This window comes from Dama dama, chromosome 2 (assembly GCF_033118175.1).
Source record: "Dama dama isolate Ldn47 chromosome 2, ASM3311817v1, whole genome shotgun sequence".
NCBI classification, from domain to species: domain Eukaryota; kingdom Metazoa; phylum Chordata; class Mammalia; order Artiodactyla; family Cervidae; genus Dama; species Dama dama.
This window is the reverse complement of record NC_083682.1, coordinates 14160284-14231795: the sequence shown is the minus strand read 5'-3', so window position 1 is coordinate 14231795 and position 71512 is coordinate 14160284. Positions and strand designations below refer to the sequence as shown.

Sequence of the window (71512 nt, the reverse complement as noted above, 5' to 3'; positions counted from 1 at the left end):
CCCAGCCCGTAGCTGGAAGTTCAGCTCGGTCCTCTTCTGCCAAGGTCACCCTCCTAGCACCCCTACATGGGTGGCCCCCTTGGGTAGAGAGGCTTTCAAGCCACTTCATGGCTGGGCTCTGTCCTGGGATCTGTATTTGGATCTTGGAAAACTCTTCTTCTTGTCCAGTCTCTGGTACCACTCAGGTCGCTGCAAGCTTTCTCTTCATCCTCCCAACATGGCCCTCCCCATCCCCAAGCCAGGGATGGCCTCGTCCCTTCAGACCTTCTTCCACATTCTTCCCTAATCCAAGGGGTGTGTGTCAAAGCCACTGGGAACTCCCTTTAAGCTTATCTCAGTTGGCCTGAGCAGCAGTTAGGAGGATACATGTGCACAAAGCATTTTTTTTTTAGAGAAACCTCCACCTTTTTTGCTCCCTTCTTAAATCTTAATCTTTCCCATCATCTCAAGGAACTAAGACCATAAGAGACAGACTGTTGCACAACTAATGCCCTGTGAAGGCCTGGGCTGTTATGATCTGAGGTGTCCTCCCAAATTCTCAAGCCCTAACCCCCTTGCAACCATGAAATTAAAAAACACTTGCTCTTTGGAAGAAAAGCTATGACCAACTTAGACAGCATATTAAAAAACAAAGACATTACTTTGCTGACAAAGACCCATCTAGTCAAAAGCTGTGGCCATCTGATGTGAAGAACTGACTCCTTGAAAAAGACCCTGATGCTGGGAAAGATTGCAGGCAGGAGGAGAAGGGAATGACAGATGATGAGATGGTTGGATGGCATCACCAACTCAATGGACATGAGTTTGAGCAAGCTCTGGGAGTTGGTGATGGATAGGAAAGCCTGGAATGCTGCTGTCCATGGGGTCGCAAAGAGTTGGACACGACTGAGCGACTGAACTGAACTGAACTGAAGCCCCTTGTGCCTGTTTGTATGTGTGCTCAGTTGCTCAGTTGTGTCCGACTCTTTGTGATCCCATGGACTGTAGCCCACCAGGCTCCTCTGTTCATGGGATTCCCCAGGCAAGAATACTGGAGTGGGTAGCTGCTTCCTTCTCCAGAGGCTCTTCCCCACCCAGGGATCGAACCTGTATCTCCTGCATTGGCAGGCAGATTCTTTACCACTGGGCCACCTGGGAAGCCAACATAAGGAAAGGGATTCCATGGACTAAGAGAGCCTGGCAGGCTACAGTCCATGGGGTTGCAAAGACTTGGACACAACTGAGCATGTGCGCACTTATGTTTACCAGGTTACCAAAGAAGGAAAGGACTCAGGAGCAGCACAGAGAAGAGAGACATTGCAGGGTGTGGGGAGGAGGAGCAGTCCCTCTGAGTGTCCACTCTCCCCAGATCTCTCATAACCCCATCCTTTTGGGTTTTCTGGAGGCTTCATGACATAGTTGTGATGGATCAGCCCACTGGCCCTGCATGCATGCTCAGTCAGTCCACTGACATCTGGTGATTAAGTTCAACCTCTAGCTCCCCTCCCCTGCCTGGAGTTAGGGTTGGGGCAAGGGCTGAAAGTGACAAACCTCTAATCACAGGGCTTGTAGTCTCCCACCCCAACCAACCCCCATCCAGAGGTCAGAGGTGATCTGGGGCTTTCCAAATGTCACCTTATTAACATAACAAAAGACACCTTGACTGCTTTCATAATAGAAAATTCCATGAGAGCTTTAGGAGCTCTGAGCTAGCAATGGGGACCAAGACCAAGTACATATTTCACATTATAAATCACAATATTACAGCCAAAAAAACAAAACAAAAAGGTGAGATTCAAATAAGGTCTGTACATTAGTTAAGCATATTGGATCAAATGATAATATCCTTTCAATCATTTTACCATGATTTTATAAGATTTTCCATGAGGGGAAGCTGGGTGAAAGATGTATGGGAACTTGGCATTCTACAACTTCTCTTTAAGCACATCATTATTTCACACAGAAGCTTAAAACATAGATTCACTAAGCACCTATTCTGGGCTGTTCTCTGGGCCAAGGAGACCCTGGTGAACAAGACCAGATGCTTCCCCCAGAGGCTGGGAGCTTGCTCTGCAGAAGGACAAGTAAGCAGGTATTTTTAGTAGAGACAATAAGTTAAAACAGGACTACAGACACCTCGGGCTTTCCTGGTGGTGCAACAGTAAAGAATCTGCCTACAATGCAGGAGACAAGGGTTCAATCCCTGGGTGGGGAAGATTCCCTGGAGAAGGGCATGGCAACCCACTCCAGTATTCTTGCCTGGAGAATCCCAGGAACAGAGGAGCCTGGTGGGCTACAGCCTGTGGGGTAGCAGAGTCAGACGTGACTTAGCAACTGAGTGACTAACACAAACACATGGACACCGTTCCATGAAGAGCAGCACAGAAGAGGGTGACAGCACATTGGAAATGACTTCGAAGATGACCCTGAAGACTGGAGTCGTTCAAATAAAAGACAGGCCTGTGGGAGTCCGGCCTGGACGTGCACAGGCATGTCCTTCGGGAAAGGGCGTCCTGCGTGCGCTGAGGGGCAGGAAGATGGGCACGTGTGGTGGGGCGGGGCGGGGTGGGGGGAGAATGTGAAAGAGAGATGTGTTTATGGGAGAGAACATCGGGGGAGCAGGAGCATCAGAGTCCTCGGAAATCCCTGCGAAGAGTGTGGGCACAGGAAGCCCTTGGAGGGTTCCCAACGGGGCTTTGAAGTAAGATTTGAGATTTGGTAAAAGCACTGAGGCTGCCAAGGAAGGGAAGGGAAGAGGGCAAAATCAGAGGAGACAGAGAGGCTGAGAGGTCACGGAGGGGAGAGGACCTGCTGGAGTCAGCAGGTGACCACCGTGTCTGTCCACCCACTGCTGTCCCCAGAGAAGCAGCGGGATAGATGGGGTGCCTCCTGTGGGTCAAGGTCCTGCTGGACACGGGACACCAAATCTGTACTCTAGGCCTACAGGAAGGGCGTGTGAGCACAGGCTACCCTGTGTCACCCGCAGGGGATGGAAGCTCTTGGGGGGCTCCGAGGTGGGCAGGGGAGGGTCTCCGAAGTTGACTCCTCAGTCCCAGGGGAGTAAGCGCCTAGGTGTGTGTGAGCCCAGAGCTCATCCTTCCTTTATGGGAAAATGTCACAGGTAACCTGACATCTGTACAGACGCTGAGCACAGGTCAGCCTCACAAGCAATACCCAGAGCAAGGGGGGATGCCTCAGGGAACATGGGGGCAGAGAGTCTGCTCGTCCCAGTCACACGCTGCTCTGCTTAGGGATTTAAGGAATGGTTTGAAATGATTTCTCTTTCAAATGTGTCACAGCTCTTTCCACACTCAGCTGTGTTGCATGTTCAACTTAAACCCGGGTTCAAAGTTTTTCACAAGATGTTCTTGGATTATAAAAACTAAAGAGACCCAGAAGGCAGAAATTCAAAACAAATTAGCCTCAAATTATGCAATTTCACGTCAGGGTTAAGCCTACAAATACATTCCAGCGTTTCTCGGAGTCATCCTAACACCTCCCTGATTTTCTAAGTGAGGTTCTGGGTATCTGTCTTCAAGTCATCTCTCTTTGAGCTTCGATGACTCACTTCCATCCTCATCCACAAAGAAACCCCTCTTTCCCTCTGGCCATTTAATCCTCCCCTTCCAGGCTACATCACTTTCCAGATCTTTCCATCACTCATTCTTCTGCAGGCTCTTAGCTGTCTCTCTCCATAAAGGTACCCTCATGGCCCCCAGCTCTCCACAATCCACTCAACCTCAGAAAGGAATACGCTTCTCCCAGAACCATCTGTATCAAAGCTTAGGGGTGCATTCATCTCCCAGAGCCTGCCTGTGACAGACCCTGCCGAAGGGGATCTGTGTTCTGAAGGGGATCTGTGTTCTGCCCAGGGTAGCATCTATTCTTATCCACTTAGTCCTCCTGAGAATGCAGGCCCCTGGCCTTCCCCAACCCCAAACACAGACAGTAACAATGAGTTCCTTTGGGGCCATGCCACTTAAGAAGAGAAAGCCTTGGAGAACATGTTAATTCTTAAAACTGAGATATGTATCATTGCTAGGCTCTTCAGGGTATTTCAGCCAGACCCCAGTGTTGGGGTGAGGGTAGGAGTTCTCAGGCCAGTCGTTTGAAAGCAGGACAAAACCAGACTTTATCTGAGAGTCTGAGAATATCCCACGGAGGAGGAGAACCTTGTCTTCATCCAAAGGAAGAGATTTTTAGAGGTTTTTTTTGTTCTTGTTGTTTGTTTGTTTTTGTCTGTGCCTCACAGGGATCATAGTTCCCCAATTAGGTATCAAGCCTCTGCAGAGTCTTAACCACCGGACCGCCAGGGAAGTCCCTGCAGGAAGAGATTGTCAGCAGTGAAGAGTTCAGGTACCATGTTAGCAGAGAGTGGAAGACTTTGCAAGAGGCTCCTGCTTGGGAGGCAGACCTTCAGAATTTTCTGCCACTTCCATGTAGTTTGGCACTGGTGGGCATGTTTGTGGAATGTTCAACGTTTAGTGGTGAATAAAGTGTGGTTTTATCAAGGCACACATTTATGTACTCAGATGCAAGTAAGATAAGAGTCCTGCCTTTGAAGTGTTTAAACTCTATCAGAGAGAAACACATTTTAGTGGCAAACGAAGGACCACTCTACAGCTCTAACCAAGGCGGCCGCATCATGTAAGCCTGCCGTGATATCACAGAGGAAACAGCATGCCTCCTCCAGAGCCATGAGCAACTTCCAGGAGGAATTTTAAAAGTATGCTGACACCATTGCCAGAGGCAAGATGAGAGGTGAGGCGTGGGAGGGGGTGTGTCACTCAGGGGTGGGTGACCAGCCGGCCTGGGAGAGGGGGCTGAGGGGACTTCTGCGGCTAGGATGGACCCAGGTGGCAAGCAGGGACCATCTGGGGAGGGACACAAGCAGGGGATACCTTGGTCCCTCCCATTTTCATGATAACCGTCTGTTCTGTGCATCAGTGTTCTTTCTTTTAGGGTCCCTTTTCCCTTGGGTTTTGTTTATTATAGACTTTTTATAGTGAGAGCTTCAAGATTTGCTTTCAGTAACAAATTATACCTCATTTGCTCTTGTAAACAAATGCAATGCTTTGGAGAAGGCCTTAATGGGAAGAGGAAAATTGAGCTGCTGTTGGCGTTCCTTCTCTCTTTCCTTCTCTTGACCCCTCCTGCTCCCAGTCTCTACCTTCCCCTTGAGCCCCCAGGACCTTCCATCTAACAGGTCTTCTGAAGAAACAGTGGAGGAGGCCATCTGATCTGGAAAACTTTGTTCCCGGTTCTGGAAGCAGCAATACAAAGATTCGCCAAACGGGCACGGAGGAAGTTGGTTAAGAATCTCAAGAGGGAGGTATCATAATCCTGCTAATCATGACAGTATTTTGCTTTCAGTACTCCAAGTGCTTCACCCACATTAGCTAATCTCCTGTGGCAGGAGGTGTGATTACACCCAGCCTGGAGTTTATTTTCAAAGCCATCAGGCCACAAAAATTCCGCTGGCCACAGTATTTACAGTGGCTCCTTTTCAGTGTCTAAGTCCCCACCCCTTCCTCTTAAAAAGCCTTAGAATTGGTGGAAATACATCTGGCTCCCCTCTGTTTAAAAACTAAATGTGAGGGTTGGGAGAAGAGGGCTTCTCGTCCATGCACCACTTCCCATTTAAAAGACATCTGGGCTGTCCTTGCAGATGCTTATCCCGTCACCTCAGCGATCACTCCACAAGGTCAAGTGGCACTTAGGGCAGATGAGGAATGGAACAGCAGAGAGTCTCAGAAGTCGTGCCCAAGAGCATATGGGGGACCTGAGATTCGCATCTTGAGAACTCTCGGAGCAAACGACTGACCACTTAGCCTTTGCAGGGGTGGCTGCTTCTGTCTGAAACATGGAAGGAGTGGGCTCTGTGGACAGCCTGTAGGTCCCTGACAGCTGGGAGCTGCACCCTCAGCTCAAGACCTGGCACGTGGATGGACCTCACTGCATATTCGTTTACATGCATGTGAGCGTGCAAGCTAAGTGGCTTCAGTCGTATCTGACTCTTTCAACCCCATGGGCTATAGCCTGCCAGGCTCCTCTGTCCCTGGGATTCTCCAGACAACAATACTGCAGTGGGTTGCCATGCCCTCCTCCAGGGAATCTTCCTTACTCAGGGATCAAACCTGTGTCTCTTAGGGCTCCTTCATTGGCAAGAGGGTTCTTCACTTGGGAAGCCCACATATTCATTTACCTCATTAATGAGTCTGTAGGTGGAAGGAATCGGGCTACAGACCAAGGATTCTAACTCTTCAACATGCAAAAATATGAACCGGGACAACGTGGTTCATAGATCATCCCCTTCATATCCCCTCTGCTCATGGGATTCTCAGTACCCCAGCACCCTCTTGACTCCCCAAAGCTGGGGTACCCTGACAAAGCTTCTGTTTTCCAAGAAATGGCTGGCATTCCCAATTTCCTATTTCTTTTTTATTTAGTACAGATTTGGCAGAGTAAGAGCAAGTGAAAGTTACGTGCTTTAGTGTCAAACACCCCTGACTTCCATTCCTGGCTGTCACTTATTACCTGTGTCATCTCAGGAAAATCATTTAATGACTCAGAGCCTGCTCTTTCTCTGCAAACAAGGACAGCACAGAACACCTTGCAAGAGTGCTGTGTGGAGACTGGGGAAATGGGGTCCCCTGCTCGTCTCAGTCACTCAGGGACTTGGGCTAAGGCTGGCAGGTGGCCGTGTCTAACGGGAAAGAGAGTGCCACGGGTCTCTCATTGGAACTTTAAGTGGGTAACAGATCCACTTAGGTGTGATGGGCTAGGACCAGTCACATGGTATCACGCACCCACCCACCACCAAGTGTCTGGGAAGAGCCCTTCCTATGGGTGCCAGAAAAGCAGAGAGCCAGAAGCAGAAGGCAATTAGTGCAGCGTGTAAAGTGGCAGGTGCGCTGATGGGCGTGTTGTAAGGACCGCATCCAGGCCAGCTCTATTTCAGTTTGGATCTCATATATAAAATGTTGTATATGTGTTGTTTAGTATACTCAGGAGGTGTTCATGGCTGAAAATTCATTGAGGTATTGTAATCTCCCTTTCAGAAGTACCCACAGTTTAAGCACAGATTTGTGGGGATGTGATAGTAAACCTCAAGGAACGAATCTCTCCAGGAAATGGAAAGATTCAGAGTGTCCAGAGGAGGCAGGGTCTGGCCAGGTCTGGGTGTAAGAGTGGTATCTAAGCACGGGGCACAGAGCACCCCAGGTCTTTGCTTCCAGCCTGTGGATTGATCTGCTATTTGCTCATCTGTTTATTCATTGACTGTTTACTGAATGCTCTGATGTGCCGGGCTCCTCTGGCATCGAGGAGCCTGCCTTCAGACACTGCACTTTAGAGAAGAAGACACATGAATGGCAAGTAAGTGGTGGTAACTGTTATCTGTGAAGAAGCAGAGAAAGGGGTGTTGGACATGCAGGGGTGCACAGGGTGGGAGTGTGCACAGGCATGCTCTGTCTGGGGTGCAGAGGGCAGAGAAGAAATCTAGGGAGCAGGTCCTTGGAGACCTGGGTGAAGAGCACCCCTGATGGAAGGGCTTCAGGACCAGGGAGGAGCACCGTGGTGGCAAGACCAGGAACTGGGGGCGGGGTATCATAGCTTCGTTGGTTCTGCTAGGGATTTGCGCTGGTTTGGGGACTGGATGACAAAGCAACGTGACTGTGGGGATGGGCTAGGGGCTGGAGTGCCTGGATTTGAACCAGCTCTGCCCCTTACAGATAGAGGAGCCAGCAAGAGTCAGTTAGCCCCTCCAAGCTTCCATCACGCCACCTTTAAATATGGGGAAGAACTCATCCTTCATGCCCTCTTTGGGAGGATTAAATGAGTTAATTTATGTAGAGCACTAAAGACCGGGCCGGACCTCCTATGAGGAGCCCAAGTTGACAGTGGCAATTTCTATGGGAGCAAGTTGCTTATCCTCTATGGAGTCCACGCCCCTCCCCACCCTGCCCACTGCGACGTTGTCCAACACAGGGCTTGTCCTTTTTGTTCCTGAGTCCTGAGCCCATCTGATCCCACAGTATGGATTTAATTTATGTTAGGTAAACACATGGAAGGTCGAAGAAGCTGTGGGCAGAAAGAATGAATGACTTCCTTCCAGGCCTCCCAGCAAATCATCTGTGCAGTGAGAACCCGAACTCGAGAACCCGGTTCCTCATCTGGGGCTTTCCGCCAACTCAGGCTCATGGGGCTTGTGGGGAGGGGAAGCTGCATGTGGTGGGTCACGGCAGCGTCTCCCCGGGGATTGCTCTCCCCACACAGGGACGCCACTTGCCCAGGAGGGGTGCTGCCCACCTGTCGAGTGGGGAAATTACTCCCTGCTGGTGGGTGAGCTAACAGTGCCACCTGCTGGCCTCGAGGCCCCGGCCATGGCCTGACTCCGGAGGTCTGGGGCTACCTCTGGTGGGCATTCAGAAGACAGCAGTGCAAACGTGGCCTGGCTATCCCCAGGGCACGATGCACCATGATGTCCCTGGGCTCTTTGCCATCTTTGATGTTTGCGTTATGCTGTGGGCCCATGCTGGAACCAAGCCTAGAAAGCAAGGCTTCATAGCAACTTAGGAGGCAGGCGACCAGAGGCACAGGATGGAATAAGATTTCAGGCACAGAGAACATGGCATGCTCCCTGGTGACAGAAGGTCCTCTCTGAGTGGCGCACACAGCCTTGGGAATGGTGATGATGCTAAGAACTGTCGAGAATGATGGGTAGGAGCTGGGAAGTGAAAAGAGGAGGAGGGAAAGGAAGTGATATTCTTCTGACTCCTCCTCCAGGACTGAAATCACTGACGCGACATTGGAGAAGAGCAGGCGCAGTGTAGACGGCTTCTCCCCAAGGGGGAGGCCAGCAGCAGTCACCCTTGTCTGAGCTGTTCAGGAGACACTCGGCCCCGAGTCTCCCCTCCTGGCCATCATGTCATTGGCCATCACTGATGCCTCTGGCTGGGGCTCAGCCTCCCGAGTCAGCCATATTAGAATCTCCAAGAGGATAGAGAAGGCCAGCCCAGCTTGAAAAACACTTCCCTGAAAAGCTTATTTTGTTCTGGGGCAGGTCTCATGCCAATCTGTCCTGCCAAGAAATGATTGCTGTTGAACTGTTGGTTTTCATTGCTGTCAAACATAATTTTACATGTAGAGCAGAGGGGGCAGTCACCCTTCAGGGTCAGCTGGGAGAGAAGGCTTTGACAGGCTGGGAGTTTCTTAGAAGCCTCTAGAGAATTTCTTTAAAAATGAACATCAAGAATGGCTGATGTCTGATGAGCAGAACAGGTGCACCCCTTACTGCAGAACTGAGTGGGTTGCGTCCATCTGCAGTGCCCACAGTGAGATTCCACAGGTGTCTGGGGAGAAGGGCAGACGAAGGGTGGAGCCCCAGGCACAATGTAGCTTTTGGCATATGCTTGCATTTCTTCTATTCCAATTGCAGACAATCTTGCAGGGTCCTGCCGGACACACAGAGGTGGGGAAGAATGCAGAAAGAAGACTGAGGGCAGGAGGAGAAGGGGATGACAGAGGATGAATGGTTGGATGGCATCACCGACTCAATGGACATGAGTTTGAGCAAGCTCTGGGAGATGGTGAAGGACGGAGAAGTCTGGTGTGCTGCAGTCCGTGGGGTCGCAAAGAGTCGGACACGATTGAGTGACTCAACAACAACAAAGCTTACTGAAGGGACTCTGGGCAGTACAGAGGCTTGCTTTTCAGTCAGCATACCTGGAGGTGATAGGAGGTGAAGTTTGATGCTGCTGGCCTCGTTCTCTTGTCTGTTTTGTTTTTCATCTTAGTAAAAATTATTTGAATGCAAAACCAGTAGAAGATTGACAGGTCAGAATCTGTTCAGAAGAGTTGTCATGTCAGACCCTGTTTTAGAAAGAGCTGACGGCTGGAAGTCAAAGACACTGATTTTGTGAGTGTTCACTGCAGTCATTCTCCCTCCATGGGACTCAGTTTCCTGCTCTGTACAGTTGGGGATTGACCAGCATTCAAAGACCTTTATAGTTCTTATGCTCTTTGGTTCTTTAAAAGGAAGCCTTAGATCATTTGATGGTTGATTACCCATCACATTAAGAGATAATTTATATCAATTCTTACTTTACATAGAAACATTCAGCTGCTCATGCATTTTCCCACCCATTCGTTCAGCAAGGAGTGAGTGCCTACAGCATTCCAGCACTGCTATGGGCCAGCACATAGGACCAGCTGGGGATAAAGCCAGGTCTTGGCCCTCCTGGAGCTTGCAGTCTTATGGGGGTCGGTCACACACAATAAAAATCGAAACATTTGCAGTGTCGTATAGTAACCTATTGTGTGAGCTAACGCAATGACTGTCCGTTGGTAGTAATTTCGAAGAAGAACAACACAGCAGGATGGGATTATGAGGTGAGGACAGCTATTTTTTAGCCAGCCTGCTCAGGAAAGTCCTCTCTGAGACGAGAAGGGGGCATTTGGTGAGAGAAACGATGGACAAAGGAATGAGCCCTGGACATTCCAGCAGACACGCGGGCAGAGACCCGATGTGAGCACGGGGCCCGTGGCAGAGGTGAGGAGTCTGTGGGAGGAGATGAGGCTGATCCTGGGATCCCACCTCAGGATTCCAGGCCAGGTGTGACGGGCTGCCATCGGTGAGTTCTTCAGAGTCAGTGTTCAGAGCACCCTGCCTGGCACTGGGGGCCCCTGGCACTGGGGGCGCCGAGAGGTAAAATAGAGCCTCCGCGGGAAAGGGACTCGAAGCTGGCCTTGTGCCCACGTGTGGTGGCAAAGGACAGTGGCAGGAGCTGCGTGGGATGGAAGCGGCCACTCAAGACGGCAGCTCCGGGACCTGGAGGCTGGGCTTCCTACACCTTGCCCGGCAGAAGGCGTGATCCTGGACCATGAAGAGGCTCCAGGGGACGTCCGGAGGGAGTCTGCGGGGGCTGAAGCAGGAGTGGGGGCAATGGCTTGGCTGCCGCTGCAGTTCTCACAGCGGAGGTGGGGAGCGAGGCTGGCCGAGTACAGGGCCCAGGCACCCTCTGTCCCGGGCCGATCTGGAAGGGCTCCTCCACAACCCAGGAGCTCACCAGCCCAAGTGGCCACGCCCTGCCGCCCTCTCTTGCACACGAGCAGTGGATGGTCCCCCTTGAGGCCTCATCCTCACCAAGAAAGGGGTGGCTCCTCATTGACCCCCAGGCCCCACCTGCCCTGCGGGCGACGCCATCGCCCCTGGGACCCTCTAATGAAGGAGAGCGGCTCAGTTCGGCCGTGAGCCGTGTCTTCCATTGTGTGACTGGCTGCTCGCCGCCCTCTGACCTCCAACCTCCAGAAGCTCAAGGGCCCCCGCCAGGGTCCCCCTTTCTGCAAACCGACGTGATTGTCCCCAAGCGAGCCTGTGGCACCTCGGCCTGTGCTCCCCGTCTGGTCCCGGTGGGAGGGCTCGCAGACCCCCGTTTACTGGGCACAGATTGGAGCTCAGGCTATCTGTCCACCAAGAGCTGGGACATGTCACGCTGCCCGGGGCCCGGGCCCGGCCGCCTGAGCCGGGCCTGCCAGCGCCACCGTCTGTGAGATGAAGCCTCTCCATTTCGGGACTGTGACATAGTTCCATCAGACCTGGATGGCCGGGGCGCACATTCCGGGCTGAGACCAGGGTGGCAGCAGAGAAACCTGAGCTGCGGGGAGACATTCTCAGGCTCGAAACTCACAAACCCGGGAGGGAAAGGCACTTGATCAGAAAACGACACCATTCGGGTTATTTTAATGCCCCGGATTTGTGCTGCCCTTTCAGCGGGGCCCCTTCTGCCGCGGGTCTCCGCTGCCAAGTGACCCTGGGGCAGGTGACGTTCACTTGTTTTTCACTGAAGAACAAGGTCATGTCTGCCTCCCGAGCTGTGGTTCTGTCTGTGGTTTTCGAGCACACACCGTCCGTTTGGACGGAGGCACATATCAGGCTCTGCGGCTCTGTGGCCGGCCTTTGTGGCTGCCGGCCTGGTGTGAGCATGCGGAGAGTGCTCTTCCCTCCCCCGGGAAAACTCCCCCAAACTTCTCCCCGTGTCAGGCCCTGTGGTGCTGAACACACCATCTGGGCAAGCTCTCAGACTGCTTGAACTTGCAACCAAGGGGAAGGGATGGTGGTCCCCTACTCGGGGAGCCCACCCCAATCTTCCTCATAGAATACCAAACGTGGAGTCAAGGATAAGAAATATCACCTATTTAAGGTTTACATATAATCTTAAGTTGATGTCCACTTTGATTGATCAAAGAGACAATTAGACTAGGGACAGCCAATCGGTCCACAAAGACTGGTAAGCTGATACAGGAGAAAAATTTAGCGGCTAAAGAGAAAGCAACTTTTGAGTTGCATAAGAAAGGAAAAATGCCAGAGATATGAAGTCTTTTTAAACCTTTTTTTTCCCTGTTATTATTTACTTGGCTTTGTTTTTAAGGAAAGGGCTTAAGAAATAAACACAGGGAAGGAATTGGGTGAGGCAAACAACTGGTTCAGGCTGCCTGCTATGAGCAAAACTAGATGAGGAAAATTTCTGTCACTTGGGAAACCGCTATAGAAACCCTAATCTTGTAAAGCTCTCAGGTCTGTCCACCCCAGCAGTGGGCGTTCCTCCAGAGTGCAGGCCTGCTGAGACACAAGCTCTGGCCTTGCTCCTCTCCAGATTGCTGCAGGGAAGTACACAGCCCCGCGCTTCAAGCCTTCAGGCCCCGGACACTACTGCCGTCTCTATACACACACTTACTGCCCCCTTATCTCTCCAGACAAGCTCTCGCCTGGCCAGTAAATGCCACGTGCCGCTCACAAGCCCACATCTGTGCAGGGCTCTGCGCGAGGGGATGACTTATGTCTCCAACATTAGGACAACAGCTTCTTCTATGTCGTCCAAACAGAACGCTGGAGAGGAAACACTCGGGTCCTCACCCTTATGCAGGATGTAGGAAGTGCGGGGAACAGATCTGGTATTAATTACCCAGGGTTCTACCCTGAGTAAGTGGTTAATCCCGAGGAGGTTTACACTGCAGGCTGCCCAACCCGCCCCGGGGTGGATACACACCAGACTGGCTCCTGAGACTGTCTCACACCACGTGTCATGCATATGTGCCTTGGCCCAGGGGCAGACTTGGTTCCACAGCAGACGGGGGGGCCCCCTTCCACGGGCCTGCTCTGAGATAGCACGTGACCCAAGCACTAGGTTGTCTAGGGTTTCCTCCTTTCCCTGAAATGCGTCATTGTTTAATCCTCAGACTGAACTTCCTCCTTCACCTGCTGTTGCCCTCTTTCAAGTCATGGCCTAGAGGCTCCTACTGGGGCCCAGAAACAGCAGGGGACTTTATCCCCCAGGGCCGACACGCTGACCTGGAGCTACTCCGGACGTCTTAGATTCCTGAGTTTTCATTCTGATGGCAGCTGCCCAGTTTTGATTTGTGCTTGGGCTCACAGTTACAGCAGTGAATGTGGCGGGGAAGACAGCAAACACCTGTGAGAGTGACGCGGCATTTCCGTAGTCCTCCTTCTCTTGTGGTTATTATTGCCTCTTTGAAGGGTCTTCCTTGCAGCATCTTAAGACGCGACTTAAACTATCAGAGAAGGTATGAAATAAAAAATTTTAGATCTGGGACCAAAGGATTTCCAGAAAGCAAATGGAAGAGAGAGCTGTGTTTGTCCTCACCATAATTGCACTCCTTACAAATTTGCATCTGGAGCAGGAAGCAGTTGAGGCTATTTCTTGCAGGCAGATTTTTGTTTTGTCTTCCAATCCCAGTAAGGTAAAGAGCAGGTGAAGGTGGAGGACTGGGAAAGTAGACAGGGTGTGCTGGGTGTTTTTGTGGCTGGCTAATTTTAAAAACCATTTTCAAATCAGGACCAATTTTCTTGAAGAAGCATATATCGCTTTAGAACCTTACAACAGCCTACACACTTAGACCGCAAACAGTACTGTTATAAAACTGTGTGGGTTTTGGAACAGGAAAGAGGAAAATGAACTTCTTTCATGTGATACTTGCTTTAGAATAAAGATGTAAGGTCCTAAAAGTGAAAATTTGCTTCCCCCCCATTCCTTTCTATTTTGTCCCCAGCAAATTCTTCTTTCATTATTCACATATTCTGCCCCCTAAAAGTTGATGAGTACAATGTCCTTAATTGAATGAGCGTCAGTGACAATCGTGCAGCAGGTAGACAGGAGGGTTGAGGAGGCACCAGTGTGTAACAGGAGCAGAACAGGAGTGATGCTCCTTGACCTCAAAGAATTGTAACCTCTCTCTGAAGACCCCATATCTATGCACATTGATCTGAGAGGCAGTGTAGCTAACTCTGAGTTACCCAATCAGATAAAGCTTCAAAGAAGAGGTGGCATGTGAATCGGCTCTCATGATGGAAGGTGCCCACCTGTGCAGAGCTGGAGCAAGAAAGAGGACACACCTGAGCAAAGAGCATGTGCCAGAGGACAGAAGTAGGCAAGAGCAGGGCACAGGCCCCCAGACTTCTGAGAGACCATCTCCACAACACATTCCGTCCCCGAGTAAGAGACCTACCACCCACCCAGGCCACACAGTTTTCCCAGAGACACCCTGAACCCTGATGAAAGGGACCCTCACTGTTCTTGAAAGAACCTGGCTTGCCACCCCTGGGTTGACTTGGGACTCCATGTCTTCGTAAAGGACAAAAACTCCAAAGAAAGGGTTGCTTTTTTTCTCAATAAGTTCTGTCCTCCCTAATGGCACGATTTGAGATGAAATGCAGACATTTTGCTAAATCAAGGCTCATCTTTTTGATAGCAACAAGCAGCAGAATGATTCTTTATGAAGGGGCATAGGCAAAAGGGCTGATGCCCTGGGCTGACGGATCACCACGCAATGCTACCAGGCACAGAGATATCACAGCTTCTGTGTCCATGTGAGTGCCTTTATCTGCAATCTCAGACTTTTGTGTTTGTCTATCTTGGTCTTCACCCTCATGGATTAATCCAAGTATCTGGCCCGCTTGGATTGCCACTCTCTCTTGCTCATAATAACATAGTGCAACAGTAACATGGAACACACAGGGAAGAAAGGAAAAGTCAAAAGCATGCACATGGCCATATAAAAAATAAACAAGGAGGATTGTAGCCCACCAGGCTCTTCTGTTCATGGAATTGTTCAGGTAAAAATACTGGACTGGGTTGCCATTTCCTCCTCCAGGGTATCTTCCCAACTCAGGGATCGAACCTGATCTCCTGAATTGTAGGCAGATTCTTTACCATCTGGGCCACCAGAGAAGCCCTTACTGTATAGCACAGGGAACTGTATTATCTTGTAATAAACTATAATGAAAAGAATCAAAACCTAAAAAATGGATGTATTCATATAACCAGATCATTTTGCCGTACACCTGCAACTAGTGATATTGTTAACCAACTATACTTCAATTTAAAAAATGTCAAAGTGTGGACTTCTTATGTAAAAGCTGCAGATTTACCTTCTTAATCCTTATAACACTTTAATGTTAAAATTAGTCTGCATCTGCTAAACGAACACTGACCAGTGACAGAGAGTCCTATTTGGGATTAGAATAAGTAGACAAGGTAACTTACAGTTTTCTAAGTTTGAGTCTTGATTCTGTTGTTTTCATTTTTTCCCTCCCAACCCTCTACATCCTGGAAACGGTGTGCTAGTGACTCATACAGAAGCGCTTATAGGTAAGGTTTGAAGGATCGAGATGTGTGGAGAAATCAGATTTTGTCGTGTTGGTGAAGACATCAGAGCCGAGTAGTTCTCTGCATCCTGTCACATGTTTGTTCTCGTTTCCAAAAAAGCCGAGTTCAAAAGTACTTTCAGACCAGAGACAGGTGAGAAGCAAGAGGGACATGGCAGGAGGGCTCAGTGAGACTGAGACAAGTGCAGAGCATCAGTCCGGGTGACTGTTGGTGCCCACACTTCCTCCACCGCATTGAGCTTGCCCTGCTTCCAACCCTGCTGCTGGGTCACAGCAGGAAAAAGGTGTGATGATCCACATTTGTTTCTGGCTGGACATATTCTTCTGGATTTGTCTTTCTGCCCCCACCTTTAAACCAGACACTGCCGCCTTTGCAGTCTGAGTATCAGACAAGTCTGAGGGTCTAGACATGTTTGGGGTGCCTCCCCTCACTGGCTGTCTCCTGAGAGATATTGTTTTGTGTGAAGCACACCCTCACCCTTAAGGCAGGTTTGCTGTCTGGAATTCACCCTGCAGTGGTTTTGCTCTCCGGTCCACAAAGACAGTGTCAGCGGGCACTGCCCTGTGATTTCTGGCTCTCCCGGTGGAAACAGAGGTGCTAAGTTTTGGCAGAGCCTGCCCAGCTGGGCTCCTATGCCCACAGTATCGCGGTTTCCCTTCCTCCCAGGCTCCCATTCTCATCTGTATCTAGCAGGGCTGGCTCACCTTCCTCCCTCATCCTAAGGAAACACACCCTGCTCCAGAGCACAGGAAGACGAGAAGCAGGTTCCGAGGGGGCTCCCCAAGCCTGGCATCTCCGCTCCCCCAGCAGAGGGGAGCGGGGAAGCCACGCCGCCGACACGGCACAGCAGGGCTACATGATTCACAGGGCCTGCTGTTATACCCGAGTTCTTTCTGTGCTCAAAAGGGCGGTAACCTTTCTGTTCCCTTTACTGAGAGAAATCTGTCTCTGCAAAGGTGACCTTCCCAACGTATCTGCATCCTCTGCCAAGAGGCAGAGCGAGGATTCCGATTGGGGTTTTATAACCTGAAGCTCACTACACTCCACAGACCCTGAAGCCTCTGCATATGTCAGCAGCAGCAGCAGCAGCAGCGAGGATGGGCTGGGAGCACTCAAGGGGTCAGAATGACGCAGGCGGGAGTCAGGTCTCCAGGGGCAGGACCAAGCAGGGCTGTTCGGGTGTGTGATCAAGGTCCAGGACTGCTGATGAACGCTCCCAGGATTCTTTCATGACCCGCACCATGCAGATGGAATGGACCCCAGGTTCCAGGCATACTGCACACTCCCAGCCCAGGCGGCTCCAGCCTCGGCTCTCACTATACCCTCCCCACACACTGGGCTTGCCCAGTGCCACGTAGCTTATTTTTTAAATTTCTCCACTGCAGCAAAACATACATAAAATTCAGCATCACAACCATTGCTGTGTACAGTTCAGCAGTGCTACACAGACTACCTGTATGTGAAAACAGGTCCCCAGAGCTCTTCCTCCCAAGCAGCTGAAGCTCTGCCCCACGACCGCCTTCTCCTGTCCTGAGCCCGACCACTCCGGGCAGCTCAGGGAAGTGGATAAAACAGGAGGTGTCTTTCGGGGGGGCCACTCTCCATGTCTTCAGCCATGGCTCACTGTTGCATCTGAACTCCCCATGCTTCCACAGGCTCTTATTAAATCCTTCAGGAGTCAGTTCAGATAGAATTATTAAGTGCCTTTAATATTCAGTGGTGCATCAACTGCACCCAACCAGAGCTGTCTGGGTTCTAACCCAACACTCCAGGTGTGGCCAAAGGCCTGCGTTCTCGCTGGCTACCCCTGGGAGCTTGTGAACAGGCAGCTCCCCAGGCCTCTACCCCAGCTTCAGGCAACTCTCGCGCACACTTGACTTCAGCAAGCACTGCTCTGACTCACTAGGATGGGGTCTGCAGCCTACTCCCGGGCTAAACCCAGCAGCTGCCGTGGCATGAAGAGAGCTCTGGGGGACACAGCCCATCGCAGGAGCACGCGCTGCGGCTGCCCAGGCCCGTGGGAGAGTTGAGTGGCTACGGCAGAGACCACCACGTGGCCACACAGCCCTGACCTGGAGTCTGCCGGACCACAGGCTTCTCACAGGTGAGAACCCGCCCTCTTGTGTGGGCTCTGCCATTTCCTCAAGCACCTGTGGCCATCCCCACCTCTCTCTGCCTCGTGTGCCCGTGAAGTGGGGACACAGCAGAACCACCTCCCGGGGCTGACGTGTGGGTGAGGGAAGGTGACGCATGTGAAGAGCTTCAGGTGGCACGTTTGGCAAACGTCACTTAGTTGAGCACGGGGGGGGGGGGGGGGTTGGTGGTATTTTGGCAGAATGATCCCTGCAACAGACACTGTTGGTCAACACCCGACCTCTGCTTCTTCCTTGCTAACATCTGTTTTCTCAGGTATCTAACCTTCCTGGCGCGTGACCTCCCCAGGTGGAAACACTACTAGAAGCCAATTGTGTTCAAGCATCCTCAATGTCATGGATTGGCTCAGGGCAGGTGGTTCGGGCCAATGAGTACTGAGGACTCTTGAAGGGCTTCTGGGAAACTGTTCCCTCATTTTTTAAAAGAAAACATGGCAGAGACGCCCCCATTCCTTCAAGGATATTATCATACATGGATGTGATGCCCTGAACTGGAGCCAACTGTGAAGGCTGGTGGTCTGAAGATGAGCTAATGTGTTTACAAGGCAAAACAAAAAGATGGGAAGAATCTGGACCCTTGATGAGGTCCGAGGTGCTGCATCTGCCAACCCGGGGCCTCACCTACTCAGGGACTGGTTTGATGGAAAACAATAAATGTTCTTAGTAATTTCAGCCTAAAGCATGCTAACCCATAGAGCCAGAGACCACGTTGACACACGTTTTTACTCTGCCCAGGACCTAACATCTGCTGTCGGGCGCCATGAGCGAAGGAGAGTGGAAGCTGGGAATGAACGGGCAGGGGCAGGGAGAGTGACAGAAGCAGGATGTTCCAGGCTAGTGCAGGTCCAGTTCTTCACTCGTCACGGCTGAAATGAACCTGCCGTGCTGGGTGGGTGAAGCCAGGGAAGGCCACAGAGGCCAGCATGCACTTGCTCTTGGGGAGGGGCTGGTACAGTCTGCAGTGCAGCCCTCAGGAAAGGGTGTGGAGGGCTGGGGTGGGCCCCCTGGAGCTTCGGCAGTCTGCCCTTCAGAGAAAGCTTCCTAGGGCAGCAGCCGAAGTCACGTCCTCTGCAGGCCGGGATGCTGGGCAACACCGGTGAGCACAGAGCCCTGAGAAGTGTCTCCCTCCGTGGGCTATGGGGACGCTCGAGAGACCAGTGCTCTGGCTTTCAAGAGTGCTCCTGGATGGACTGTTTCCTGGTGGGAAGAGAGAACTCAGAAGACTGTCTTCTCCTCCAAGAGAACTCAGCTGTGGGGCTTTTCCTGGTCTCCCTGGAGCCTGCATGGGGTGGGGGTGGGGAGGGTGGCGGGGTGTCAGGCGCACGTGTGCACAGGCCAGGCTACCGGCAAACAGTGTCAGGGAGGCGGGCAAGGGGGACTCGTTCCTCTCCCCCATGGCTGCCTTTTCCAGAGGAACCAGGATCCACCCACCAGCGACAGTCCATACACCACAAGGAGGCACGGAAATGGGACGTGCGCGCAATGGTGCATATACACCCATCCCCTGCTACAAACCAAGTGTGTGTGTGTGGCAGCGGGGGACGGGGGACGGTGCTACTGAAACCCCAGGCCTTCTGAGTAAAGCCCTGTTCCAGAGGGTATGGTCTTCTGCTTGGTCTCTGGGTGGCAGAGTGATCCACCCTTCCTAACCCTCGAAGAAATGGGACAATGGCCTCTGGTTAAGGGGAGATGCCCGTCTTCCTGGGGTGTCTGTGGCAGAGTTGGTTACGGCAGATTCTTCGGCAGAGGCACTGAGCTCCAACAATTCCAGGATGATGTCCCAGAGGCAGTAAATCAAATGCCTGAAACAAACGAACAGAACAACTTGGGGGAAGGTCTGGCCGGGTCTCAGGACACCAGATCCTGTTGATGACATTTATCTCACCTCCCCACTGCCCTTTACTGATATCCTCAGTGGACTGCAATGTCTCAGCTGTGAAATACAAGTCTGCTGAACTAAGGAAGGCTAGGATTCCAACAAAGGTAGAAATGGTACTTGAGATGGGATTTAAGGAAATTCCCCATTTCTTTACATCTAGCATGTTGGCACTGCTCTGAAGAGCTCTGAGCAAGGGGAATCCCTGTCGTAACAACTTACTAGGAACTTTCAGGTCACCTGTGATGAGGCAGAGACAGGACGTGAGGAGTAAGACTTCATGGACACAACATGCTCAGGACAGGGCTGAGAGGGGAGGGAACGCGCTCTCAACACCAGTGGAATTCTCCACCCCCGGGCACTGGCCAGGAGACCATGACCTCTCTGTGCTGAGGACTGTCAGGGCCTTCTCAGGAGCTCCCACGGGGGCTTGCATCGAGTTCTTCCCAACGCAAATGGTGGCTGGTCCCACCAGCTCCTGACCAACTGAGCCCTGCTCAGAAGCCAGGGAGACGGTCGTTGCACCTGCGTCCAGGGCCCAGGGCAGGAGACACTGCGATCCCAGTCTTCTCAGTACAGCCGTTCACCCAGAAACCCGGGACCCTCTGAGACCAGAGATGGCTTCAGCCGTGCCCACCTGTTGATGAGGGGCTGATGCAGTGACTCCAAGACCAGACTCCAGCTCAGCCGGCATTTGTTCTCCCCGAGGATTTCTACGATGACATCTGAAGAGGAAAGGTGGACATGGTTTTAGTTCACCGAGAAGCCTTACCCTCTGCGGTGACCGTCTCCTCAGGATGTCTGCTGTCTTTATTCACACTGGGTACTTCTGGTCCATCTCTGAACCACACAGACAAACTAAATCCTCAGCAGACAGGGAAAAGCCAAAAAAAATGTTTCTTAAGTTAGATATCTAAATAAGAACGGGCCCCAGCAGACAATTCTGTCACCTGTTGCTGCTTCTGACACAACAGTGTAGACTGGAGAACAGAGGTTAACAAGGGTAAGGAACACGGTCTGGGGAAGAGTCCACCCTGTACCATCCTTCCCCCAGCATGACCACAGGCAGCAAACTGCCTCCCCTGTCCTCCGAAAAGATCATACAAAGAGAAGGAAGAAGCCCTCTTCGGAGCTTGCTTCTAGCTGAGGACCGTGCACTTTACTTGGCAGCCCCTGGTCCCCAAGCTGGGCTTCTGCAGGTGCGTCATGCTCCTCCCTGGTCCACAGGGCTGGAGTCCTCACCTGCCCCGAGGATGCTTCCCATTCCCTCAGCATCCCCAGAAGTCCCGATCACTTTCCTGTTGGCCTCAGAAATGGCAGGTCAACGCATTTTCTGAGTCCTGCCGCAGATAAGGCCCTTTGAAAACAGTGTGGAAGGGCGTGGGGTAATGGCAGGAAAGTGGGGTGGGGAGGAAGGCTATGGCACCATCAGCCTCTCTGCAGTCACCTGGTAGGACACCCATCAGGCTCTGCAGAGCCTGTTTCTCAGCCGCTGCCTTCTGCTCTGGGGTCCTCACCGGCCGAGGACACTTGGGCAAAGCCCCGTCCGGCCAGATGGACTCCTGGAGGAGCCGGAGGTATTGCACCCAGCGCTGTGGACATGTCAGATGAGCCACCTGCACCTCCAGCCACCTGCGGGGGGAGAGAGAAGGGTCAGGGCAGTGTGGAGGACCCAGAGCCAGGGCAAGGCGTCCAGGCAAGGAGGACAGAACAACGCCAAGTCAGCGCCAGTTCCCCCAGGTGAGGCCAGGCCAGTCGACGGTGTGGGCTCCCACAACTTGAAGATGAGTGACGACAGGGTTACAGTCATGCGCTGAGTATGAGCGCCCATGTGTCAGGGGCTGAGAACAGAGCGTCTGAGGGCTGCTGGCTCCGCGGAGGTGGCACCTTTCCCACCGCCCTCCAGTGAGGAGCACCAGGACGCCTCGGGGCCGGGTACACAGTGCAGGGTCTGCGGACTTCACACAAACCCCTCCCTGTGGCCACCCATCCACGCCCCCACAACCTGCCCTGAGGACTCCCGATATCACCCGTCACTCCTGACAGCCCAGGCCTTCTCCTTGCCAGCAGCAGAACTCTGTCCCTCTGGCAAAACCTGGTCAAACCCCACGTCCTCCACAAAGTCCTTCCTGAGCATTCCACCCAGAAATGCTCACTCCTTAGGCCTCCTGCGGTGGCTCCTTCTACAACACAGACTAAGCACTGGTATTACAGTTTGGAATATTAATTACTGCCTCATATATTTACAGCTCGCCTTTCCCAACTACACTGTAAGCACTGCAAGAGTTCCCCGCCACAAAATCTTCCCACAGTGAAATGTCCGTTGACTGACTGGCAACTGCTCTTACTACAGTGAAAATGTACCCCTCCGTCTTGCTTTCACAAATGAGTCAATAACTGAGAAGGCAGGTACTGCAACCGCAGGGCCTGCGAGGCATCTCCACCTAAGCTCTTTCCCTGTCTCTGCAGGTTTCCAGAGCGGTGTGGTCACTTGCTGAGGTCCGACACTGCAGAGGCCTCCTTCGTGGGGCCCGTGTTGAGAATGGCATGGCCGTGACGGGGATGAATGGACTGCTGGCAACGTCACTCACGCAAAGAAGACTTTATTTGGTGCCGCACCACACAGCCTGTGCCATCACTCCAGACCTGAGCTGCCTGTCGCCCATCCAAGAGTGGAGGGGGCTGCCAAGGCAAACTTTATTTAACCTCCACTCTGCCAGACAGTCTGCATTCCGCTCACGCTAGGCATTCCAGCTTTGGGGGCTGCACTCCCCCAGGCCCAGGGCTCACAGATGATTCTAAGAATAGGAAGTCTGAAAGGTAACGGCAGGGCAACAACGGCAGACATCGATGGAGATCAAGAGCGGCACAAGGCTGGCCCGGAATAGCAGTCACCATCTGGGCTCCCAGGTGGTTCAGTGGTAAAGAATCCGCCTGCCAGTGCAGGAAACACAGGGTTCAATCCCTGGGTTGGGAAGATCCCCTGGAGAAGGGAATGGCCACCACTCCAGCATTCTTGCCTGGAGAATCCCATGGACAGAGGAGCCTGGCAGGCTACAGTCCACGGGGTCACAAAGAGTTGGACACGACTGAGCGACTAACACTTTCCCTTTCAGCCAGCATTAGCTCTAGCTCAGCCTCTCGTTCACAGATGCAAACAACAGGCTGGCTTGCCCTTCTGTTTGACCTTCAGTTTGTCCTCTGGAGCCACTAGCACTGGCGACTCTTCGCAGGGACCTCAGCATCCACTCCACCCTTCCTCGACTGAGCATGACAACGGCAGCCCTGGGCGCCCGGCCCCCTTGTGGGCCTGCTTTACTTTAATGGTCATTCACTCAATGGGAATAGGACCTCAAATTGCATTTGGGCAAGGAGGTCCCCTCTGCTCCCTCCCGTGGTGACCAAGCATCTCATGAACACATGCTGGATGCAGAACATGCAAATGTTAACATGTGGCAAGATACAAATTATACAAACCTACTGGACTGTAACCCATCAAACTCTCAATGTGGATGTTGGGAAGAAAAATCACAGTATGAAAAAGCAGGAATAAGCCCCTGACGAGGAGGATGAGTCAGTGAGTCAAATAAAATTGTCAGAGCTTAGCAGAACTAATTGACAAAGACATTTGAGGTCACCAAGCAAAACATCAGCTGCTGAACAAAACAAAGGCGCCGATAAGCGCCCTAAGCCCTGAGGCACAGACTAATAAACAGAAGGGCCTAGAAGCGTCTGTCCCGGGAATTGGAGAGGCAGGACTTGTGTAAACCAGCTGAAATGAAACCAACTTTGGGTCTAAAGAGAGGGGTGCACTGCAGAAGGGGGGTGCTGCGAGGTTCAGTGCTCCTGTTCTTCCCCATGCCCCACAGGCAGCAGACAAGCCGCACCCACACCACACAGACGCTTCCCTCCCTTTTCAGGGTCCTCCTCCTCCTCCTTGAATGAAACAAGAGGCTGCCTCCGGGGCACTGGGATGAGCCTGCTTTCGTTTCCCAGCCGGGGGGAAAAGGCAGCCTGTGGAGAAGACGCAGGCAGCAAACTTTTGTTCACAGAACGTCTGAGGTGTGGCCTCTCGACACAAGTGACGAGCATCCCTGTCTGGAGGGGAGAGCGATCAAGTCCAAATCCAGAGAATCACCACCACCACTGCTGCCCCACCGACAGTACAAACCACCTGTGCGCCAGAGACCCCTCTAGAAAGCAGGCTTTATCACTACACACGATGCCCCCTACACGTCACAGCGGCCTGCTCCAGGGATCTGTATAGTCTGCCCAACACGCTGCACAGAAGCAGTACTTGGTCAACAAGAGCACAGGGATTTCTTCATCCAACCATCGCTTCTCTCCTTCAACCCATTTCCCCTTCCTCTATTCCAGAGTGAAGCTCCGTGCACACCACCCTTCTTTATCTAACACTGAACTCCCTCGGTCCTGAACCTGGGCTGAGGCACAGGAAGCCAGCAGATGAGGTTCTGGCGTGAGTGTTAAGCGACCGACACCCTGACCCCCATCCTTAGCTCCCTCGTTGTTGCTGTTTAGTCACTAAGTCGTGTCCAGCTCTTTGCAACCCCATGGACTGTAGCCTGCCAGGTTCCTTTGTCCATGGAATCCTCCAGGCAAGAATACTGGAGTGGGTTGCAATTCCTTCTCCAGGGGATCTTCCCGACCCAGGGATCGAACCCACATCTCCTGCATTGGCAGGTGGATTCTTTACTGAGTCACCTGGAAAGCCTCATTAGCTCCCCGCATCTCTCCACTACACATGTCATCCTTCTGTTCTTAACCTGGGGGTGGGGAGGTTAAAGAGAAATCTGTGTCTTGAAGCACAAGGAATGGAATCTGTGTCTGCAGTCCAGTGTGCCATAATAGCTCCTCCAGCATCAGGTTCTGGAATCTGCTGCTACCACTGTTAAGTTATGAGCTCCAGTTTCAAGGTGGAGATACACCCACACATCCCTTGGACTATTTACTATTTACAAATTATTTATAAGAAATCATTTACTAAATACAAATGTTATTGTTGATGTAACACAAGATGCATGAGGTAAATACGCTAAAATAAATATGGAGGAGAAGAGCCTCAAATAGCACTGGTTTTATTTTCTACTACTATTCCAGTTCTGATATTTGATTTAGATATCTTCTTCTACCTTCTAGCTTCTCCCCAAAGAAAAGAAGAAAAAAAGGCAGACCACATCTGTTCTGTCAGGCCATCTCTGAAGGACTTAGAGCACAGAAAAGACATTCTAGGGGCCCAGAACAGGCAATAAAAGGAGAAAAAACAACAGCAGATGGACACTGAGACATGTAAGAGCCTCCGGTGCCAGACATGGACGGACAGAGGATGCAGAGACCAGGGCACCCATTACACTGGAAGTCCTTGGCCAGCCCATGCTCAAAGGAACCTGGTCTGAAATAGCTACACACAGAGAAAGGAAGCGGTGGCTAAAAAATGAGACAGTTTAATACTAGGGCTTAAGATGGCACTTCAAGGTTAGCAGAAGGTCATTTTCCATCAAAAGAGCAGAATTAAATCTCAAGAGTAAGGGAAGAAAGCTTTAAGGGACCACATATAAGCCAATGAACCAAATTCCTCTCATGTCTTTTCTAGGACTGCTGCCATGGCTGAGACAGGAAGGCCCTGGATAAGTATGGCTTCATGGGGCGGGGGTGCGGTTTGGGCATGGCTTCCCAGGTGGTGCATGTGGTGAAGGATCTGCCTGCCAATGCAGGAGACACAAGAGATGCAGGTTTGTCCCCTGGGTCAGGAAGATCCCCTGGAGAAGGGCAGAGCCAGACACAACCTCACAATGTGCCCTGACCAGCAAAGGATGCAGAGAATGGCACCTCCCTCAAGGCAGATACCATACTTGTATTTATACAGTCAAAGACTGTGCTGGCTTTGGGGGCACACACACTAAAGCGCTGACTCATCACTGTATGCAGCGAACCAGAACCCCGAGTCCACGTATGTACTTTAATCAGAAATCACAGACTCCTGCTAAGTCTAGGCTTGTCCTTTTGTACTATACTTGTGTAATTAAAAAAAAATCTAAATTCTGCTTTATAATATTTATTTCTGTTAAATCCCATCTTGTTTGCTTTAGACCATTCTCTTCTGCAAGGAGATCAAACCAGTCAATTCTAAAGGAAATCAGTCCTGAATATTCACTGGAAGGACTGATGGTGAAGCTGAAACTCCAATACTTTGGCCATCTGATGCGAAGAACTGACTCATTGGAAAAGACCCTGATGCTGGGTAAGACTGAAGGCAGGAGGAGAAGAGGACGACAGGGGATGAGATGGTTGGATGGCATCACTGACTTGATGGACATGAGTCTGAGCAAGCTTCAGGAGTTGGTGATGGACAGGGAAGTCTGGCGCGCTGCAGTCCACGGGGTTGCAAAGAATCGGACATGACTGAATGACTGAACTGAACTAACTCTTCTAAAGTCTTTTGAATCTTGACTTCTGTCATCCAGAGTATTAATTATATCTCTAAGATCAGAGTTACTTGCAAATTCACTGACAAACAGGATAAGTTCTATGCTTTCACTAGGAAGTGCCCTCTAGGCTATCAAGTTATTAGCTACCTGGGCTAAAGATCCTCAGATAGCCATGGACCACTTAAAAGTCCCACAGTCCAGACCGCGTATGTCCATATGAATATTAGGGAAATATGGCACAATCTTGTTGAAATCCGCAAACAATACAACAACCTATGCATTCCTGTCATTTAATGGTCTACCAATCCTGCTAAGACAGAAAAAAAAAAAACCTTGCTAACAAGGTTAGCATTCCCACTGAATGCACGCTGGGTTCTGGGGCCTGTGTTTCTCTTCCTGAGAGTTCACAAGACATCTATTTAATAATCCACTTCAGAAATTTCCAGAGGTAAAAGTCAGGGACAGGAGCCTGTATCCATTTTTTAAAAGGCTAGACACTTGTCCATCTCCAAGCAACACATCTCTATATGGAAATTTTCTTCATGATCTTAGGTCTTCAATGATAAATGCAAATTCTTTCAGTTCCATGGAACAGAATTCAACTGGTCAGGTACCTGAGTTTTAAAGCAGGTGAATGCTCTTATTATTTCCATTCCTATTTTGGTCTTCAATTCTAGTTCAATCATGCTTGCTCACTTCTTCCTATTAGACCCTTTCCTTTATGTAAAACAAAACAAAACAAAACAAAAAACAGAAATTAAATACCCCAGGCAAAGAGTATACCAATTTGCTGTAGAATAAATGAATAAATAAATGATTTCTCAAGGTAGCCAGTTAATACTACAAGATCTGTTCCAAACAACTGACCTTTGTTGTTCCTGTTTTAAACTTTTTCCCTAACATTTTTTCCCCTAACATTTCCCTAAAAAACCTTTCCTCTTAACATTTATCCACTGTGTCAGTTCTTTTTGAGTTCAAGTTTAGTGGACACCGCTCTTACCAGTTCTAATTTCCGCTGTTTGCCTTACTCAGTGCATGTCTCTTTTCTCTGTTTTTTTAAATGTACGTTCATCTATAATCTGATCTCAGTTAACCACTCTGGTTTCATCTGATGCTGATTCTTCTCCTTGCTCGTTGGAGTCATGTGTTAATTTGTTTATTCCATTTACTCAATACATATCGGTTGAGCTTCTTAGAAGTTACAAAAAAAACAAGATTCTTAAGTTTTGATGGCAGGGATCTCAGTTCACTTTGGTGTCTTCCTCAGCATTTACTAGAATAGTGCAATTCACATAATAAGGCATCAAACATATACTGAATGAATCAACCTTATTCCAAAACGCTCTGTGATAAACTTTAAGTCCACTAGTTATTGAGGCGTTTAACACAGATTCTCTGTTATGTTCTTCTGTGAATTCTAGTTCACTTTCGTCTACTTTCCTTTCTGTCAGCTGTTTCCCATTCTATTCAGTTTTAGTTTTACCTCAGTTTTCCTTGCAGCTGCTGCTTCTTCGCTGAGTCGATGGGTGTCCTGCCAAGGAAGCCCTTCCTGTGGTCCCTGAGTTACGTTCTCACTGCAGTTGCAGTTAGGAGTCCACCACGTGGGCATCATGTGCCAGAGTAAGAAAGTTTACAAACCTTCCCTCTGTTCCAGCTACACAGTAAACTGTTCAATCCACACCTTCCTCTCTCTTCCAAAGACAAAGCTTACAGGTAGAAGAAAGGATAGAAATCTAGGCCTCCAGGTCCTTAAGTTTTCTACTTGAAATCTAAAACTTATTAGAGATATGATCCATGCTTACTCATGTGTCATCATCTATCGTCACACAAAAGTAAGTAATAATCCATTGACTTAATAAGCAACAAGGAACTTTCAGCATCACAAGTCAGATATATTATCTGGAAGGCTACTACGCCATCTGCTAGCATTGCTTCTCAATCCACAAGGGATAACCAGAGTCATTCTTGATTTCACCTCTTCTCCAACCCTAGCCCACGTGCCCCCTGCAACATCACCTAATTACTGAAACAGTTACTAAATCCAGTCGGGCTGACCTCCTCAGTACTCAGGACCCCATAAATTCATCACCCTTTATGATCTCTGCAGCACCAATCTTTGCTTAGGTACTCATCACCCCTTGCCCAATTTGTCTCCCTGGTTCGAATATTGCTTCCTTCAATTAATCCTTGACAGCACTATGAAAATGATTTTTCTAAGTTACTAAGTTGATCATGTCATCATTTGTTTAATTCTGTACATGTTTTGCTAATGAATAGAGATGAATCCTATGTTCTCTGAATAGCGACAGGGCTCTGTATGGTCAATGCCTACTGAATTCTGCAGTGGAATCTCTGGCCATGCTGGCTACACGTCACACATCCCAACAGTCCCAGACTTCTTGAGTACCACACATACACTGTCCTGCTTCACTGCTCTGCCTTCAACGCTCTGTTCTCCAACGCCAGCTCTCAATTTCCCTTCATCCTTTAAATCCTATCCCAGAGGTCATCTCCTCTACAAACCCTCCCTGGATTTCTCATAATTTACTTAGTCCCTTCTCTTAATCATGAACAGAGCTGTTTTTAAAGTCATAACTTTATACTGTAACTCCTTATTTATAAGATTGCATCTCTAACTGGATACTAAACTTCCTAGGGTAGGAACTTGGGGTCATTTTTAAATTTTGATCATTTAACTTAGCATCTGGCACACAGTAGGTGATCAGTAAGTATTAGTTACTAAGTGAATCACTGCTGTAAGTGGGACAAACACTGGCCTAAAGCAAGGCACACAGCTCACGCTAAGCTGAGAAGAAGGCAAACGTCCCAGTACTTAAAGCAGCAAACAACATCGAGCTCTTAGGTATTTGTGCTGGTGGAGGACAATAACAAAGGTAGACGATTTAGAAATCCTTTCTATTTGGCATTTTATATGCATCTACATAAAGGTTTGGCAGATTTATTGTCCTAAGAACTTTCTAATCAGGCTAATATTAAAATTAAGCTATGTGCCAATACAGCAGCTGTAGGGTGGATATTAAATGAAGAATACTGGGTAGTAAGTCAGCTCTGCTAGAACTCAGAATTCACCATGAATAACCCACATAATCACACCTGGTTCTGCACTCACTGGGAGAAAAGAGGTGGAGGGCAAAGAAGGGGGTCAGCCATGCTCCATAAATCCGAGAAAGGACAGACAGCTGCCAACAGTCTAGGTTTTTGTCAGTTTTCCTGACAAATAGGCCCAGAGGGTAGAAGAGGCTGAAAATCAAACAGAAGCAAGGGGGTTTTGAGGACTGTGAGTCATGTGTGTATTTTGGGAAGTGCCCCCGATGGATGGAACAGCATTGAGCTGAATCCAACCCATCACTTGAAGCTAGTGAGAATAACATAGCAGGATATTTGGGTAAAAAATGGCCAACAGCAAAGGTCTGGCTACCTTTCTAACAAATATGGAACAAGGAATCGCCTGGGGGCTCAGCGCTCATGGGATAAGAGAGTCTGATCGCATATGGAGATCTTTAGAAATCTGTTCTAGACTGAGCGTCATGACACTCAGGATTCCAGTTTCAAAGGTGATCACACAAACCTATGTCCCTCTGAAGGCCTTCAGGACAACTGTTCTCAGCCTCACACTAGGCTGTCATCAATGCACCATAAACCAGCTCTGAGATCAGGGCTAATAGGCCTCAAAGCTGGGAAAAATCAGCCACACATTTTTGATATCTGCCTGTTTTTTGTGTGGCCCCACTAAGAGCAACAGCAGGACATGTTCCGCACAATCAGTTACTCCCTCCATGATTCTTGGAATCTCTCCTAGTCCAGAGTCTCCTGTCTGGAAGAGGCCATCAGCCTTTTCACCCCAATGCCACACATAGAAGTGACCCACACCCTTCTGGGGAACAAAGCTCAGTGGCCAGAGAGCCGCAGAGGCGTCTCACAGCGTGCTGTGACAAGTGCCAGCACTGGGGAGCCACATGCAGGCTGGCGGCTGGCTTGGCCACAGAGACGCTGAAAGAACTGAGCTCTGAGGTCCTTCTTAGCGGACTGACTCTTGCCCTGCCTTCTGCACAAAGTTACTAGATCAAAGGAGAAAAAGTGAAAGTGTCTGTGAGAGTACTTATGTGTGTGTGCGTGTGTCAGAGAAAGGCTTCTCTGGATCCTCTTACAAAGCTCTACCAGGTCTAGGGAACTAAACGAAGGGGCTAAGGAGCAAACTCTGCATTTCATGCTTTAGTTTCCCCTTCTGTAAGACTTACTCTCCTGGCGGGCTCAGGGATGTGTCAGAACAGTGAACCATCTGAAGGGGCGAGGGTGGAGGAGGAAAGAAGCCGGCTGACAGAGTCAGGGGCACAAAGGAGAGGGTGCACAAGCCACCTCTGGATCGTGGGGCAAGACAGCAAACGTTGCATCACTACCACCACCAGGGTGAGGACTACAACTGCAGCTCCCTCAAAGACTTGTAAAGAGGTATTGTTTATCCTGTGGTGCCACCTGGAGACCAGATGGAGAATTCACCGCCCCAAGCAGTAGGAGTCCAGCAGGCCTTCCATACTCTCTGCACGCATGCGCACATGCATACATACACACACACTCTCTCTCTCTCTTTCTCTCTCTCAGAAAGGGGCTGGCTGAAAATATGCAAAACATGTTTAAAGGCAACTATTAAAAGTAGAAATAATGTCCGTTTCCCTCTTTAAAAATGTTCCAGTGTCTGGAGCATTCTTTATCCTAAACCATTCCAAGGGATTCGTCTTGCAAGATCTAACTTTAAACACTTTCCTCTCTAAAGCCTACCTAACATTTACCCTCAAGAATCCTTATGACTTTTTTAAACTGTGTTTATGGTCTATACTGTGTCCTTTGACCTTACGCTGTTCAGTATTTCTAATGGATTCTTATGGGTTATTTATTTTCTTAGGCTGAAAGGACCTTGATGGAGAAAAGGCCTAAAGAGCTGGCAGTCAGCAAGTTGACACAGTATCAAACCTCACAAAGACTTTTCAAAAATTATTTATAAAGAGGTCACCATAACAAGAACTAAATAAAGTTAGTTTCCTAGAAAATAGAGTGTTGGGAGTACCTGGCTTAAAAGGTAGTTCCCTGGTTCTGAAACACTGGATACGACTTGTAGAGATGTTAGGTAGGAATGTGAGGAGGACAGGACGGAGTTCACAGACAGCTAAAATGGGGGAAGACACCCTAATTTGAAGGATGCAGAAAAGGCCATGTGTCTCACAGGGTCTTTCCTCCTAAAAGATCACAAAGCAAGCTCACCCCAAAGACCTCACCAAAAAAACCATCGCAATGTAAACAGATTCTCTATCCTACAGCAGACGTGTGACTGCCCTAGGGAACAAGTCCCCAAGGAAACATGATGTGGGGCTTGTAGAGATGGACAAGAACTCACATTTACTGATGCCACTGGATGACAGGCATGCAACGAGAGTATTCATCAGTTCACGAGCAAGGCACGGTTACTACCACTCAGAGTAACTGAAGCAAAGATGAGTCACAGACAGCAAGCCTCAACGGAAGATGTGAATTCAGATCTGTGTGACTTCAAAGCCCATATCCTTACTTTCACACGTGGAAGGACAGAGGGTGAGAAGGCAAAGCAGCAGGAGAAGCTTCCAGAAGGTCCAAGCTTAGGTGGGAGGCCTAGGATGGAAGAGGGCACTTTGTTCCTCTTGAGAAGAAAGGGAAGGCTGCTAGGGTGGGAGACAACCCAAGACCCAGCCATGACTCTGGGGGACGGGGGGCAGCTGCCCAACTAAAGAGCTCGGGGGGAGGCAGGCAAGGGGGTTTCCATTTACATCTGTGTTTCCCATCCCAGCAGTGCCAGGGAACTCCCGAGATTCTCACTAGTGATGAGAAGTGATGAGAAGAGGGACCGATTCGACCGGAAGGGCACATGACGTTCACTCAACAAAAACTTACAAAGTGCCTTCCATGTACACAGCTAAGTGCCTACAACAGGATGGTGAGTAAGACACAGTGCCTGCCCGCCAGATGCTTACAGTCTGAACCTGTCCTAAAACCTGCTTCAGGCCCCTCTTTGTAGTTACAGATTGGCAAGAGATACCAATAATTTGACTTGGAAAAAAGGTTTTGACCCTTAACTACATCATGATGCTCTGGTCTTGTCTTAACTGCTGCCAATCCTGCGCCTGCGAGTGTATGAGAGTGTAAGAGCACACACCACACACGGAAGTATAAAGGCACATCGAGCTGTTACAGCCGTAATGACGGGTCAGGCAAGAACTGTCAGCACACGCAGGAAACGCTGGGGGCTTTGATCCCGTGATGGGTCGGATAAGAGACGCCTAAGAAATATGGTGGGGGCGGGGGGGTGGGGCACTCATATAACCGGAGACCGCTGAAGCCCATCCTGACCCAGTCTACGAAGTCAGAGCTCCCCTTTTCCAAGATCTGGTGGAAAAGGTGGGGGACAAGTAGTGTTCCTCTTCCTCAGGAAGCACGATACAACCTGAGCAAAGCCACCGCCGCAGGACATAGACTTCAGCCCCTAAAAACCAGGCCAGGGCTGGAACTAGAGGGCAAGGATGTAATCAGACAGGAAGACTAGACTGGGTTTGAGATCATTTTGTAGCTTTTGCAAACGTACGCATTTTTCTATAGAAGCTGTGCACAGAAAGAGATCAGGTGTAAGATAACACTAGGCACCAGAGCGGAACTGAAAGAGAAATTTATGGAGCAAAGGAAAAAACCATCATCTATGTGTCTTGAGAAACTGAATCAGAACTGTGATAACCTTTTTCTGATTGGGACTAGGACATAGGACAGAGATACTAAAGGGAGACTACATAATTTCTGATCCAGGAGTGTTTAAGAATAAAACAGGGATGGAAATGAATTTATATGCTACCATCAAACATGTGTGTCTCCTGGACAGAAGTAGGACATGGCACTTGCAGATGAGGTCAATCCTGTGGCCACTGCCTCACGGGGAAGCCTGCTCAGTGGGGAGGCCGCAGGCGGTGGTGGGAAGGAGATGGGCTTAAAGGCCAGGGTGACTTGGGTGGAATACTGGGTGTGGCCCTTACTATGACTCTGGGAAGATTAGTTAATCTGAATATGACTCTGGGAAGATTAGTTAATCTGAATAGCACTTTGCTCACTTAAAAAATACATGTCTATCTCAGAGAACTGAATTGCACCTTAGTGCATAAAGTCCACGGCTGCTTACCTGATGTCGTATTTAGTCAATGTCAGTTCTTTTTCGGGTGCAGCTGCTCATGCCCTTTCAGTGGTGGGCCTGGAGCCGCCCGTAAGCATAATCAACACCAGGAAGACCATTTATCTATCTGCTATTTAGACATACCAACTGAGAAATAGGCCCCTGAGCAGATTCCACTCAGAGAACACCTAAGGTTGTGGAGTGACCAGAGAATGGATGACAAGAATTCTTGGTCATCACTTGTAACTGCCCGCTGCCAGCATGGCCCTCTGCAATGGGCACACACACAAGCCATACGCCGTCTGCTGACCTTGCCTGGGAGATGGCTCGTAGAGACCTATCCCCTCGGAAGACGATCCCATGGCCTGGCGCAGGGTTCAGAGCTTACCACTGAATTTTCTCCTGGACCCACAGCCTGCTCAACAACATAACCTGACATATTCTTTTTCTTCTTCTTCTCTATCTACTTCCTGACTTCGTGTACTTTTCTACTTGCCTACGTCCACAGGTCACACAACCTTCTCTTTTTTTCCCACCCATCTGCCACACAGCTCTGTTCCCACGTGCCCTCAATACACACACACATGCTCATTCGCTCACTCACTCACTCACTCATACTCTTTAAGAAACCCTGACGCAGACACAGACACCAGGAATGTGTCTGCTGCCATCTCTGGGGCCACGGGGAGGGCAGGGCCACGGGAGGTGGCACTCGTGTACTCTCCTGCTAGCCTGGCTCGTATTTTTATCATGGCTTTGCTCTGGGCACCCAGGCGGGGATCTGGGCCAGCTTCTTCTCATTCCTTCGCTCTACATCAGGACTCCAGAATAATCTCACCCTTGACCGTGGCTGGATGCTCCTGCCCCATACCTTCTCCCATCAATGGGGCACAGTTTTCTCTCCTTTCTCTCCCTCCCTCCTACCCAGCCAGTGTCTGAGTGTTCCAGTCCCTAAACCTGATTCTGACACACTCAGGGACACTGTCAGCTTCTCCTGCTTTCTGAATGAGTGGTCTGCATAAGCTGGATTCACGCCTTGGCTTAGACTGCTCCCCCCACCCCTCTCCCCTCCTTTTGACTCTAACTCCAAACAAGGAGCACTCCCTCTTACATAATTGGATGTTCCCAGCACAGAAGCTGACATACGAGGTCAGGCGCGCATGCGTGCAGACTTGCCTTTGACTTAACAATGCCTTTTTTGGGCATCTAACTTCTCCCCAGCTCCCTTCCCCCACTCTCTCCACAGTATCAACAATCAAGGGAGATTTACGCAGTTGGCTCAAACTCTTCCAACCTTGGCTTGGAAGGAGGGGTCATGAGGTTGAATTTACTCTCTTTTCCCTGGCAGGCCAGGGACAGAGGGATTGGGAGGGGGCGTGGGGGGAGGGTGGTGTGGAGACTAAATATGTGCAAGAGAGGGAAAAAAGTGACAGCACGCAGGCTTCGGAGCTGGGAGCAATCCCTGGCGTCCTCGGCAGTTATGTATATGGGTCTTTAGAGAGATCAAGGAGAATACAGAAAGCTGGAAGCAGAAGAAATGAACTTGTCTTCTTGGAGATGATAATGCTGGAGGTTGGACAATGATGACATTTTTAAAAGGAGAAGCGTCTTAACTCTAGATGCCGTCCGGGATGGCGGTATGTCCAGGCCAACCAGAAAAGTGGCAGCAGGTACTCATGGCATCCACATCGACTCTCCTTCTCTTTAGAACTTAGAGAATCCAGGTGCTCTGCAAATGGATGCAGCTTAGCAGCATGCGGTTTCAGAAAGAGAGCAGCCATGCTGCCTCCTGGGCCTCAGTCCTGGGGACAGCCTGGGAGAGGTCCACCCTGACCCGGCAGGGACCAACCACACCTCTCTGGGGGTAGTAAGGACAGGTGGAAGGGGTGCTGCAGCTTTGGGGAGGTATCACATTCCAGAGTATGTGCTTACCGAAGCAGAGAGCCCAGGAATTCAGCACTGTGCCGGCCTCTTTAAAAATAAAAATGCAAGCTGTCCAGGGGACAAGTGACACAGACTGGCTTTAGGGTGCCGCAGAGGACTCTGTGTCGTATGTGAGTGGATGCACATTCAAATGCAGTTTTCATTTTACAAACTGACTGGCAGTCTCCTCCTGGGGAATGTGGGCTTCTCTGAGTCAAAGATTTGGGGGCTGGCTTTTATCTTTTCAAGTCATAGGGCAAACGTCTCATCCTGCAGCCGAACATCAGACAAACCTGGGGTCGAATTGCCTGTACATACTTATTAGCTCTGTGATCTTGACCTAACAGTCATGATCCTTTGCAAGCCTTAGCTGCCTCACCTTTAAAGTAGGGATTATAAGGCCTCTTTCACAGGGCTTCTGAGGGGATTAAATGATGTTGGCGCAGTGTCTGCACAAAGTCAGCTCTCCACGGATGTTGGCTGGATGGTGGGTCCTGAAGCTAGTAAGACCATCAACGTCTACACTCTGAACCTGAAATAAGCCCTGTCTCTTCCTTGGGGAGCCGGCACTCAGAACTTGCTGGTACAGACCACGGGCCACAGGCATCAGGTCCTCTGAGCCGCTGGAGGGGGCGCTGGGAGAGATTCCTTCTCCATGACCTCCTGACTGCTGTCTTAAGGAAGCTTCAAGAACAATGTAACCCAGCACAAGATACTTGAGAAGAAGGTCAAGTGTATCTTTAAAAAGCTGGGAATAATGCTTTATAGAGAAGATGAAAGGCAGTGAAAAGAAGAAGATGAGACACTTCATTTAACTCTAATTTGTAGAGGCCCAGGGCGAGGAAGGTGTCAACAGCTGGGTTCCTGTTTCTGCTGCAGCTCATACAAAACTAAGCAGTCTTAAGAATAAAGTTCTGACAGGAAGAGATGTGAGGCAAATCAACAAGTACAAAATGTCATCACCTGAAAACATCTAGGGTGAACAAAGGTTAACAGACCACAGTCATGGAGAACTGTCCAGAAGTACCTAGACCCAAAACTCTGTTCTGCAATCCTCACTTTACCTTCATTCAAATTCACTAAAACATTCAAAATTTTTTCCCTTTCACAACAGAAAAAGGTGTCATCCATTTTTTTTTAAGTGAAAAGAGAAGCAGGTCAAGGGGGATTCAGCCATAAGCACCCTCTCTGATGCTGTTTAGGGCATGAGCTACATTCACCAGACAGCCACCCACCCAGCTAACCCGAGGTGTGGTTCCCGTGGGACTGTCAGGGTACGGGGGTGGAGAGGGGACGAACTGAGCCCGACTCCAGGCTCTTCTCGTGAGGAAGGGCAGCCCTGACTCCAGCAGCTCTGCACGTGGGGAAGCAGGAGTGCCCGGAGAACACTGCCGCCCCGGGACAGAACCTGTGCTGCAGGGGGCCTGGGAGCCGCCTCCTGCTGTCAGACCCGCAGACGCTCTGGTCACGGGCACAGTTACCCGGGGAAGGCCTCACAAGGCCGTACTGCTGAGAGAACGGGTTCTGTGCGGTTCAGAGAGCATAGAGCAACAGGAGCAGTGGAAGCTGCAGCTGGAGACCGACCCGGGTGGGGCACCCTGAACGGGAGGGAACTTGGGGCCACGAGCTGGAGGCATCAGACACAGAATACACTCCTTATCCTTCCATTTTTCTGAGTCGCAAGTACGAAGACCTAACATGTACTGGAACACTTTCTATGCACCCAGACACCTGCAGACAGACACCATGACGATTCCAAAGCTCAGAGAGACGACACACAGCAGAGTAGTAGTATGTTGCAGTGGATAAGAATGTGGGCTGTGGAACGCCCGGGGAGATTCGCGCCTCCACCAAGTACTCACTTGAACATGGATGAGGCCCTCAGTTCTCACCCTCGTTAAACCGTAAAACACGTGAAAGGAGGGACCCGTGTCTGTTTTGTTCATTACTGACCAGACCTTAATATTTTCTCAATGAATAAAGGAAAATGATCAAGACAGTTGCCCAGTAGGAAAGTTAATGTTAATGGGTTTCCTACTTATTGTAGAATAGATACGTAATTCTTTTTTTTAATAAAACTGTTAGTTTCGGAGTGACCTATTAGCATGAGTCACACGCTAACAGAAGGGATCAGGACTTGGCTCCCAACTTCGGGATCTGCCAGGATGTCTCACACGGGAGAGGCCAAAGCATGAGCGGCTACAGCTCAAGCACTGTGTGTGTCTGTCTGGTTCAGAGACAATGTCCCTGGACTCCTTCAGTTGAGCAAAGCTTGCATCAGTTTCATGGTTAGGAAGCCAGCACTAGAAACTCCATCTGCATGCAAGTTTTTCAGGAAATTCAACTGGTGCTGGGATCATACAATCCAAATTTTAAATCTCAGTGTCCTATTCCCACCACCATGCGTCAGTGCTTCTCCAGCTGCGACTATGTCCACCCCTTCTGGAGAAACTAATCTTTACTAGGGAGCACGCAATGGTTTTCTTTTCTTCCTCGTTGTTGGCAGTCACAGTGATTGTACACACAGTGATTGTTGGTGAAGAGACACACCCACTGTAACTAGGTGAGCGGCACAGGGCTTGGGGGTAACCTGGGGAAAACTGACCCTGGCGCAGGAGGAGCTCAGCTGAGGCAGCGCCTGAATTCGGGACGATGCCGGGGCTCCTGCAGGGGCAGGCCCGTCCACACCTCAGACGACCACGTGATGCTCTGCAGCACGCCTCACCCCGCAGCCCGGGACAGAGGTTTTCTTTTCTCTCTTGGCTGCAGGTCTCCTGGACTCTACACTTTCCCTCTCTAGGGCAGAAATCAGGAACCACCTCCCACCTCCGTCCAACCTGAGGCTCTAACCTGAAGGGGCACCCAGCAGGCCTACCTCTGGATCAGGGTCCCGAAGACAAGATGAAGGACTTTCTGCACATTCTCTGTACACAGCCATTGCCACTGTTCCATGAGCAGCAAGACAAGCAGGTCCAGGGCTGTGTCGGCCAACTCGGTCTCTGTTCCTGGGGATGGAAAGGCATCTGGAGTAACTCGGAAGAGATCCACACTCGAGGACACATTTCAGGGCCCTGCGTCTGCTCCACCTTTATGTCAATCATCTCACATTTGTGTAATCTATCTGTAGCCAAGTCAAGAGACGTTTACTGCATCTCTACAAAGTTCAGTGGTACGTCCTATCTTCCTTACAATTTATGTTCCTAAGTCACTGAGTAATTTTTTATCTATAAAAATCTTTAAAGAGATTTTATATATAACTATTTTGCCTACTTTCCTGCTATTTCCTCTGTATTTCCCCCAGGCAGCTGAACGCATTTTGTTCCAAGTAAGAGCTCACAACTGGTGACAAACTGGAATTGGCAAGGCCCGGTCCCTTTCCCTTCCATCCACTCGCCTCCGCAGGGCAGCAGGGAAATGTGTGGGGCAGCAGATGTGGGACTTGTTTTCCGTAAGCAAGTGGCTTTGAAAGCAACTCCATTACACAGAGCTGAGGGTTAGGATCCAGGAGACCTCAGTTTGATTTTGAGATAACATGTGGTTCTGGGAAGAACACTGCACTTTTGGTAAAAGGCCATGATGATTACTCATTTCTTTCCTGTTTCAAAGACGGCAAGGGCCACAAACACGCTCATACCCACGCTAAGCAGAACTTTTTCAAACAGATGTATTTTATGGATGGAAGCGTCTGTTCTCTAACCCTGTTCATGGGGTCCTCCTGTCACCTCTGACTTGCCTTTCAGGAGACTGCCCCAGAACTACAGAGTGTTCCTGAAAAAATCCTCTTCTATCTGGTACTACAGCTGTGATTAAAATTATAATTAATCACAACAGTAACTGTATTAGTCTAGGGCCAGTGGGTTTTCTCTGTGCAAGTGTGCCCAAGCACTGCTCACTTAAGGGTTCTTATAGAATGTGCACGACGTCAAACTCGGGTAAATGTGCTGGAACTGAATCTTACTTTCTTAATTCCATCCAGTATATATTCTCCTTTTTTTCTGTACTTCAAGGGGGCATAGGAGCTGATGTGTCTGCTTTCTGGTTATTTGCTCAAAATATGATACTCAGCTCCTTGGAAAAATAGCATTCCTCAATGTCCCTCTTCAATTCTCTTCTCTTTGCAAGTTTAGCATTTACCTAGAGCTGCACTCCAGGATTCTTGCCTGGAGAATCCCATGGCCAGAGGAGCCTGGTGGGCTGCAGTCCATGCAGCTGCAGAGACACCACTGAAGAGACTTATTAGCATGAACACATGCAGAGCTGCCACCATGTGGTGACAAGTAGTCACAGCAGTAACAATAAGTGAAAGCAACAGGGTCCCAGGTCCTCTTGGTGAAAGTGGTAAATTATCTATCAGGAGAGCACAGGAATCTATCTTTTAGCTCAGGGCTAAAAGAACGGCACAGGAATAAATGACCCCTTTAGAGAGATAATGCACAACATTTAAATACTTGATTTTGGCTAGAATTACATTATCTTACCCATCCCATCTTATCTATAATTTCTCATAGCTCTCTTGATGCTTTTGTTCTCATTAACACTTGGTTTACTTAACCAGTGAGACGTGTGTGAAGAGCTGGGGTTGTAAACTCCATCTTTCACAGAGTTGAGCTGAGGTCCACAGTGCGGACTGACCATGGGCGCCTGAGAAACAATGGTGAAGTCAGCCTTTTTTCCTCTTCTGAGCCCAGGATTTTGTGATCTTTTGTCTGCAAGGGAAGCCTTTGTCTTGCGGGATTTGAAAGACTTTGTTCTCGTAAGTTCTAGCACAGCAAAGCTACCAGTATCCAGGCTTCCTAACTCTCCCTCTGCAGAGAACGCTGACATCCGGGAAGCACACCTGCCCTGCCTCAAATGCTCCTGAGGACAGAGCGGTGTCCTCACCTCACCTCCCTCTGCTCTACCCTGGGTGAGCAGGCGGCATTGTTGGCCACGGCAGTGAACACAACAGAAGGAACAGATCCAGAGGAAAAGAGAAATTCCATTTTGTGTAAGCTGTATTTCAGCTGCCCTGCAGTACATCTGGGCTTCCCAGGAAGTACTAGTGGTAAAGAATCCAACTGCCAATGCAGGAGACACATGAGATGCGGGTTCAATCCCTGGGTCAGGAGGATTCCCCTGGAGTAGGGAATGGCGAGCCCACTCCAGTATTCCTGCCTGGGAAATCCCATGGACAGAGGAGCCTGGCAGGCCACAGTCCATGGTGTTGCAGAGTCAGACACGACTGACAGACTGAGCACACAGTACACCTAGGTGGAGATTTCCGGTAGGCAAGTGGAAACACACCTCCAGGACTGAGGCATCACCAGCACCCATGTCAGGGCTGACGCTGATCAACAGAGGAGCTCACAGGACAAGTGTGCAGAGTACACACATCAGGGACAGAATGAAGCTCTGGAAGGCTGAGGAGCCGACAGAAGGAACAGAGGAGGGATGACAGGAGAGACAGGAAGACCGGGAAGTGGTACCACAGACACCCGAGAAGACAGTTTCTAAATGAAGGGAGCAATCCACAGATAACGCCAATGTACATTCAGTTCAGTTGCTCAGTCGTGTCCGACTCTTTGCAACCCCATGAACCGCAGCACGCCAGGCCTCCCTGTCCATCACCAACTCCCAGAGTCCACCCAAACCCATGTCCATTGAGTCGGTGGTGCCATCCAACCATCTTATCCTCTGTCCCCTTCTCCTCCTACCCTCAATCTTTCCCAGCATCAGGGTCTTTTCAAATGAGTCAGCTCTTCACATCAGGTGGCCAAAATACTGGAGTTTCAGCTTCAACATTAGTCCTTCCAATGAACACCCAGGACTGATCTGCTTTAGGATGGACTGGTTGGATCTCCTTGAAGTCCATTAGGAACAACTTAAATAATGACACTACTATTAACAGAAGCATGAGCCTTATCTCGCTGGACTGGACGCCCTGCTTACACCCAAGTTCTTCTGATCCACTCAGCCCTGGGACTGTGCCGTTCTGTGCCCTGGCACCCGACAGAGCCGCCCAACAGTCACAAGCCAGCAGACACGCTGGGCTCCCCGCTGTCACCCACCTGGATCACTGCTGCTGAGGCCTTGGGCTGGAGCGGCAGCATCTGACACGCGATCGCCCACACACCCCTCAGCGGTCTGTTCAGAATCTCTTCCGGGAGCGTCTGCTGGCTGCACTTCTAGTAACTTTGCCTGTTTTTCAATAAAGGATTCCATCCCAGACACGGAGAGGGTCTCTGACTCCTGAGGAGAGAGCAAGGGCAGTGTCATAGGCAGGGTGCAGGGAGTGGGGGGCACCTCCTCACTGTGGCTCCCATCGCTTCCCTGCACGTGTCTCAAGCAGAGGACCCCACTGACCCTGTGACCACCTAAGGAAAAGGTGCTTGTTTTAACCTAAACTGCAAGGAGAACAATGCCTCCGTAGTTTCGTTTGCTACAAATATCGTGTTTCCTTCCAGGAGCTGGCTTTCTCATTCTATTATCCCAAGCCTACTACCCTTGAGAAGCCCACCCCCCCTTGAGAAGCCAACCGGCCAGCCCAGAACCCACAGGAATTTCAAACCAGTCTGAGAAAATACTCCTAGAATAAAAACCACAGACCCAGATGTAGGTTGAGTCCTTTAGGAAGGCACCAAAGTCCTTTCTGATTCTGGAGAACATCCCAACTGCCTATAACGGCAGGACTGACCTCCCAACTGATGATCCCAAGAATTCTCTAGGGATTCTCACCACACCGCTGTCCTGGAGACAGTAGAGAACCTTCTCGTGTGCCTCAGTTATATTCAGTGCTGGAGCAATTTTACTGGATGAGAACCTCAATCTGGATCTGGTACAGAAACGAAGAGCATAAACAGTGTGTAATTCATGGTCTTGATCCCCATACGAAGGGCTGACAAGTATTAATACCTCAAAACAGGCATGTCCACACTTATTCTCGGAAGCTTACGGTGGTCAGAGTTGCCAAGAGATGCCTTGCTCTGAAATCCCCCAAACAATAAATATTCTTACACACAGTCCAACTCTTGCACTGAGCTATGCTTACAATAGGGCTTCCCTGGTGGTTCAGAGGGTAAAGCGTCTGCCTGCAATGCGGGAGACTGGGGTTTAATCCTTGGGTTGGGAAGAGCCCCTGGAGAAGGAAATGACAACCCACTCCAGTATTCTTGCCTGGAGAACCCCATAGACAGAGGAGCCTGGTAGGCTACACTCCATGGGGTCACAAAGAGTTGGACACGACTGAGTGACTACACACACACACACATGCTTACAATGCGCCTGTGTTGAACAAGCTTTTGCTAATGTAAAATAAGGACTTGTCCATCACAGTTGTATCCCACAGGCTTAGAAGAGTGGCTAGCACATACTATGCACTTGTTAAAAATTTGTTGAAGGTTAAACAGACAAGTGCCACAGACCAAGGCTGTCCTTGCTCTTCACACCTTTTTGCACATCCACTATTCCCCTTGTGTTCCAGATAAAACCAGAGAAGGAATCACGAGGGCTAACCTCAATGTTTCCAGAAATAGGGTTCTTATAAGCACAGGCAACATGGTTACCCTTCAAAATACGGGCCCAGTGAGGGGGGGGGGGGGGGGGGGGAAGGCTAAGAATTGTGAGGGTTATTGCCAGCCCATAAGACATGAACACAGAGAAAAAGACAGTGAGACAGACACATAAACATCCTCCAGCCCCCTGCCTCCCACCAGCACTGTCTCTGGAACGGCCCAGATACACACAGGAAGTGCCCGGGAAGGGAGGCGGGGTGCCCCTCCTCTCCGCCTGCTGGCTGTGAGCTGCCAGTGCAGGCTGGGGCAGCGGCAGCGACCAGTGACCCCTCAGGGGTCCCTCCCAGCCCGCTCCTCTGTACTGCTAGTGTACTGGACTCCTGAGCCAGAAACCGTGACAAACGGAGATCAGTGGTAAGCCTTCATTCTCAAACGAAAAGAAACGCTTCAATTTCCCAAGGGAAAAAGAAAAACAGAACATCCATATTCTAGAGTTTTCCTTCTAGTCAAAATTACCCGGTCAGTTTGGGCCCTGGGTTCCCAGGGCAAGACCAACATGAAGCCAGGCTACCTCTGCAGGACCTTGGGCTTGGGCCACAGCCTGACTTTGCATAAAAACAGGCACAGATGACCCCCCCACCTCTATTCTAGGACCTAAGACCAGCGATGGGCTTTGACTGAAAACTGGGGATACCCTGAGAACTGGGAAGGGTGTCTCACTTGGCAGCCTTCTTGCCTTCTGTCTGGGGCTTATTGTCTGTCTCGGCCTCACTCAGCTCCTCTGTGGGGCTCTGGGGCTCAGAGCGAGGGAACGCTGTCTTCAATGTGTCCACAATAGCACTCACCACCATCTGCAGGGGTCAGAGACGTGGGGTTAGACAGGCACCGCCGAGCAGCAGCAGCTGTCTCAAGGTGCTTTCTGCACCCTGGACGAGCAGCCAGCTGCCCAGTGCAGCAGAGCCTTCTCCATGCGCACGGTGAGATACCAGCTAATGTCTCAGTGGCAACTCTCTCCCCTTTCCTCCACAGCCATGAAAACCTTCTTCCTCACAGAGTTAAGACAGATGATGGATTCCATGGGAAAAGAAGCCAAAACAACATGACAAATAAAAATCTGGGAGTTCTGCAGGCTGGTGAAATGCTTTTCACTTTCAATTTCTTTCTTTTCATACAGAAGAATGATTTTTAGTTTTCAAATTGATAATACTTTCACCAAGATGTGACAAAGGGGAAGTGATACAGGTAAGAATATACAAAGAAAAGGAAGAGTGAAAAAGATTATCAAAATAGGGAATAGTCTAAAAACTTTTATGATAAAAAACAACAACAAAAACTGGTTTTCCAGTTAGTTCAAATAATTCCTCTTCTTTAACTACAGAAAGAGTGGCAAAAATCACTCAGGTTAAAGTTAAGGATCTGGAATTCATACAAACTTCTCTATTTATACGGATGAAATAAAACAATCTTTGCTGAAGAGTAAGAGCTATCTCTATTTCTCAGAATGGGAAAACGACATACAGATTTTTGCTAAAAAGAAAGAACAAATGAAACCCTAAAATATCAACGAGATGGAAGGAAACATTGACTTTTCCTTTAGTAACTCTCACTATTAATCAACATTGCTGACTCAGAGCAGCACAATGCTTGCTTTGTCTTATCCTGTCAGTCCTCCTTGGGGAGCACAGCCGGCACAGCCAAGGCAAGACTGAAATGGTCAAGGGGGACTGCAGTAGAGACCAGGGGACAGCACCTCAGGGAAAGAACACAGCGAACTGCATGGATGTGGAGAATGTAGCTGAGAAAATACAGTTCGCTCTCCAGGTTCACAGAATGGTAGTCTGCCGGGACAGCCGTACCTGCTCACTCTTGTATCATTAGCAATGAGTACAGTGCATGGCTTTGAGCGGGCGCCCAGGGAGCAGGTGTGAAAATAAAAATCAGTGAAGGTAAAAAAAAAAATCAGTGAAGGAACACATCAGCATGGGTTAGCAAACGTGCAAGGAACTCCGAGGTTTCACCTCGTTTATCCCTTCCTAGTTTGCAGTCTTCTCATAGCAGTGAATGTCTCTGAACATCCCTCACTTGGAGTCCTACTTTATCATTTTATCTCCTAAAGTCTAGATTGGAAGAGGAGAAACCCCTCTCTTCTGCCAAAGAGTCAGCGCTTTCTAACCTCTTACAACACATGCATTTTTGATCAGCACAAACCTCAGACTTCTGTCCTGGAGACGCGAGACTCAGTGAGCAATCACTGCTCACAGGCTCCAGCGGGGTGCTCAAATGCTCTACTACCGTCTCCAAAGCTTCCGAGATACCATCTGGAACCTTGTTCTCCAGCAGAGAATCACTACACAAATCTAAATCCAGCTCGGTGTCCTGCCTAAGGGCACCATCCTGAGTGACCAACGCTGGGAATGACCTTCATCGCCAGAAGAGGCCTTCCTGCTCCCGCCTGTCCGTGGAGATGTGGACTGACCCTTGCACCCGTCCCCTGGAATCACAGCGTCATGACACCCCAGGAGACCTGTGCACGCCTACAGTGTTGGGAGTACTGACACTCATGATTGCTCATGGTCACTCAGCAATGCTGACCTCACCAGGACTGTAACAGGTCTTGAAAACCCCAGTCCATGTGCCACTTATTCCTCTGTGCTGCTCCCCCTTCCCCCGGTTCCCTTACCTTTCAAACATGCCTCCCCCGCTCCCTGTGAGACACTAAGGCTGGGCACGAAGTCCCGCTCATACCTTGTCTATTCTGGAGACCACGAACGGCTTCTTGACAAAGGCAATACGAGCATCTGTGTTGAGAGCAAGGAACTCCTGCATCTCCTCACTGTTAGCGATCTCAGGAATGGCACAGAGTTGCTGCAAAGACACGAGAAGGGCTTCAGAGAGAAACTCCAGGCCCCGGGTCTCCCCACCTTGGCTTGGGTGTCTGGCGGCTACAGTGACAGCACAGGACGCCGACCTTTAGAAATGATTCCAGGAGGCTCTTGCGGGCTTCCACCCTGTCACTGTCCATGTTTCCAAACGGAAGATCTGGAAAGAGCTTTTTGGGGCCCTTCACATCTTTAAAAAAAAAAAAGTTAATTGATTAACATTTACTAAGAACTAGTCCATTTATTACCCATCACATATATAAGACACAGAAATGCCAAATATATTTCCTGGGGATTTTTCCCCTCATCTGTGAACTGAGCTGAGAAGTGACCTGAGGTTGGGGTGGGAGCTGGGTACCAAGGCCTGGGCCTCATCCCTTCAGAGTCCATCCCCTGAGGCCTCCCCTCCACGGGATTTTTTTTATTTCAGGAGTTAGAGATATAACCCAAGGACATAATACAGACAGCCTACTTTCATTATTCATGATAATATTAAGGTATAAGAGTTCACTAGAGTAGTGATGCATAACAGCCCTGAAGCCTAACTGCCCAAGGTTAAATTTTGGCTCCAATCTCTGCTGTAATAATGGCCTTAGGCAACCTGGTTAATCTTTGCTTTTTTCTGTAGAATGAGGATAATGACAGTATCCATCTTGTAGACTGTTATTAGAACTAAATGAGCTAATATGTATAACGTGCTTAGTAGAGAACCAGGCATATATTTTCAGTATAACTATTGTTATTAAGAAAGAAAACCTATAACTGAAATCCATGATTTATGCCACAACTTATTAAAAATGTTTGAGTGATCATGGGCTTCCCTGGCTGCTCAGCTGGTAAATAATCCACCTGCAATGCGGGAGACCTGGGTTTGATCCCTGGGTTGGGAAGATCCCCTGGAGAAGGGAATGGCTACCCAGTCCACTATTCTGGCCTGGAGAATTCCATGGACTATACAGTCAGGGTCAGACATGACTGAGCGACTTTCATTTTCACTTGGCATTTTCTTAAAAAACAGAGTAGCTGCTCACCAGCTTTTATGGTTTGAATTAAATTTTATGTTTTCTTATTGTTCCTGTGCCTCATGAGAACCAAACGGCACACCAAGAAGCCTGTCATTAAAGGAAAGGCGGCAAGGATTTCTGGAAAACAGTTTAATATTTAACAGTAACCAGTCTATGAACCTGTTTAACTCCTCACAGGCACAGGTGGAAATATGAAAGTTTCTTTCTTAAGCTTAAACTGGATGGGGCCCCAGAACAAGGCATTCAGAGGCAAAACAGTACCCTGGACAGCATGTCACGAGTGCTGCCCAGCACTAAAACCCCAAACACCTAAAAGCAAATGGAAGGAGCACGGGACCCTCAAGGCCACGTTCTCCCTTCCCACCCTCTTCACAGACAACAGGCCTCCAGCCTCTCAGATCAGGGTGGCTGGATGTGAAAAGCAAGCAGGCATTCTGGGGCTGGGGGTACTCCTGACTTTTGATGAACTTTCGGAGATCCGATCTCTCCTCCAGACGGGTCTGCAGGTTCAGGAACTCGCGGTAGCGGCGGTTCACGGTGTGGTAGGCCACCTGCTGCAGGCCGCCGCTGTTCTCAGCATCGAGGGCCGTCTCATACTGTCGAGAGAACGTCTGTTGGCTGCACCAGCTCACCGGCACACAATAAGAGCAGGGCAGGGTCAAGGGAGCATGCGCTTCCTGTTCTGTCCCCGAGCTGCTCAGGTCTGACTGTCTCTCTAAGCTCCAACCAACAGCTCAAATCCCAGGGGGGCTGCAGTACGCAATGAGATGCCTTTCCCAACAGAGGTGGCCCAGGAAGTGGGAAATTAAATTCTACTGCCTTTCACTCCTCCTTCCATCTCAAAGTCCTCCCTGCAAACACTGTTTACTTACAGCCACTTTCAAATCCCAAAGACGGAGGATAAAACAGAAGGTATGACACTCATAATGATACCGGCTCTCTCACCCCTAAATTATGAGGCTGGATGTTATGGGGAGATAACCATCTTGTTATTATCCTCAAACCAGTGATTATCTATATTACTTGAGGGAAGAACAAATAATCCAAAACAGCTGAGAAACAACAATCATTTGTTTGCCTGGACTACACTAAAGGAACATGTGTTTTTGTTCTGCTTGGGGCTGATTAATTATTATTCTTGGAGTGACACTAAATCTTTCTTCCCAAGTACAGATCACCTGTCTGTATGATGAGAAGACATGTGAAGACTGGAGATGTTTTATAGGGTCACAGTTGGCTGTCTTCATATGTGAGGAGGGCTGGCATGTGGGAAAAGACAGCAGTGCTCAATGTCCCCCCAGAGAGAATGCCCCGAACAGCATGAAAGCTGCAACTTCATACCTACGGGGGGAGACTGTGTAAGATACAATGAATGCTGTGGGAGAAGGATACATGCACTTGTTCTCATCAGGAGTAGGTTAGTGTTCCTGTTTGGTTAAGGTATTCTGTGGGCAAGCAGTGGAAGAGTGGTGAGACTGAGGCTGGTGTTGAAAGCTTGTCTAGAGGCAGACAGAGGTGTTCATTATGAGTTGGAATGAGCAAAGCAGTCTCTCAGGCCAGTACTGGGAAGGAAAGGCCTAGGTAAGAGATGCCTGTGGAATTCAGGTGAGGGCTCTCACATCCAGAGCCCCTGGGAGCTATGATGCTCTCTGTGGCTATTCTACTCCGTGAAGGACACTATATGATACAAGTACGTCTCCAAACTTGGCTAGGCCTCAGAATCTCTTGGGCTGCAGAACCTGCTGTCAGAATATGGATTCTGACGGGTGCTAATGGATTTTTAGTGAGAATTTCCCAAGAAAGAATGGGTCCCAGGATTCCTTATTTTTTAAAAATACAACTCTCTGGGAAATTTGGAGGCAGCCTATATCAAAACCTGACAGCTCATCTGGTAAAGAATCCGCCTGCAATGCAAGAGACCCCAGTTCGATCCTGGGTCGGAAAGATCCGTTGGAAACGGATAGGCTACCCACTCCAGTATTCTTGGGCTTCCTTTGTGGCTCAGCTGGTAAAGAATCCGCCTGCAATGTGGGAGACCTGGGTTCCATCCCTGGGTTGGGAAGATCCCCTGGAGAAGGGAAAGGCTACCCATTCCAGTATTCTGGCCTGGAGAATTCCATGGACTGTATAGTGCATGGGGTCACAAAGAGTCAGACACAACTGAGCGACTTTCACTCTATCAAAATCAGCTTTAGGGAGATGCTGCTTGAATCAAACCAGCCACCTGATACAGGCACCTCCTTCCGATCACTTCTGCCAAGCAGTTCCTACTACCACACTTAAACATCTCCAGGGAGAGGGACTTGCCACCTTTTGCAATATATACAGGTAAACAATCTTCCTTTCTAAAACAAAGTATAAAGGATATTAGTATTTAAAAAAGAAATTAGCAAGGAAGGAGTCTGGAAAGGATTTCTGGGCTGTATTCATTGGAAAAATATGATTCCCCACACAGTGAGAGCCCTGAGATTCTAGGACGGTCTGTGAGAGTGTCACGGAAGCCTACCCCGCTTAACTCATGGGCTTCAGACCCTCCACAGTGATACTGGTTGAATTAACCAGAGCAAACTAAGAGCAGACTTCCTCCCTCAAAACACTGGCTTCACTGACTGCTTTCCAAATCCATTCACAGACCAGAGAGGTGGCCGCGCACTAAGTCTGTTACCTTCACCATGTAGAGCGTGTACGGGTGGAAACCGGTGCCACTGTGCTCTCGAGCAGTAACGGTGCCAGTGATGCGAAGGTTCTGGATGACCACGGGGCCGTCTGGACTGCCCAGGGACTCGAAGTTGAAGGTGGCTGAGCTGAGGGGTCCAGGTGGAGAGGAGGAGAGCAGGACCTGTGGCAGACTGGAGTCCAGGGAGCTCCCACCATTGGTGAGATCCTTCTCTAAACACGAGGGGCGTGGGGGACATACCCTCTCCGGACTGGGCAGCAAAGTTGTGAGAGAGGCACCATTTCCCTGCTCTCCCTCCTTGTCCGCTGTGTCAATCTGGATCTCTGGGCAGGAATTCAGGATGGAGGCAAGCAGGCCCGGCTCTGTTTCTGTTCCTGGACCCTCCTCAGCTTCCGCTCCTTCTATTCCTTCGGGTCCCTTGCCATCCTTAGGCTCCAGAGACTGGGAGCCCCCGAGGGCACACAGGGCATCCTGAATCCTGGCAGAGAGGAAGGGGCCTGGGGTCATGAGCATGATGGTTTCTTTGCCCAGTTCAGACAACGGGGACTCCAGCTCTGCATCTTCAGACAAGAACAGAGGCTGCAGGAAACGAGAAGAGCTGTTTCCGACTTTTCTTTCCTCGAGCACTCCCCCCAGATCTCCCTCCAGCGCTTCATGGCCTTCTTCAACTTCTGGGGAGGGGTGTGAAGGCCCATCTGGCTCACTACAGCTTAGGAGCATCGGGGCTGCTGCTGGAGAAGGGGCTTCTGCGAGACCCTGGACCTCGACAATCAACGGCAGAGATGCGGGCACTGAGGGCTGTTCCAGGGCATTGGCTGGGCAGCGTGGATTAGCCACTCCTGCTGGCTTAGTCCTGGCCTTGGAGAAGATGCCCACGAGTACAAGGTGGATCCAGTCCGGATCCGAGAGCTTGCTGATCAGCGGTAAGATGACATTGCAAGTAATGAGTTCCACCACGATGTGCCTGCCGGTCCGGGTCTCCAAGTGCGGCTTCGGCACTAGTCCTTGAAGCAACACGTTCACGATGCCCCGTGTGTAGGTGACCTCAGCGCTAGGGCTCTGCACTGCAGGGTGTGGAGCGCTGGCCCGGCAGTAAGCCTCCCAGAGCTCGGAGGGCTCCCCTGGGCCACTCTGTTTCCCTGCGGCCTCCTTCGCCTGAATATAGCTCTGCAGGTGACAACCGCAGAGAGTCAGAACCCTCTGGGCAAGAGCATGGCTGTCCACCCTGGCCATCCTCCTCCGGAGCTCCTGGACCAGCCCTCGCATGGCTGCCTCCATCTCCTCCTCGAAGGCTGGCTCCTGGCTCACCGTGCGGTACCAGGACGACACGAAGTCCCGCATGATCATCCGGATGGTACGGTCGATCTCCTGCTCCAGCTGCCTCTCCGCCTCCGGGTTTGGGGGGCAGACGGCCATTGGGATGAAGCGCTCCAGGTGCAGCCGCCCTGAAGCCCCCACGATGGCGTCAGAGCCCAGCCATCCTCCCAGCACCAGCAGCAACACAGACAGAAGGCAGAGAAGCCACACGTTGACCAGGAGGTGGATGACCAGGAGCCAGCCGAGCACGGCCCCCAGGGCCAGCAGCTTCCGGCTACTCAGCAGGTGACTGACGACTGGCCCGGCCGGGGGCTTCGGCGCCAGGATCTCCGTCTCTGTCTTCATGGCGGGCGGGGGCTCCCCGGACCAGAGCCCCCCTCCCTCACGTCAAAGCCAGGGATGGGGGCGCCGAATGTGGCGCGGACGCCGGTCAGGCCTGAGCCGGGTCGCGGGCCCTGACGTCCTACAGGCAAGGCCGGGCGACAGGAGTGGCTCGGAGGCTCGGCCTCGCCGCAGCCCCGTCCGGCCGGGACGCTGCCCTCGAGGAAGACCCTGCGACCTTCATGGTGCGGGGTCGGCGACCTGCGGCCTCGGAGACCGGGCAGGGCCGTGGACCCACCGAATATATAGTGAGTCCACCATCAAGGTGCCCGCAACCGACTCGCGCACCGTCTGGCTGAGCCCCGCCGCCAGTGAACGCGGTGGCGTCTCCTTCGCCGCCTCGGAGGGGCCCTAGCCTTGCTGGGGAAGCCGAGCACCTAAGCTGTTGTTAAGGCTGCCGGCCGGCCGGGCGCCGGCGACTACTTCCGGGTCGACGTCAGTCGGAGCGCGGCGTGCGGGGAGAGCGCCGTGCGATCCACTCCCTGGCTCTGCTCGGCGCTGCACGGCGCCGCCTGGTGGTGAGGAGGCGCCGTGACTACACAGCGCGAACAGGTCTGGGCGCTGAGATCTTGCAGAGCACTAGCTCGCCAAACAGGTGCCTCATTTCTAGCGGTGCGGACCTGCAAGCACTCTTGCAGGTAATGCTCCTCCGGGACTCAGTGCGAGCTGCAGTATTTAAATGAACTCTGCTAACACCTTCTACCGTTTAGGCAAGCTCAGTAATCCAGTTTGTTTTAATCTCAATGGGCATTTTTTCGATGGCCTGATACACTTTAACATTCACCCCACATTCCACAGTGCCCCTCTCTCATCCCCAATACTTAGCTAACCAAACTTGAGCTCAGGAATTGCAGAATACAAGGCACAAAACATTAATACAGAGATAGATGTATTCCTAAAATTTCATAATACTATATAACAAATCATTTTTGTGGTTTGGGTTATTCGTCAGTAGCTTCACCCCGAGCAATCAAGTCATTTGATTATCTTTGTTCAGTCTTCTGTGATAGGTGGTGTGGAGGAATAGAAGTGGTGAAGGGTCCTCAAAAACCTTGCAGATAACTGGGGAGATGAGTTCTTGGGTCCCAACTGAAAATTTAATGATGCCATTCAGTATGGGATATGGTGAAATGCAAATTATTATATGCATGAGGGCTGCAAATTATTACACAGTAGTTTGTAGTGGTTAAGGGGAACCTCACAGAGAAGGGATCCTTTCTGCTGCCTCTTCAAGGGTATTGTTCAGTCCTGAATTGTTGTTCAGCAACTGAACAACAGTCCTATCCAATTCTTTGTGACCCCATAGACTGCAGCACCCCAGGTTTCCCTGTCCTTCACCATCTCCCAGAACTTGCTCAAACTCATGTCCATTGAGTCGGTGATGCCATCCAACCATCTCATCCTCTGTCATCCCCTTCTCCTCCTGCCTTCAATCTTGCCCAGCAACAAGGTCTTTTCTAATGAGTTGGCTCTTCATGTCAAGTGACCAAAGTATTGAAGCTTCAGCTTCAGCATTAGTCCTTCCAACGAATATTCAGGACTGATCTCCTTTAGGATTGACTGGTTTGATCTCCTTTCAGTCCAAGGGACTCTCAAAAGCCTTCTTCAACACCACAGTTCAAAAGCATCAGTTCTTCAGTGCTCAGTCTTCTTTATGGTCCAGCTCTTACATCCGTACATGAGTACTGGAGAAACCATAGCTTTGACTAGATGGACCTTTGTCAGCAAAGTAATGTCTCTGTTTTTTAATATGCTGTCTAGGTTTGTCATGGCTTTTTTCCCAAGGAGGAAGCATCTTTTAATTTCATGGTAGCAGTCACCATCTGCAATGATTTTGGAGCCCAAGAAAATAAAATCTGTCATTGTTTCCCCATCTATTTGCTATGAATTGATGGGACCAGATGCCATGATCTTAGTTTTTTGAATGTTGACTTTTAAGCCAGCTTTTCCTCTCTCCTCTTTCACCTTCATCAAGAGGCTTAGTTCCTCTTCACTTTCTGCCATAACGGTGATGTCATCTGCGTATCTGAGTTATTGATATTTCTCCTGGCAATCTTGATTCCAGTTTGTGATTCATCCAGCCAGGCATTTCACATGATGCACTCTGCATAGGGCTTCCCAGGTGGTGCTGGTGGTAAAGAACCCGCCTGCCAATGGAAGAGATGCAGGAGACGCAGGCTCAATTCCCTGGGTCAGGAAGATCCCCTGGAGAAGGGCTTGGCAACCCATTCCAGTATTCTTGCCTGGAGAATCCCATGAACAGAGAAGCCTGGCAGGCTCCAGTCCATAGTACTGAAGCAACTTAGGACACAAACACATAATGAGTACTCTTTCCCACCTGTACCTGAAAATTACATATACCTGAAAATACATATTGAAAAAATCATATAATAATTTTATCTCTCCATCTAACTTTACCTCTTGATTTATCTGTGTCCCTGCAGTTGACATTATTTCATTTGTTTAAAGTCAGAATTATATTTCGTTGTATGAATGTATTATTTTTTCTTTATCCGTTCACCTTTCCATGTACATTTGCTTACTTCCATACTGGCCTATTTTGTGAATTGCTGTGGTGCGTAATTGTGTGCATGAGTTTTCCAAAATCTGATTTTCTCCACATTCGCTCCAGAAGTTGGACTGCCAGATCATATGGTTCATCTGTTTCAGCCATTAAAATGTACAGCTAGATATGCCCCCCCCCAGCAATAATTACCAATAAAATTTCACCAGCACTATATAAGAGTCTTTTTTCTTCATCCCGCTGTAGCATTTTTTGTCTCTAGATTTTTTTGAGAGTGATCTTTTGGACTTCTCTATGGCGATAGATACAATGGTCATCTGAGTTAAATTCACCCATTCCAGTCCATTTTAGTTCGCTGATTCCTGGAATGTCGACATTCACTCTTGCCTTCTCCTGTTTGACCACTTCCAATTTGCCTTGATTCATGGACCTAACATTCCAGGTTCCTATGCAATATTGCTCTTTACAGCATCGGACCTTTCTTCTATCACCAGTCACATCCACAACTGGGTATTGTTTTTGCTTTGGCTCCATCCCTTCATTCTTGCTGGAATTATTTCTCCACTGATCTTCAGTAGCATATTGGGCACCTACCAACCAGGGGAGCTCCTCTTTCAGTATCCTATCATTTTGCCTTTTCGTACTGTTCATGGGGTTCTCAAGGCAAGAATACTGAAGTGGTTTGCCATTCTCTTCTCCAGTGGACCACATTCTGTCAGACCTCTCCATCATGACCCATCCGTCTTGGGTGGCCTCACACGGCATGGCTTAGTTTCATTGAGTTAGACAAGACTGTGGTCCGTGTGATCAGATTGGCTAGTTTTCTGTGATTATGGTTTTAGTGTGTCTACCCTCTGATGCCCTCTCGCAACACCTACTGTCTTACTTGGGTTTCTCTTACCTTCGACGTGGGGTATCTCTTTATGGCTGCTCCAGCAAAGCCCAGCCGCTGCTCCTTACCTTGGATGAGGGGGTCTCATCTCACACATTAGTAAATTAATGCTCAAAATTCTCCAAGCCAGGCTTCAGCAGTATGTGAACCGAGAACTTTCAGATGTTCAAGCTGGTTTTAGAAAAGGCAGAGGTACCAGAGATCAAATTGCCAACATCTGCTGGATCATCAAAAATGCAAGAGAGTTCCAGAAAAGCATCCATTTCTGCTTTATTGACTACGCCAAAGCCTTCGACTGTGGATCACAATAAACTGTGGAAAATTCTGAAAGAGATGGGAATATCAGACCACTTGACCTGCCTCTTGAGAAACCTGTATGCAGGTCAGGAAGCAGCAGTTAGACCTGGACATGGAACAACAGACTGGTTCTAAGTAGAAAAAGGAGTACGTCAAGACTGTATATTGTCACCCTGCTTATTTAACTTATATGCAGCGTACATCATGAGAAATGCTGGGCTGGAAGAAGCACAAGCTGGAATCAAGATTGCTGGGGAAAATATCAATAACCTCTGATATGCAGATGATACCACCCTTATGGCAGAAAGTGAAGAGGAACTAAAAAGCCTCTTGATGAAAGTGAAAGAGGAGAGTGAAAAAGTTGGTTTAAAGCTCAACATTCAGAAAACTAAGATCATGGCATCCGGTCCCATCACTTCATGGGAAATAGATGGGGAGACAGTGGAAACAGTGTCAGACTTTATTTTTTTGGGCTCCAAAATCACTGCAGATGGTGACTGCAGCCATGAAATTAAAAGACGCTTACTCCTTGGAAGGAAAGTTATGACCAACCTAGTTAGCATATTATAAAGCAGAGACATTACTTTGCCAACAAAGGCTCTTCTAGTCAAGGCTGTGGTTTTTCCAGTGGTCATGTATGGATGTGAGAGTTGGACTGTGAAGAAAGCTGAGCACCAAAAAATTGATGCTTTTGAGTTATGGTATTGGAGAAGACTCTTTAGAGTCCTACCAGTCCATCCTAAAGGAGATCAGTCCTGGGTGTTCATTGGAAGGACTGATGCTGAGGCTGAAACTCCAATACTTTGGCCACCTCATGCGAAGAGTTGACTCATTGGAAAAGACCCTGATGCTGGGAGGGATTGGGGGCAGGAGGAGAAGGGGATGACAGAGGATAAGATGGCTGGATGGCATCACTGACTCGATGGACATGGGTTTCAGTAGACTCCGGGAGTTGGTGATGGACAGGGAGGCCTGGCGTGCTGAGGTTCATGGGGTCGCAAAGAGTCAGACATGATTGAGCGACTGAACTGAACTGAACTGATGGCAATAGATTGTTGTCATTTTGATTGCCTTGTGTCTAATTATTCACCTAATTGAGAACCTTTTCTTGAACTTTCTTAAAAAAAATTATAGATTGTATTTACCTCGTGATATTTTCTTCTGATAGTTTGACCTATTTTGCATTTTCATTCTTTATCTCTGGAAATTTCATGAGATCGAGTGTCATGTAGAGCCCAGCAATTTTTGTGAATATTAAGTACTAGAAGGAAAACCTTTAAGGTTGCTGTTGTGGGGAATTTCCACAGGACGGCAGGACACCCTCCCGCTTGAAGGTGGTGACCCTGCCAATGAAAACTTTATGACAGTTTTAATTTGGATCTGTACAATATTCTGGCACATACTTGAACCAACACCCAAAAACTTTATTTTAAGGATGCTGTCTGCCTACCAACAGCATAGACGGGTTCCATCTTCTCCAGCCCCTGTTATCCTGGTATGACATATCAAACCTCAAAAACTCTTATCTGTTGCTATGAGTATCAGTTTCATTTTAGCTCAGCTTAAACAGAGAGGCAAAAATATCAGGGGAACTATTTTTTCAGGTTTCTTCAGGGAGAAAAATTAAACTTAGAAGATAAAGTACATGCAATTAATGGGCTCCATGAGTCACTAATTGTTTGCAGGAATTTTTTTTCAAGTGTGACCTTTCATTCATAAAATAAGAAATAGAGAATTAGAAGAAACTAATTCGAAATGATGGCTTGTTTCTACCTAGAAAAATCTGAATACTAAGGAACCAATGGAAACCACACAGATCAGGATGCCACGGTTTTAAGAATAGTTTAGGTTCGCAAATAATAGTATGCTTGTAATCTCAACAATACATTTTCCTCTGATAAAGAATATACTTTTCCAGAAGTCTTCCAGTGTGGTCGTCTTCTGCTGGAAGCCTGTGATGCTGGAATCAGGCTACTTCCTGTCTGTCTTTACAGGACACTGGGCTGCACTCTAAGAAATTCCTGGCTCTCCCCTGGATCCTGACCATCACTTGGCTACAGAAGCGGTAACAGTTTTGTTCTGCCAGTTGAAATGTTTAATGACACAGATTCTTTCAGTTTCCTGATATGGGTGAAGTCTGGAGCCCAGCGATGATTTCTTATTCAAGAAACCTACATGCTAGACCACACGAGGGTGAGCCCCCTCCAACAGAGAGACACCCTGCATATGTGTGACCTGTGCCTCTGAGGAGAGCAGCTTTAAGATAGTCTAAGCCTGACCAAGGTCTGTCTACATGATAGATTTAGACCTCTCCAAGTCCTGTCCACACTGATGATGTTTAGACATGACCGTGTGCTTCTACGATGAGAACATTTAGACTTGACCTTGTTTTTTGTGCACTGGGACATGGAGACCTGGGTAGAGACCTGGCCGGGCCTCTGTCCTGGAAAACTCTGCACCTGCGTCTGAATGTCAGAGCTCAGACGTCGGGGGCCTGGAGCTGAGGTGGGCTTCTCTGGGTAACATGCTCTTCTCTGAGGAGGTTCCATGGCCCTCTCAGGGGCAGTGCTGCAGCAGGCTCTGAGTCTCTCCCCTGCCAGATTCACCTTCCCTGGGGCATGGAGACCCTTCAGGTGGGCTACCTGGTAACCATTCCAATTTTCCAGCACATTCAGGTTGAGTAGGGAGGCAGGTTCACCTGGTGAACTGATTCCAGGGATCGGGCAAGAAGTCGGCGGGCAGCAGGTGAGGTTGCCGCTGTGATCTCCTCCTGGTCGACTCTCCTCAGAAGAGGACAGAGCTGCCGCTTGTCCTTCAGCCCAGCTCTCCTGTTTTCTCATCATCTCAGCGGGACAAGATAGACAGAGCCACCCAGAACCAAGGTAGTGTGTTCACCTCCAGCACGAGCTTTCAAACCAGCAAAAAATCACACAGAACCAAAGTGGAAACAGGAGGGGCCTGACTTACTCAGGGACCACTGTGGGAGAGGAGGGGACCCTTCACTTCTTTCTAGGGGCCCGGGAGGCCCCAGGACCTGGCTGGTTTACACACTGGGGGCCCGCTGACCACAGCCATGGTGTCCTGACCGAGGGGAGGTGTGACCTCAGGTGGGGGTCTGGGGACGGTGTGAGTCTCACACCCTCTGCATGGTCAGGATTGTGTGCAGGGAGATCCCACACATGAAGATAAGAAAGGGGGAAGAACACGTGAGCACTCCCGTTGTGTTTAGGATTTATTACTTTACGATATTCACTTTACACAGGCCTGTTACCTGTTTGCCTCTTTACCCCTGAGAGGTTCCCCCTCCCTGGGGCTCCTGGGGACAGCTTCTATGGACTACCTAGTAATTATTCCAGCATGAGCGTGGGGAGAAGGGGGGCAGGCACCCGGTGGATTGACTGCAGGGCACGTGGATCAGGAAAAAGCCAATGGGATCAGGTGAGGTTGCTGCTGTTATCTCCTTCCAGCAGACCATCCCTACTCAGCAGAGACCAGACCTGCCCCTCGTCTTCCAGCCCTCCGTCTGGCATGTTTTCTCAGCTCCTCAGCGGGACAAGAAAGGACCAAGCCTGCCAGAACCAAGGTAGTGCGTTCAACATGATCATGACAGCTATAGAAACAGTTAATATCCCTCAGAATCAAAGGGAAAGAGGAGGACTCTCTGGGACAATGTGGGTGAGAGGAGACTGACCCTGCACTTCTTTCTACCATCCCAGGAGGGTACAAGAACCCCCTCATTTCTGCCTTAGGGGTCCAACCAGCAGAGACCTGGTGTCCTAACCAAGGGTCGCGGGGCCCCAGGTGCAGGGCCTGGGGAGGTGGTGTCACCTTGGAGACAGTGGACGTGTGTCCCCAGTTCAGTCCTGGGAATTGTGTGGGTCTCACCCATGTACGTGGGTCAGGAACCTGTACCCAGAGACCCCTTGCCTGCTCTTTACCTGCTGTGTGTCTCGTCCCCTCTGAGATTCCCAGCCTCTGAATTGAGGGTGTTGCCCTGATTAACCTGTGGTCCTTTTTCTTCTCTTCACCTTGTCGCATTCACATGAGGTCAGGCAACTTCTCATGGGCCATATTAATATCACAGCACATCACAGATCCAATTCATAGGGGTCACCACAGTCTGGCTTCCCCTAGACTAAGCCCAGGTAATTTAATTTATAATTGAATTGTTATTTTATATTGGAGTAAAGTTTGATTTCTGATGTTTAGTTTTAGGTGTGCATGAATTTGACTCAGTTATACATAGACATATATCTGTTCTTCTGTTTTTTCCTCATGTAGGTTATTACAGTTTGTTCAAGAGAGTTCCCTGTTCTATCCAGTAGGCCCTTTTTCATTATTGACTTGATATATATTAATATGTATATTTTCATCCCAAACTCTTAATTCATCCCTCCCTTCAAACTCTCTTTTGATAATATAATCATAATTTGGCTTTATCAGGCTGTGAGTCTGTTTCTGTTTTGTACATTAGTTCATTGGTATGAATTTACAGATTCCACCTGTGCATGGTATCTTAGGGTATTTTTCTGTCTCTCTCTGACTTACCTCGCATAGAATGGTAATTTCCTGGTTCATCCGAGCTGCTGCCAGTGTGACTGTTCAGTTCTGTTCTATGGCTGCGTAGTATTCTAGTGCATAGATGTGCCCCGGGGTCTTCATTTTTCTGTCAGTGGACATTTGGTGGGTTCTGTGTCTTGACGATTGTAAATAGTGCTGTCCTGAAAATTTAGATACATGTGTCATTTTGAAAGGTGATTTTTCTCTGGACCTAAGCAGAGGAACGGGAATGCTGGATCATATGTTACCTCTATGGTTAGTGTTTCAAGAAACCTCCATGCTGTTTTCCACAGTGGCTTCACCATTTGCATTCCCACCAAGACTGTAGGAGGATTCCACGTTCTGTACATCCTCTGCGGTATTTATTCTCTGTAGATCTTTCTGATGATGGCCATTGTGACCAGTGTGAGGTGATACCCGTTGTAGTTTTGATTGGCACTGACTTAATAATTATTGATGTGGAGTAGCTTTCCATGCGCTTTCATTATTTTATACCTTGTGAGTACAATTTGCCTCTTGAAACTGGCTTCCTGAAACTTGGTCCTGTTTGGAATTCTTTTCCAATGATTTATCCCAGGACATTTCTTGAGGGCAGGTGTCATTTATAGCCCTGTTGGACTTGTGACCATTAGGAGCCCTTCAGCATCTGTTTAATGGCTTCCCTGCCGGCTCAATGGTAAAGAATCTGCCTGCAATGCAGGAGACTTGCAGGAGACATGGGTTCAGCCCCTGGGTTGGGAGGATCCCCTGGAGTAGGAAATGGTGACTCACTCCAATAGGCTTGCCTGGGAAATCTCATGGACAGAGAAGCCTGGCGGGCTACAGTCGATGGGGTTGCACACAGTCAGACAGGACTGAGCGACTAAACAACAACAACTGCACCTGTTTTAAGGTGTATAAGGTGTATAAGGTGTATATAAGGTGTATATAAGGTGTATACAAGGTGTATTATTGTTCTGAAGCAGCTATTTACTCCCTGCACCCTCCATATTTCTTTTTTGGTAACTCTAAGTTTCTTTTTCTAAGTCTGTGAAGCTGTTTCTCCTTTGTAAGGAGGTTCATTTGTATGCATTTTTCAATCACACCTAGAAGTGATATCATATGACACTTGTCTGTCCCTGTCTCCCTTACTTCACTTGGAATGATCATCTCGAGCTTCTTTCCTGAAGCTGGACTTGACATTATTTCCTGTTTCTCTATGGTTGAGAAATATTGCATTGTGTACATGTATCCTATCATGTATCCATTCAGCTGTGATTTCCACAGTTAGCTTGCTTCCCAGACTTGTCTATTGTACCTTATGGGGCTGAGATTGCTTGGGTTCCTGTGTCTTTAAAATTTTTAATTTTCTCCAGGTTTATGCCCAGGTGTGGGATTACTGAGTCCTAAAGTATTACTATGGTATTTTTTAAATGAACCTCCATACTGTTCTCCCTACTGGATGTTCATATGTGGATTGCAACCAACAGTGCAGGAGGGTTTCCTTGTCTCCATACCCTCTCCAGCATTTATTCGTTTTAAAATAATTTTTTTAATTCATTTGTCTTTGGTTGCACTGGGGCTTGGTTGCTGAGTGTAGGCTTTCTCGTCTGCAGCAAGCAGAGGCTGCTCTCTAGTTTCACTGTCCAATGGCCATTCTTACCTGCGTGGTGTGATACCTTGCTATAGGTTAGATTTGTATTTCTCTAATGTTTAGCAATGTTGACATCTTTTCATGTGATTTATCTTAAAGGGTGTGAGTTAAACTTGCATCCTGAAATTGGCTTCTCCTCTAACTCCTGCCTTATTTTGGATCTTTTCTCGATGACCAGCCCTAAGACATTTCTCGAGAGCACGTGTTTTCTTCTGACAGCCCCTGCAGCCTTGTGAATATTGAATGCCCAGCAGCAGAGCTCTTCATGGTGTTGTTACTGAAAAATGGCCGCAAGGCGATGGTACTTCTTCATGCCTCAGGCTTCTTTGCTTTGCTGTAACTTCCTTGTTATTTTCTGTTGGAATCGAGTGGATTTCTGCTGTTGTCTTTGTTTCAAGCATACAGGAACTAGATTCAGTTACACACAGGTGTTTATTCTTTTTTGCTTTTCCGCATTATTTGATTACAGTGTGTTCAATAAACTTCCCTATGCTATTCAGTAGGTACTTTTTATCATCTATTTGATACATGCTAATGTGTATGTGTTAATTCCAGTCTCTTCATTTCTCCTGCCTGTATCTGAAGACTGAGGCTCTTCAGAGGGCAACAGGCACTCCAGGTCCACTGCGGAGACTCGCCGCCTGCCCTCCGCTCTCAGCTCCCTCAGCCCCAGGACACTCCAGTCTTGAGAACCACACGGGTCTGGCTCCAGGGACGTGTCATCAGCCCAGGTCAGCTTGTCCTGAGGGGAATAGAGTAGGAGTTTCTTTTTTATTTTTTCTCTTTCATCCTGTCATTTGAACTGGAGTGTACAGGTGAATTACAATCTTGTGGATGTTTTGATTTTTCCTTTTCCTTCTATAGGAAATTGTTTCACTTCTACATAGATGTATGATTTGTTGGTTTTTTTTTTTTTCTTTATAGGTTAATACAGAGCATGGAGTAAGTTTCCTTGTGTTACACAGTTGGTCCTGGTCACTTATTTTATCAATAGTAGTGTGCCTATGCAAAATGCAAAAGTTGGAAGTCAAGAAACACCTGGAGTAACTGGCAAATTTGGCCTTGGTGTATGGAATGAAGCAGGGCAAAGGGTAATAGAGTTTTGCCAAGAGAATGCACTGGTCATAGCAAACACCTTCTTCCAACAACACAAGAGAAGACTCTACACATGGACATCACCAGATGGTCAACACTGAAATCAGATTGATTATATTCTTTGCAGCCAAAGATGGAGAAGCTCTAAACAGTCAGCACAAGCAAGACCAGGAGCTCACTGTGGCTCAGATCATGAACTCCTTATTGCCAAATTCAGACTTAAACTGAAGAAAGTAGGGATAACCACTAGACCATTCAGGTATGACCTAAATCAAATCCCTTATGACTATACAGTGGATGTGAGAAATAGATTTAAGGGACTAGATCTGATAGACAGGGTGCCTGATGAACTATGGACGGAGGTTCGTGACATTCTACAGGAGACAGGGATCAAGACCATCCCCATGGAAAAGAAACGCAAAAAGGCAAAATGGTTGTCTGAGGAGGCCTTACAAATAGCTGTGAAATGAAGAGAAGTGAAAAGCAAGGAGAAAAGGAAAGATATTCCCATTTGAATGCAGAGTTCCAAAGAATAGCCAGGAGAGATAAGAAAGCCTTCCTCAGCGATCAATGCAAAGAAATAGAGGAAAACAACAGAATGGGAAAGACTAGAGATCTCTTCAAGAAAATTAGAGATACCAAGGGAACATTTCATGCAAAAATGGGCTCAATAAAGGACAGAAATGGTATGGACCTAACAGAAGCAGAAGATATTAAGAAGAGGTGGCAAGAATACACAGAAGAACTGTACAAAAAAGATCTTCACGACCCAGATAATCACAATGGTGTGATCACTCACCTAGAGCCAGACATCCTGCAATGTGAAGTCAAGTGGGCCTTAGAAAGCATCACTACGAACAAAGCTAGTGGAGGTGATGGAATTCCAGTTGAGCTATTTCAAATCCTGAAAGATGATGCTGTGAAAGTGCTGTACTCAATATGCCAGCAACTTTGGAAAACTCAGCAGTGGCCACAGGACTGGAAAAGGTCAGTTTTCATTCCAATCCCTAAGAAAGGCAATCCCAAAGAATGCTCAAACTACCGCACAATTGCACTTATCTCACACGCTAGTAAAGTAATGCTCAAAATTCTCCAAGCCAGGCTTCAGCAGTATATGAACCGAGAACTTTCAGATGTTCAAGCTGGTTTTAGAAAAGGCAGAGGAACCAGAGATCAAATTGCCAACATCTGCTGGATCATCGAAAAAGCAAGAGAGTTCCAGAAAAACATCTATTTCTGCTTTCTTGACCATGCCAAATCCTTTGACTGTGTGGATCACAATAAACTGTGGAAAATTCTGAAAGAGATGGGAATACCAGACCACCTGACCTGCCTCTTGAGAAACCTGTATGCAGGTCAGGAAGTAACAGAACTGGACATGGAACAACAGACTGGTTCCAAATAGGAAAAGGAGTATATCAAGGCTGTATATTGTCACCCTGCTTATTTAACTTATATGCAGAGTACATCATGAGAAACGCTGGGTGGGAAGAAGCACAAGCTGGAATCAAGTTTCCCCAGAGAAATATCAATAACCTCAGATATGCAGATGACACCACCCTTATGGCAGAAAGTGAAGAGGAACTAAAAAGCCTCTTGATGAAAGTGAAAGAGGAGAGTGAAAAAGTTGGCTTAAAGCTTAACATTCAGAAAACTAAGATCATGGCATCTGGTTCCATCACTTCATGGGAAATAGATGGGGAGACAGTGGAAACAGTGTCAGACTTTACTTTTTTGGGCTCCAAAATCACTGCAGATGGTGACTGCAGCCATGAAATTAAAAGATGCTTACTCCTTGGAAGGAAAGTTATGACCAACTTAGATAACATATTAAAAAGCAGAGACATTACTTTGCCAACAAAGGTCTGTCTAGTCAAGGCTATGGTTTTCCAGTGGTCATGTATGGATGTGAGAGTTGGACTGTGAAGAAAGCTGAGCGCTGAAAAATCGATGCTTTTGAACTATGGTGTTGGAGAAGACTCTTGAGAGTCCCTTGGACTGCAAGGAGATCCAACCAGTCCATCCTAAAGGAGATCAGTCCTGGATGTTCATTGGAAGGACTGATGCTGAGGCTGAAACTCCAATACTTTGGCCACCTCATGCGAAGAGTTGACTCATTGGAAAAGACCCTGATGCTGGGAGGGATTGGGGGCAGGAGGAGAAGGGGACAACAGAGGATGAGATGGCTGGATGGCATCACCAACTCAATGGGCATGAGTTTGAGTAAACTCCGGGAGTTTGTGATGGACAGGGAGGCCTGGTGTGCTGCGATTCATGGGGTCGCAAAGAGTAGGACACGACTGAGCGACTGAACTGAGCTGAGTGTGCCTATAGGAGCCTCCCTCATGGCTCAGATGGTAAAACATCTGCTTGCAATGTGGGAGATCCCGGTTCGATCCCTGGGTGGGGATGATCCTCTGAAGAAGGAAATGGCAACTATGCTGAAGCAACTCATTTCTCCGTGCCCTACGTCTTTATATCTTGATGACCAGAAGTTTCTTTTCTAAGTCTGTGAATCTGTCTCTGGGTTCATTTGTATGTAAGTTCATTTGTATCCATCTTTAGATTACACCCTGGAGCTTCCCTGATAGGTCAGGTGGTAAAGTGTCTGCCTGCAATGCAGGAGACCTGGGTTCGATCCCTGGGTTGGGAAGATCCCCTGGAGAAGGAAATGGCAACCCACTCCAGTATTCTTGGCTGGAGAATTCCATGGACAGAGGAGCCTGGTAGGCTACAGTCCATGGGAGTGCAAAGAGTCAGACATGACTGAGCAACTTCACTTCATCTCACTTTTTAGATTACACCTAGAAGTGATATCCTATGATACTTGTCTCTCCCTGCCTCGCTTTCTTCTCCTGAAGTGATCATCACGACTTTCTTTTCTGGACCTGGACTTGGCATTATTTCCTATCTCTTTATGGTTGAGAAATATTCCGTCATGTCCATGTACCCCATCTTGTATCCATTCATCTGTGCTTCTACAGTTAGCTTGCTTTCACATCTTGCTGTTGTACCTAGCGAAGCCGAAATCACAGGGTTGCCCATCTCTGTTAAACTTTTGGTTTTCCTGACTCGGCTGCCCACCGCAGTCCAGACATAAGACATAAGCCCGCGGAGGCTCTCGGAATGGGAGCGCAGCCCAAGTCAGGGAGATGGGAGGGAGTAGACTAGGCACTGATTTTCTTTCCTTCTCTCTAACCTGATGCCGGCGCTATGTTGGACTAGAGTGATTTTCACTTCTGTGCTGGTTGTCAGTACAGCCGTCTGACTGATTTATGACATAAGTGAATTTCTTTTTTGGATTATTTTACTGAAGAGATTATGGCAGAAGGTCAAACAGAGTATCCTGTGGTGAACAGCAGGGCCATCTTGAGTATCTATTAGAGATACAGACTTCTGTGTATCAGTTAGAGATACAGATTTCTGTGTATCAGTTAGAGATACAGATTTCTGTGTACATATGAAAGGAAGGAAGGATATAATCCTTATGGACTATCTATTACAGATACAGATATCTGTGTCTATGTGAATCCTCCCTACCTCATAATTTATCCTTGGCTCTTTACTTTTTAATTCTTTGTGTGTGTTTGATTTCTCAGAGTCTCTTTTTGCGCTTTAAATTAGTTCCTTTGTATATTTCTAAAATGTTGCCTGTAAGGGATATAATATTCTTTTGTCTTCCTCTCTCTGCCTGACTTCATTTAGTGTTTGATCCTCCAAGGTACATCCTAACACCAACCAATGGCATTATTTCATATTTTAAGTGGTGGCTTTTTCATGGCTGAGTAATGGCACTTTAGCCCCCTTATGTGAAGAGCAGACTCATTGAGAAAGACCCTGATGCATGGAAAGAATGAAGGAAGGAGAAAAAGGGGATGACAGAGGATGAGATGGTTAGATGGCATCATCAACTCAATGGACATAAGGTTGAGCAAAGTCTGGGAAAAGGCGAAGGACAGGGAATAGGACATGCTGAAGTGCAAAGGGTTACAAACAGTTGGTCATGACTGAGAGACTGAACGACAACAATAGCATTTGTATATATGAACCAATTTTCTACAAGCTTTAATCTGTCGGTAAACATTTTCTTGGGACTGTAAGTAGTGCTGCAGTGAAAGTGGGGGTGCACATGTTTTTTGAATGATGGCTTTCTCGGGATATATTTATATATATATTTATATATATTTTTATATCATGCAATTTAAAACTTACATAAAATTAAAAACTTTTAAAGAACTAAAGCCTTTGATTGTGTAGATCACAACAAAGTGGAAAATTCTTAAAGAGATGTGAATACCAGACCACCTTACCTGACTCCTGAGAAACCTGTGTACAGGTGAAGAAGCAACAGTTAGAGTTGGACATGCAATGCTTCCTCCTTGGGAGAAAAGCTGTGGCAAAGCTTCAGTGTATTAAAAAGCAGAGAGATCACATTGCCAACAAAGGTCCATAGAGTCAAAGCTATGGTTTTTCTAGTAGTCATGTACGGATATGAGAGTTGGATCGTAAAGAAGGCTGAGCGCCAAAGAATTAATGCTTTCAAACTGTGGTGCTGGAGAAGACTCTTCAGAGTCCCTTGGACAGCAAGGAGGTCAAACCAGTCAATCCTAAAGGAAATCAACTGTGAATATTCACTGGAAGGACTGATGCTAAGGTGAAGCTCCAACACTTTGGCCACCTGATACAAACAGCCAACTCATTGGAAAAGACTCTGATGCTGGGAAAGATTGAGAGCAGCAGTAGAAGGGGGCAACAGAGGATGAGATGGTTGAATGGCATCAGTGATTCAATGGACATGAGTTTGAGCAAATTCCAGGAGACAGTGAAGGACAGGGAGGCTTGGCTTGCTGCAGTCCTTGGGGTCACAAAGAATCAAACATGAGTTAGCCTCTGAACAACAACAGCAAAGAATTAAAAACATCCTACATAATTATCTCTACATCGACATTTATTCAATAAAATTCATAAATTCCATAAAATTAGTAACTTCCATAAAATGGAAAATTTCACTGAAATTAAAACTTCCATAAAGTTAATAACTTTCATAAATTTAATAACTCACAAAGTAACTTTTATACTATCGATAACATTCACTTATTCACTTTCATACAACTAAAACCTTCCTCAGAAAATTAAAATTATAAAATTACTTATAAAATTAAAATCTTCTACTCCGTATCTTTTAAGAAAAATTTAAAAAATGAATCAGAAACTGCAAGAGACTATTTTCAAAACACATATCAGATAACTGATCTACACTTAAATTATACCAAACAGAGCCACTAAAATTTGGTAAGGATTGATATGCACACCTGGGAAAGAAAGATAAACAGTAAATAAAGAGAGAAGGACTAGGGTGGGGTAGAGGTAGTGTCTTCAGATAGCTAGCCCTAGGATCTGATGTTCCCACACCTGGGTGGACATCTAGAGAAAACCATCTTTCTGAAAGGCACATGCACCCCAACCTTCATTGCAGCATTACTTACAACAGCCAAGACACAGAACCAGCAAGATGCCCACCAACAGACCAAACCTTGAAGAAGTAGTGCCTGTGGGACCTGTCCTAATGGACTATGCCTCACCCAAGAAAAACCGCCACTGAACTTGACCTTGGAGGATCAAACACTAAGTGAAGTCAGCCAGGGAGAGGAAGACAATAGCATACGATGCCCATTCTAGGCAAAATAAACAAGGAGATACAAGGAACTAATTCACAAGACAAAAAGAGACTCAAAGACTTCAAATACAGAGGGAGCCGAAAGAAATGGAGAGGACGTTATCTCCTTCCTTCTTCCACGTGTGCAGAAAATCTGTATCTCTAATAGGTGCACCTCAAGGACCTGACGATCACCACGGTGAACTTCACTTGACTTTCTGTAGTATCCTCTATGACAAAGAATTGAAAGCAAAGGACAGATACGCTGTCCGTATATGTCACAACCGGCTCGGGTACACCGACAGCAAGGCACAAAACTGGAATTTGCCAGCACGCCAGCACAGTGTCCCAGGAGAGAAAAGGGATTGCTGGTTTGTGCTCCGCCACCTCCATAACTTGGGCTATGTCCCACCCCTGGAAACGGAGTGGGCTTGAGAGACAGGGCTGGGCTGGGCTGGACACCGCCGGGGTGGTGCCCTTCACTGAGCTGTCTCTTCAACCTGCACCGTCTGGTGGGCTCTAGCTGGGGCCTGAATCCATAGAGCAACCCAGTGATGGTGGCCCGACCTTCTGGCTTCGGGGACCAGGTTAAAGTCACCAGGTATCTAGGTCCCCCTTGCTGGGGGGGATTAGCCTCCTTCCTGAGAGAGCAGCCTCCTAGGAACCACAGCATGGAGCAGTGCTGCAGGTCCCTGAAGTCCAGAGGGGAGGGGTGGAGCTTTAGGAGGAAGAGATAGTGCGACATAAGCCCTTGGGGGGTTGCTCATTCCACTGGAATTCACAGCCCAGGAAGATGACTTTCCCTAAGGCTCTGGTTGCAGTCGGGAACAGAGCTGGGCGTGAAGAAGGGCCGCCTCTTTGTGGACATTACCTGTAACTACAACTTGACCGCTGGTGCTTAGGAGCATCTCCAATTCACAAGGCCTGAGGTGCTGTTAGGGACAAATGACATCAGGAAAGATCAAGTGGTGAGGTTTGCCGAAATAAATTTCAAACACAACAGACTTTCAAGAAGCCAACTGCAGCAGGTCAACTATTCACACACTTTAGGGAAAAGAAAGAAAAAACTGTATAAGAAACACCCAAACGGCCACAGGATGAGATGCTCAGCATCCCTAATTATGAAAAGAGGAACGTGATGAAAACAAACAGGAAAAATCAAATCAAATCTGACAGAATGGTCATCCTGACTGCCTGCAAACAGTAAATGGGGGAGACAACCAGGAGTCTATGCAAGTCCCCTATGTGTTCTGCAGGAATGGACACTGGCCATAAACCCTAGAAAGGGGTGCCTTCACAGGCCAGAAAGAAAATTTCAAGTGAGCTAACCTAGGACTTTCACATTTGTACCTGGGCTATATCATGAAACACTATCACTCAAAATGACACATGTACCCCAACGTTCACGGCAGTGCTACTTCTGCTAGTCATGACACAGAACCAAAAAAATACCCCTCAACATACTGAATCTTAGAGAAATGTGGTACATATATTCAATGGGCTATTCCTCAGACATAAACAACCACCACTGAAATGATGAAATTATGACACTGGGCCCCACGAGAAGGGACCCTGAAGGATTGTACATGAAGTGAGGTGAGACACAGATGAAGAAAGCCCAGATGATATTCCTCCTGGGCCATATTTAAAAAACAGATACATGGGAAGTAATTAAAACCATAAAACAGAGACTGAGATTCAGGCAGAAATCAAGAATTAGGGGAAAAAAAAAAAAAACCAAAGTGGGGGAGAGATGGGGGTGAAACGGCCAGGGATACATTAGGGGTGGTCCTAATATATACAAGAGCTATGTATTTGTGTTATGGAATCCACAAGGCTCATCTCCTGCCTGCCTTCCTGTCTTCCTTCCTTGCATGCAAACACACACAGAACTATTTATTTCTAACATGTACATAGAAGTCTGTCCCTGTAAGAGGTAATCCACAAGGAGTAGCTCCTCCCTTTGCTCCTTGCAAGTATACATTCTGCATCTTTAAGAGCTAATCCACAGGAACCTGAGGTTCAGCACAGAGAACCGACTCCACCTTGTTTAGTAACTTCTGCGTGAAAAGAATGAAGAGCACAGATATGCTCTGTGTATTGTCATAACTGAATCAGCCTGTTGCACGGAGGACAAGCCCGGAAGTGCAAATCAAATATACTTCAACACAGCATCAGCAAGAGATTAAAGACAGAAAAGGAACGAAAGTAATGCCTGGTTTACTCCCTCCGACCTCCCTCACTGGGGATCCTATCCCATTCCTGGAATCAAAGTAGGCTTGTGGCCCACAGCTGGAATGGGTTGGGGTCGACACAGGCCAGCAGGGTACCCTTCACTGAGACCCCTCTGAAACATGGACTGACTGCTGTGCCCTGGCCATCCTTAGACCCTCTAGTGTCCACAAACCATGGTGTTCTGACCCTCTGGCGTCAAATGCCTGGGGCAAGACACCAAGAACCCAGGTCCCATGCTGCAGGGGTCCCCAGCTGAAGCCTCCTTCCTCAGAAGGCAGCCTCCAAGGAACCTCAGCACAGAGCAGTCCCCAGGTTACCCGGAGTCTGGAGGGGAGTGGTGATGCTTTAGGGGGAGGAAGTGGTGAGAATCCAACCCTTGGATGTTGGCTCAGGCACATTCCACTGGAATTCACAGCCCAGGGCTTTCTCTAAGGCTCTGGTTGCAGTTCGCACCAGAGTCGTGCTTGAAGTGCTGCCGCCCTGTGGACATTTCCTGTAACTACAACCTGACTATTGGTGCTTACAGAAAGTGGAAAAGTAAAAGTAAAAGTCACGCAGTGCTGTCTGACTCTTCGTGATCCCATGCACTGTAGTCCATGAAATTCTCCAGAATACTGGAGCGGGTAGCCTTTCCCTTCTCCACGGAATCTTCTCAACCCAGGGATCGAACCCAGTCGAACCCAGATCTCCCACATTGCAAGTGGATTATTTACCAGCTGAGCCACAAGGGAAGTCCAAGAATACTAGTGTGGGTAGCCTATCCCTTCTCTAGAGGATCTTCTGGACACAGGAGTTGACCCTTGGTCTCCTGCATTGCAGGTGGATTCTTTACTGACTCAGCTTCAGGGAAGCCCACTGGCGCTTACTAGCACCTCCAATTCACAAGGCCTGAGGTGTTGTTAATGAATGCTGTCATCAGAAAAGGTCAAATGGCAGGGTGTCAAAATAAATTTCAAACTCAACTGTCTTTCAAGAAGCCAACTGTAACAGGTCAACTTATTCACACACTTTAAGGGAAAAAAAGAAAAAAGGAAATACGACATTGGAAACACCCAAACGGCCACAGGACAAGGGCCTTAGTATCCCTAATTATTATAAGAGGAATGGCAATGAAAGCGAACAGAAAAAATCAAATCCAATCTGACAGAATGGTCATCCTGACTGCCTGCAATCAGTAAATGGGGGAGATAGCCACGAGACTATGCAAGGCCCCTAGGTATTCTGCAGAAATGGACATTGGCCATAACCCCTAGAAAGGGCAGTCTTCATATGTCTGAAAGAAAATTTCAAGAGGGGTAAACCTGAGATTTTCAGATTCACACCTGGGCCAATTCTATGAAAAACTATTTCTGAAACTGACACATGCACCCAACTCTCACTTCAGTGCTACTTCCAGTTGCCAAGACATAGTCTCAAGAGAGCATTCATTAACAGATTAACTCATTAAAAAATATACAAATGCATACTGAGGCATGAAACACTGCCACTGAAATTAAAAAATCATGAGACTCAACCCCACAAGATTGGACCTTGGAGGATCACACCCTTAGTGAAATCAGTAACAAAGGAGGAAAAAGCAGATGCTGT

The 71512-nt window shown here is 48.5% G+C and overlaps 1 protein-coding gene across 2 annotated transcripts; it reads right to left on the bottom strand.

Annotated features, from left to right (window-relative positions):
* Nucleotides 1-18522: 18522 nt before the first annotated feature.
* On the bottom strand, nt 18523-51463 carry SNX19 (sorting nexin 19). Of its 2 annotated transcripts, XM_061166547.1 has the most exons (11): nt 49324-51463; nt 47116-47254; nt 45723-45823; nt 45500-45619; nt 43475-43605; nt 41979-42075; nt 41312-41492; nt 38140-38269; nt 21142-21326; nt 20332-20419; nt 18523-19620 (listed from the first exon to the last, which is right to left on the bottom strand). In XM_061166547.1, the coding sequence occupies exons 1-11, from the start codon at nt 50995-50997 to the stop codon at nt 19464-19466; spliced, it is 3003 nt and encodes a 1000-aa protein (XP_061022530.1). In that variant the 5' UTR covers nt 50998-51463; the 3' UTR covers nt 18523-19463. The 2 variants fall into 2 exon arrangements, with proteins under 2 accessions (XP_061022530.1, XP_061022534.1); XM_061166551.1 differs by lacking the exon at nt 21142-21326.
* Nucleotides 51464-71512: the final 20049 nt, after the last annotated feature.

What these genes read in the sequence shown, in the direction of transcription:
- SNX19 (XM_061166547.1), bottom strand. Translation starts at nt 50,997, where the DNA reads ATGAAGACAGAGACGGAGATCCTGGCGCCGAAGCCCCCGGCCGGGCCA. An exon ending in TGGTCTCCAGAATAGACAAG is followed by an intron (nt 43,606 to 45,499) that starts GTATGAGCGGGA and finishes TGACCCCTGCAG; the next exon opens with ATGGTGGTGAGTGCTATTGT. An exon ending in GAAGGCAAGAAGGCTGCCAA is followed by an intron (nt 42,076 to 43,474) that starts GTGAGACACCCT and finishes TTTCTGTACCAG; the next exon opens with ATCCAGATTGAGGTTCTCAT.